This window comes from Pelophylax lessonae (assembly GCF_965119305.1).
Source record: "Pelophylax lessonae genome assembly, chromosome: 12".
NCBI lineage: Eukaryota > Metazoa > Chordata > Amphibia > Anura > Ranidae > Pelophylax > Pelophylax lessonae.
Genome location: NC_138779.1, coordinates 116521380 through 116593468, shown reverse-complemented (window position 1 = coordinate 116593468; position 72089 = coordinate 116521380). Strand labels below are relative to the sequence as shown.

Here is a 72089-nt window from a genome sequence, read left to right as displayed (position 1 = left end):
CGATCAAAGGGTTAACTGTGTGCCTAGCCAGTGTTTATGTGAACTGTGTGAGATGCTTTTATTAGGGCAAGAGATGGAATTTATTTCCTTCCCTCTGTCAGAACGATGATCTGCCTTGTTTGCATAGGCAGATCCCAGTTCTGTGTCTCTGCCTGATGATCAGCGGGTGCCATGGAGTACCCTGCACCCACCGATCAGCTTCCGCTGTGTAATCACATTGAGAGCGAGGCGCTAGCGGCATGTCTGTGTGCCCCCTACCTGGAAGTACGGGGTCACGTAAATATATGTGACCCGGCGCATGGCTGCCACTCTGTAGCAATAAAACTGCTATAGGATGGCAAGCGGCTAAAATAGCACTCCAGCTAAAATATTATGAGGTGTCAAACTACGACCCTCCAGCTGTAGCAGAACTACACATCCCATGAGGCATTGTAAAACTCTGACATTCACAGACTTGACTAGGCATGATGGGAGTTGTAGTTCTTGAACAACTGGAGGGCCATAGTTTGAAGACCCCTGGGCTTGACTGTCTGCTGAGCTTTGATTTTGACCAGCGTTTATTGCTACAAGAAACTGGAAGTGAAGGAAATCTAGTTCACTGTAGTGGATCTAATCCTTTAGTATTCTATTAAAATACAAATGTCTGTATTTTTGTTAAAGGAACCTCCCCAATTACACAGACAGGAGTTCTTACCTGTCTCACTTCCCCATTCAAAACACAACACTTTACTGATTTTTAAAATACAACTCCAGATAAGAACTTTTTAACCTTTCGAGCGCTGGAAGATTTTACCCCCTTCCTGAGCAGACCATTTATTTGCTATTCGGCACTGTGCTACTTTAATGGGTAATTGTGCGATTATGCAAACACTGTACCAAAATTAACTTTAAATAATTTTTCACGCAAATAGAGCTTTCTTTTGGTGGCATTGGTGATCACAACTGTTTTTTTTTTTTGCTGATATAAACGAAAAAAGACTGACAAATTGAAAAAAAAAATCCCAACAGGTGTACATTGATTGGTTTGTGTGAAAGTTATAGCACCTACATACTATGGTATATACATTACAGTATACTGGAATTTTTATTTATTTTTATACTAATAATGGTGGTGATCAGCGACTTTCAATGGGACTGCGATAGTGCAGTGGGCAATCTGATACTGACAGGGGGATGGGGGGACCTGACTAACTGCCACTGACATCACCAGTGACATGAATACAGTGATCAGGGATAATAATATTCACTGTCACTGTACTAATGGCACTGGCTGGGATGGGGTTAACATCTAGGGCGATCAAGGGGTTCAATTTGTGCCTAGCTACTAGATCTCTCAGTTTCTCATCCCTGCTTTTTAGGGATGAGAAACTGACAGATTGCTTCCTCTGTACAGAGCTCTGTGTTGTTTATGAACACAGAGCACTGGGCTGTGATTGTACACAACCAATCAGCAGGTCCCAGTTATGAATCATTGGCAGGGACTTGGTGACAGGCTACCACTGTGCGCAATCACATTGGGTGCCTGGCGGGGGGGGGGGGGGGCGTGCATGCCTGTAAACCAGCGACATTAGGGTACATTGCTTTGTATACACTGGCCGTCCATCAGCAGTACATTGTGGGCAGGAAGTGGTTAATTTCATTTTGAATGTGGTGAGGAAAGGGGCAAATTATCTGTAATCAAGACGCAGATAAAAACATTTGTCTTAGTAAACAAAGCCGCCTGTCACTCTCCCCTGTATAAAAACACAGATCATACGGTCCTGCTATGTAGGACCGTTGATCTCTGCTGTTACACACACAGCCACATCCAATCACAGTTAGAAACACGCCCCTAGGGACGCACTTAACCCCCCTCTCTCCCCAATAAAGTTAACCCCTTCCCTCCCAGTGTCATTTTTACAGTAACAGTGAATATGTATAGCACTGATTACTGTTGTAATGTCACTGGTACCCCCAAAAGTATCAAAAATGTCAGTCAAGGGTCCGATCTGTCCGCCGCAATGTCACAGTCTCGCCAATTAATGTCCAGATCGCCGCCATTACTCGTTAAAAAAAAAAAAAAAACAATAAAAATGACAAAAATCTTTCCCTTAGTGAGTAAACGCAATAACTTTTGCGCAAACCAATCAAAATACGCTTTTTGCAATTTTTTTTACCAAACATATGTAGCAGAAAACAAATTGGCCTAAAATGTTAAAAAATTTTGATTTTTACATTTTTTTTGGGGGGGAATTTCATATAAAAAAATGTGAAAAATATTGTTATTTTTGCAAAATTGTCGCTCTTTTTTTGTTTATAGCGCGTGATCAAAAAATCGCACAGGTGATCAAATACCACGAAAAGAAAGCTCTGTTTGTGGGGAAAAAAGGATGTCAATTTTATTTAGGTACAGCGTCGCATGACCGCGCAATTGTCCGTTAAAGTCACGCAGTGCCGAATCGCAAAATACCCCCTGGTCAGGAAGGGGGTAAAATCTTCCAGGGCTTAAGTGGTTAAACATTCATAACTTGCAACAATATTTATCAAAGTAAGAAGATCTAAAGGAATTAAATGAATGTGTTACAATCCAGAAGGAAAAGTGACATATTTCCTTCCACCTATCACCTTACTAAGCTGTAGGTTTGAGTTCTTGAGAAGGTGTTAAGTGTGAGGTCATTGGGATGTGAGTAACCACAATCACAGATAGAGGAGTGAATAATGTCATTTTGCAATGTTACCCTGGTGGTGAAAATCACTGGAATACCATAGCTAGGAATGTCTAGCATCAAATGATTCAACCATTTATAAATTAGTAGCAATCCTAGTTGTGGCAATTTAGGCATTTTCAGCTATATGAGGATATCATGTATTTAAATGAAGAAATTAGAAATGTGTACATTTGTGAATTTTTCAGAAATCTATTTATTGGGTTACTTAAAAAATAGGATGTTCCTAAAGCCAAAATGTTGTCACAATCGCAATTTAGGGCAGATTTTTATTACTGATTATTGCATTTCCTGTGATAAAATTGGGGTTGTTGGTTGTCATCGTGGCAGGAAAGCACAAACAGCAATAAAATATTATCAGAAAATCGAACTGGAATAAAAATGTATTTTTGTTTTATTGTCTCTGGCACTGTTGAAAAGATTTTCTATCGCTTCCTGCCCTGACTTGAAATTAGGGTACACACACAGGTTTTAAGTGAAAAATTAATTTTGGCCCCTCTTGCTGATGCCCACATCTCAAATACTTACCTTTGTCCTGAAGTCGGGTTCTGAGCAATAGAACCAGCTTCTTCCTCACTGCCATGTCCTTTTTTAGGCTGGCCATACAATATACAATTTTCTTGTCCAAATTTCCTTTAGATTTACCAAAACCATAGAATATGAGGTCAAATCTAAATACTTTCAATTTGTATGCAATCAGCAGGCCCTTGTTGAAGGTAAATCTAAAGGAAATTGAACAAGAAAATTGTATAATGTATGGCCAACCTTAAGCCATAGCAAAGGGCAAGTTTTCAATGAGACAAACTCACTAATCAGCTTTCTTTACCTGAGCTGCCCATTATTGACTCAAACATAACCCCCGGAGTTTGAAGACTTTCAGCCAAGTAGTTGTCTTAACTGGCCCGGAGACCAAGGCTTAGACAAAAACTGTAGGGGAAGATGGACGCTACCTACAAAGTAAAGCCCTAGGGCTCATTTACACTTGCTTTGATTTAAAAACACATTAAAGCGCCTACTGCTTGAACATGCATTTTTTAATGCTTCTGTGATGCTTGGCAAATGCCCTGTGTGTGCTGTTTTTTTTAAATTTGTTTTAAAGAGGCTTAATAAAACCCCTGCTCAATAGTACCCCAGCTCAGTACTGCCCCTGGTCAGCAGATCCCCAGCTCATTAGTACGCTTATCAAATTAGTATATCCCCAGTTCATTTGTACTCCAGTTCAGCAGATCCCCAATTCATTAGTACTCCCGCTCAGCAAATCACCAGCTCCTTAGTACTACTGCTCAGCAGATCCCCAGCTCATTAGTACTCCCGTTTAGCAGATCCCCAGCTCATTAGTACTCCCGCTCAGGAGATCACCAGCTCCTTAGTACTCCTGCTCAGCAGATCCCCAGCTTGTTAGTACTCCCGCTAAGGGGATCACCAGCTCATTGGTACTCCCACTCAGCAGATCCCCAGCTCATTAGTACTCCCGCTCAGCAGATCACTAGCTCATTAGTCCTACCGCTCAGCAGATCCCCAGCTCATTAGTACTCCCGCTCAGGAGATCACCAGCTCCTTAGTAATACCGCTCAGCAGATCCCCAGCTCGTTAGTACTCCCGCTCAGCAGATCACCATCTCATTAGTACTCCCGCTCAGCAGATCCCCAGCTCATTAGTACTCCTGCTCAGCAGATCACCAGCTCATTAGTACTCCCGCTCAGCAGATCACCAGCTCATTAGTACTCCCGCTCAGCAGATCCCCAGCTCATTAGTACTCCCGCTCAGCAGATCACCAGCTCATTAGTACTCTCGCTCAGCAGATCACCAGCTCATTAGTACTCTCGCTCAGCAGATCACCAGCTCATTAGTACTCCCACTCAGCAGATCCCCAGCTCATTAGTACTCCTGCTCAGCAGATCCCCAGCTCATTAAAACCCCCGCTCAGCAGATCTCCTGCTCAGTAGACAGCTCTGATGATGCCCCATTCAGTAGTATCCCCAGCTAAGTAATACCCCTGCTCAGCAGATCCTCAACTCTTTGGTATCCCCCCTCAGCAGATCCCCAGCTCATTAGTACTCCAGCTCAGCAAATCCCAAACTCAAAACCCCCGTTCAGCAGATCCCCTGCTCAGTAGACAGCTCTGCTGATGCATTCAGTAGTACCCCCAGCTCAGTAATACCCTTGCTCAGCAGATCCTCAACTCATTAGTATCCCCACTCAGCAGATCCCTAGCTCATTAGTACTCTTGTTCACCATATCACCTGCTCAGTACTACACCCAGCTCTGATGATTCTCCACTCAGTTGTAACCCCCAGCTCACTCTGCTGACCCCCCCCCCCCACTCAGTAGTAACCCCCAGCTCTGCTGATCTCCCACTCAGTAGTAACTCTAAGCTCTATTGATTCTCTGGTTTGCTGATCCCCTCTGTCTCTCCAGTCCCCACTCATCTTCTGCTATATCCCATGCTGCTCATCACATGTGACATCTGCCAGTTTTTCCCACTCCAGTTCCCCAGCGATGCTGATCCTCTGCCACTTAGTTCTCCCTCTCCGGTCTCCACTCACCTTCCACTACAGTGTTTCCACATTGTGCACCACGTGTGCCATTTGCTAGTTGCTCTGCTCTGGACCCCACTTACCTTCATGCTGCTCCATACTGCACACCAGGTGTGATGTCTGCACCAGACACTCCCAGAATATATACCAAAGAACCAGATGTGACTGCTAATTATGTCTTTCTGGTTTGCTTGTTGGTTTCCCAGTGCATCCTAGGATGCATCTCATATCTCCATAACAAAGAAAGTTAACTCTGCAAAAAAAAAAGCCCCTCAAATGCTGCAGATGCTGCTGTAATAGACTTTTATGGAGGCTTTGGAGATGCTTTGAAGGACCAAGAAAATGACACAGGGCATCATTTTTTAAGCAAACCAAACACAATAAGTTTGCAGAACAGACCTGACCTGCCACAGTATATGTACTGCCGGCGGTCGGCAAGTGGCTAAAGCTGATTTCTGGGCACAAAACTTTAATTTATTATTCTTCATCATTGTTCACAAAGGATACAAATACACTCTCCTACTTCTCTCTCACTTCATTAGCCAAGTCACAGCCATTGAGAAAGTGGGAGCAGGGCTGAGCGGGGCTTGGGAGCCAGCACGCACAAGTGCCCCATAGCAAAGTGCCCCATTGCACAGAGCAGCCCGGATCCTCTTCTTCTCGGGAGGGTCCCTCTTTGCTGCTACTGGCCCCTTCCTTCTGTTGAGTGCCCCCCAGCTAGCAGCTTGCTATGGGGGCATCTGAACTGAGCTGCAGCTCTGTGTATCCATTCAGACATGGAGCTGGCGTTCAGCCCCGCCCTCTCTCTCTCCTAATTGGCTAACTGACTTGACAGCAGCAAGAGCCAATGGCGCCGCCGCTGTATGTCTCAGGGAATCAGGAGGGAGAGGGACTCGTGGACGTCGCTGGATCTAGATGGAGTTTAGCTAAGTATTAGGGGGGCCAAAGTATTAGGGGGGCTGCTGCACATGGATGCTTTTTATCTTAATGCATAGAATGCTTTAAGATTAAAAACCTTTCTGACTTTACAACTACTTTAAGAAAGAAACACAGGCAAACATCCTTTTATAACAGCAGTAAGAAGCTGAGTGTTCATAGGGTTGAAAAAAGGCTGTTAACTTTACAAAGGAATTTTCCCTTAGGTGAATCTCTGCCGACTTCCATCCAGTTATGTGTAAGTAAAAATAAATACTTTTTTTTTTAATTTCCTTGCACGTGATTTGGTATTCCTTACAAAGCTAATGTTTACTACGCTCACTAAGGTAAGTTAAAAATGACCTTGTAAAGGGAACAGCTAATTTGCCTTTAGTAAATCAACCCCAATGACTCAAGATGGGAAGCTTATCTCATGCCACCCCTACAGGGTTTCACCTGAAACAAAATTTTTACTTTCCCTCGTGGCAAAAGTGGTCTTTTTCAAATGTATATACATAGCTCCCAACTGTCCCTGATTTTGTGGGACTGTCCCTGATTTCGTGGGACTGTCCCTGATTTGGGACAAAGTCCCTTTTTCCTCCTCATTTGTCCCTCATTTTGCTCTGATCTTTCGCGGGACTGTCCCTGATTTCGTGGGACTGTCCCTGATCTGGAACAAAGTCCATTTTCTCCTCATTTGTCCCTCATTTTGGTCTGATCTATATATTTGTAAATAAAATGCACTTTTTATCTTTCAAAAATTGTTTCCCAGTGCTGAACCTTTCATCAAATTTCTAAATTGCTGCATTTGTAAATTTCAAAAGCCAATATAAACATATAATAATAGTAAAAAAGGCACTTGTAGATTTCCCAATCCTTTTTTTTTGTATAAGGCTTCATGTACACGGGACGTTTGAAAACCTCTCCTGAATGCTGGAACTTGACAGCTAGCAACCGGAGGTTAAAAAAGTTTTGCAGCGTTTACATGCCGTGTTTAGAATCGTTTTTACATTGTAAAATGGTCAGAAATGTATCCCCATTGAAAACATCTATAAACAAAACGAGTAACCGTGTTCAAACACGTTTGCACGCTGTTACAAGCATTTGGCGTTTCAAATGCCAATAAACTTCTGTCTGAAGGCATTTATTTTTGCTTTAATAAAAATGTCACTAAAAACTCAACTGCCTCTAAGGCTACGTTCACATGTTAGCGTAGCGGATCGCGAGCAGAACACCATGATTCTGCCTGCGATCCGGAAATCATTGCAAATCGTGGGACGACTGTGCGTTGCCGTTGATTTGCAATGGCACCCGAAACAATGTGCGATGTTGCCGCGATTTCCACCTGCCGAATCGCGGTAACATCACGCAAACAAAATCGTGGGTCGCATGACGCCCAAAAAAGGTACAAGAGCACAGGCGTCCCGCGATTTGCAATGATTTCCAGATCGCGGGCAGAATCGCGGTGTTCTGCCCGCAATCCGCTACTCTAACATGTGAATGTAGCCTAAACAACTATAAAAGACTCAGTGTACATGAACAGATAAGATAACATAGAGAAAAGTTGAGAGGCTAAAAAAAAAAAACACCCAACTGCTCCTAAACGTCCGTTTAGCAGCAGCAGTGTACATGAGGCCTAAGGGTCCTTTCACACAGGCTTTCCACCTGGCGGACTCCGTTTTGCTCAGCGGGGGATCGATCCGCCGATCGATTTCGCTGACCAGGCGGATGACAAGTCCGTCTCCGCTCACTGTGCTGAGATGGTCCTGTCAGAGCCCCGCACTCTTCGGATCGGATGATCCTCTGCCTGTCCGTTTTCATCCGATCCGATCCCCCAGACAGAAGGAAAATAGGGTTTCCATCCAACTGGATTTCACAAACAGAATCAGATCAGATATCCGCTGACATCGCTGTTCCATTATCCGCTGACATTGCTGTTCCATTATCCGCTGACATCGCTGTTCCATAGGGGTGCATGGAGCATCCAATCAGGTTCGCCTGAAAAACTGACAGGCGGACCGGATCGGAAAGCCGTGTGAAAGGAGGCGTGGCAGGGGGTGTATCCTATGCCTACATATTTTTACCAATAGGTGTTCTTATCTCAAAAAGTTGAGATGTATACAGTATAAGGATATTAAAAAAAAAAAAAAAAGACAGGGCTTGGTTTGCTGTTTGTTGGGTGCTCAGATGTGGAGATTTGCAGCATATAGACGTTATTCTAAATAATAACTCCATGTACAGTCAAAAAGTCATTGCATGATCACAAAGTAATTATGTAGGTAATAAGTAAAAATGAATTATTGGCTTGCTGAGATCTGCCTCAAATAAGATTCCCAAGCAAACCCAACAACCAGTAATTAGCTGGTATTTCAGTCATGGGTGATCTATGGGAAGATAAAGAAAGTCATTTTCATCTTTTATTCTTTTTTCCCTTAGAAGTGCTGCACTTCATATCCTTTCTATATACACAGCACCATCTAGTGGCACAGGAGTGAAGTGTCATATTTGCAGGAAAGCAAGGGATTCCTCTTTTCATCTATTTTTGTATGACTCAGACCTACATGCTGTGCTTTGCAGAGAAGGAGGAGAGCCACTGAGGAATGCTTCATGTTTAAGCTTTTCTGCATCTCAGGGATGATTATCATCCAAAAAAAATGGGGGCTGTTGTTTTTTTCTAAATCCACGGATGTTCTAGGGGGGGCAGCATACATGTGCTTGCTGCAATTCTTTAACAATTTAAAAGCTAAACAGCTCTGTCATGCCCATAAACCACCAGCTAAACCAACTCAAAGGAGAAGGATACACCTAACAGGCACATCCCCCCCCCACCTTTTTTTTTTTTTACCTTAATTTTTTTTTTTTTTTGCATTGCTGCAATATATTATTGATAAGATCAATCACCTTTTAATAATCCTTTACATCATTTACCTCTAACCTAAAACAGAACCCACACTGCCCTATGACATCCAATACTGCCCTTCATTAGGGAATTACAGCACTGCTTTACATAAACTGTCATTGCTGCGCACATAGCTTTCATTTTAAGGCAATACTAAAAAGGAAACATAAATAATAACAAAAGATAACAAAAAGACAAATAATCTAAAAGTGAAAGCTTTAGCAATTGCATTACAGGAGAAATCTACTATCATATGATTAATTATGAGCAAGAAATCGGTTTCATTTGCAGCCACCCACACGTTCATTTTTTTTACAAGTCTGAAAGACAAAACAAATTGTTTTACGATATCCAGGAGAGGTCTGAGTCAGATTCTACTTTTTAGTCTGTGAAGCTTCTCACAGCCACGGGAAATCAGTGGTAATTAATACCTGTCTTTCTTCTTACAGGCTTATTGCAAGCAATATACTCAAACAATCATTAATAACCAATAAAAGATGTCATCCATCCATGACTAATTCTTACATTGATGACTATCTAAGCATGTCTCTGCTTCTAGATGCTTGCAGTGAAATCCCTTTGATAATTTCAAGAATATACATCAGGCGAATGTAAAAATCTGTTTACCTAAAGAAGGACAAAAGGCAAACTTTTTTTTTTTTGTTCAATTTGGATAGAAAAAGGATGGGTTATAATCCCTGTCATTTTTTATTTTTTTTGCCAATTGTGTCCCATTGGGACATTTCTCTTGATTTCCTGTTCCTTAGACAGAACAGGAAGTGAGAAGTAATCCCTGGTTGTCACCACTGGAAGATTTCCTCTTTGTTCCTGTTCTGGCTACTACTCAGATTTTGGGATATACTTTCACTCGTGCTAATTATTGATAAACAGGAAAGAAAGAAAGGGTGAATTCCTTAATAGGGATGCCATAGGCACAGTGGCGTATGAACAGGGGAGCGGGGGGGGGGGGGTGTCCGCCCCAGGTGCCAAACATTGGGCGGTATCAGGGAGCACCAGGGTGACACCGGCCTGAGGGGCGACACCCAGGGCCAGCCACTGGACTACCTCTGCCGCTCACTAACACAGGAGAGCGGAGCAGGAGGCACTGAAGCAGAAGGGGAGGGAGAGAAACAGCAGTCCTGAATAAACAGCGGGAACTGCCGGAGTTAACTTTCTAAGTTAGCAGCAGGTGGTTGGTTGCTAAGACCCCCTAGCAACCAATCACCTGCTGTTAACTTGCAAAATTAACCCTGGCAGTTCCTGCTATTTATTCAGGGCTGCTGTTTCTCTCCCTCCCCTTCTGCTTCAGTGCCTCCTGCTCTGCTCTCCTGTGTCTCCTGCCCTGCATGCCCTAATAAGGTAGGAAGGGGGATAGCTGTATTGTAAAGGGGTACATGGGGGGCTGTATAATGTAAAGGGGTCCATGGGGGAGATTTATAATGTAAAGGGGCCCATGGGAGGGGCTGTGTAATGTAAAGGGGCCAATGGGGGGCTGTGTAATGTAAAGGGGTCCATGGGGGGCTGTGCAATGTAAAAGTTGTGTAATGTAAAGGGGTCCAGAGGTGTGGGGGGCTGTGTAATGTAAAGGGGTCCAGAGTTGTGGGGGGCTGTGTAATGTAAAGGGGTCCAGAGGCGCTGGGACTGTGTAATGTAAAGGGGTCCAGAAGCGCGGGGGCTGTGTAATGTAAAGGGCTACAGAGGTAGGGAGGCTGTGCAATGTGAAGGGGTCCAGAAGTACGGGGACTGTGTAATGTAAAGGGGTCCAGAGGTATGGGGACTGTGTAAAGTAAAGGGGTCCAGAAATAGGGGGGCTGTGTACTGTAAAGGGGTCCAGAGGTACGGGGGCTATGTAATGTAAAGGGGGTATTCCTACATTTTTCCCACAGTTATAGCTGCAGTCCTATAGGTTTCTATTAGGTTGCGCTTTTTTTCTGCATTTTCTGAAAGCGCTCCAAAAGCCCTGCATGCTGCATCTTTGACGCACTTTCCGAAAACGGGAAAATCCTTTTTTGGAGGGGAGGGACACCATGGTTTGCTGCCCAGGAGACACCAACCCTAGTGACGCCACTGGAAGTAGCACACAGTAAGTGTGCCACTGTCAGTTACATGTATTTCTGTCTGGCGCCTCGGGTCAGTCGGCGCTGTTTTTGCAGAGGAGGAGGAGGAAGGGCCTGACCATCTGGGGGCAGGGCCGTCTTTTCCAATGGGCATGCCCGGCGGCTGCCCGGGGGCCCCACTTGCCAAGGGGCCGGCGGTGGCCATGGCTCGAGTCTGCACTGCATAGACACTGGTTGCTAAGGCCAGCCCAATTGGCATCTAGCAACCAGTGACGTTAGCAGAGCAGACCCATGATGCACAGCGGAGGAGGATCCTCCTCCTCGTCGGCTCGTCCTCCTCTCCTCTCCATCTCCGTGCCTAGAAGACTGGCTCTGCCTCCACCCACCTCCTCCCATGTGCAGCCGTTGTGAAAGGTAAGGCAGCCAGCCCAGCTGCCAGGCTGCTTGATATGATATTCTTTCTTTTTTTAACTCTCTCCAATCTTCATGGCATGATCATCACAAGCGACAACTTCCTGTCCTGGAGGATATACCTTACTATATATTGGTCCCTGTAATATGTATATAGTAAGGTACAGAGGCGTAACTAGAACCTTCAGGGCCCCGGTGCAAGAAACCATGAAGGGCCCCCCCGGACCCCTGGTCGGGGCCCTTCCCTTCAAGCCCCGGGCTCTTCCCACTGATCCTGGGGCCCTTTACTCCGCTTGCGGGGCCCTTTATTGCGGTCCCACAGCGGGTCCCTTTCACAAGTTTTGCAGTGGGCCCCCTTCCTGCCATCTTGGGGCCTCCCCACGGTGGTGGAATGCCAGGGCCCGGTTGCAAGTGTGACCTTTGCGATCCTGAAAGTTCACCCACTGGTGTCAGTAGTTTTTATTTTTTGGTATTTTAATTGTATTATTTTTTATCATTTTATTTTATTTTTTTACAATGTAACTGACTATGACTCTGCCCATTTAGAGAAGCAAGGAGCTGGTAAATTACATATTTACCGACCCCTTCCTGGTTCTCTATTGTTACACATCCCCTGCAGCAGCCGGCAGGAAAGGGGAGGGATCACAGTGGGGGGGGACCAGGGGAGCACACAGGGGCCCAGAGACAGCAGAACACAAGTGAACTGGATAGGAGGAGTGGTGGGGGTAGCATACAGAGGATCCAATCTCCTCCATTTTCTTTCTGCAGCTACAGGAGGAAAAAGGAGGACAGTGATTTCTCTACATGCTGCCCCCGCCTCCCCTCCTATCCAATTCTGGGCCCCCTGGAGCATTGGGCCCGGTTGCAATCGCAACCCCTGCAACCCCTGTAGTTACGCCCCTGGTAAGGTATATATCCTCCAGGTAGTAGTTGTACTCTCTTGTAGTATAGTGTTCCCTGTAATGTGTATATAGTCTATATACATATTACAGGGAACACTATATACTACAAGAGAGTACAACTACTGCCTGGAGTATATACCTTACTATATACATATTACAGGGACCAATATATACTACAAGAGACAACTACCTGGAGGATATACCTTACTATATACATATTACATGGAACACTATATACTACAAGAGACTCTTGTAGTATATAGTGTTCCCTGTAATATGTATATAGTAAGGTATATCCTCCAGGTAGTAGTTGTACTCTCTTGTAGTATATAGTGTTCCCTGTAATATGTATATAGTAAGGTATATACTCCAGGTAGTTGTACTCTTTTGTAGTATATATTGGTCCCTGTAATATGTATATAGTAAGGTATATACTCCAGGTAGTAGTTGTACTCTCTTGTAGTATATAGTGTTCCCTGCAATGTGTATTCTCGTGGGTGATTGTGTAGGCAGGGGGCCCCAGTGCACTGCAAGATGGCACTGTCTGGGGGGGGGGTGCCTGATATAGGATCTGCCCCTCATGCCAAATGCTCTAGGCACACCCCTGCATAGGTGTGCACAGGGGTTGTGCCAGGTGTCCCTGGGCACCCCCTAATCACTATGTGCGGTGTCGATTTCTCTTACTGTAGGGGTTTCCCCATGTGTTGGACCTCGCCCTGCAGTGCTGCTGGCTTCCCTCCTTCCCTCCTCTATTCTCCACCCACTGATGTGGGGGATGTTTCAGGATGGAGAGCAGGGGAAGGGGCTAGTAAATATGTAATTTACCAGCCCCTTCCTTTTCTACATGAACACAGTGAACACACTCGCTCACTGTGTTTACTATGCTTCAGTTAGTGAATGAACAGGAAGCCGCTCAGCACAGAGCACTTCCCATTCATTCACTGTCCAGTGCAGCTCAAGCTGCAGAGAAAAGCATGTGTGTTTGAGCTTTGGGGTGCACTCCCTAATGCAATAGAAAACCATACAGGTGTTCTAATCTCTCTCCACGCTATAACTAAAACTAAAAAAGTGGACATTTACTTTAACCATGCAGGGCAAAGCAAACTTTTTTTTTTTATTCAATTCCAAGCTGGGTGTCTTCAGTCCTTAGCATCACATAATAATGTAGTGCCGTTCTGCAGCATTCTCCTGTAAAGCCAGGGCAGTGGGGTTGAGCCTGGATGCCCTGGGCTCACACAAAGTGGGTTCAATGACTGGAGCTGGAGAGAATTACCTGATACTTTCCACTATAATGGAGCATGTAACTTACTCCACTTCCAACCATTATATGAAGCTGGGAGCATGGCCACAGCCCTGTGTAGGTAGCCGGACACTGAAGTGAAGGCAAATATAAGGTGCTACAGGGGCCACATTAAAACACCCTATTAGTTTGTTCTGCATGGGCAAAGCACAGGTTCACTTTAACGATTGCCAAAAACTGTACTGTTACCCGTAATGCCTAAATTTCCTGCATCATCAGGCGAAGGGGGGTTATAAATGACTTTGTCTTTCCCATTATTTGACAGGCCAATGCAATACTTGATCCAAAACTCAGCTATTTACAAAGGGAGTGACTTTTGGGAAAGTCAAAAGCACTCATTATCACTCTAATTTGCAATAGGGCTGATTCCTCTTACTTCAATTTAAAAAGGTAAGGATGCGGTAGACAGTACATGTGTACATATGCTGCATTTAGTTCTACGACAAGTATATCACAGTACATGTCTCCTCCAAAAAACGAGAACATCTACCACTGGACACAGGCTCCACCTCTGATTGGGCCTAATTAGAGAGGAATCCTCTCTAATTCGTTTTTCATCAGCGGTCATCTATTTTTCATCAATGGTCATCAGCTTTTCGTCAATGGTCATCATTTTTCCATCAGTTTTTCATCAATAGTCATAATTTTTCCATCAGTTTTTTATCAGTTATCATCAGTTAGGCCCCTTTCACACAGGCAGACCGTTCAGATCCACCTGTTAGTTTTTCAGGCGGATCTGAACGGATGCCCCATGCATCTCTATGGGGCATCAGCTGTCAGCAGAGACATGTCCACTGACACCCGCTGCCATCCGATCCGATCCGGTCCGTCAAATCTGGACGGACGGAAACCCTATTTTCCATTCGTCCAGCGGATGGGATCGGATGAGATCGGATGAGAATGGACAGGCGGTCCGTTCTCATCCGATTCCCCTATAGAGAACAGCGGGGACCTGACAGCTCCATCTCTGCACACAGAGCGGATACAGAGCTGCCACCCGCCTGCTCAGCGGGGGATCGGCAGGTCGATCTCCCGCTGAGAAAAACGGAGTCAGCCGACGAACTCCAAGTGTGAAAGGGGCCTTATTCATCGGTGGTCATCAGTTTTTCATCAACGGTCATCAGTTGTTCATCAGTTTTTCATTAGTGGTCATCAGTTTTTTATCAGTTTTTCATCAATGGTCATCGGTTTTTTTTATCAGTTTTTCATCAGTTTATTTTACATTCACTACCAATGCAAAAATGGATGAAAAACTGACCATTTGTCAGTTTACACCTGTTTTTCATCCAATCCGTTTTTTAGCGGAGGAAAATCAGAGCTTAGGGGCTCTTTCACACAGCCCGTCCGACGGCAGCTCTGTCTCCGCGCTGTGTGCAGAGACACAGCTGTCAGTTCCCCATGCATCTCTATGGGGGAAATCGGATGGGAACGGACCGTCAGTCCGTTCTCATCCTATCCTATCCGATCCACTGGACGGATGGAAAATAGGGTTTCCATCTGTCCAGATTTGACGGATCGGATGTCAGCGGACATGTCTCCGCTGACATCCGATGCCCCATAGGGATGCATGAGGGGAGCGTTCACATTCGCAAAAAAAAACGGAAAGGCGGATCTGAACGGTCCGCCTGTGTGAAAGGGGCCTTAATCAGTTTAAAAAACAGATGATAACAGATGAGAATGTAAACTGATGTAAATGAATGATCATCCATTTACATCTGTTTTTCCATAGAGATGCATTGATGTCCGTTTTTTATCTGTCAACGGATGGATGGATGAAAAACAGATAAACGGACACCATGTGTGAAAGCGACCTTACTCTTGGACCAATAATATGGACTGGGATTTGGGAAAAGACAAGTCTGGACTCTGACTTCAACAAGGGAAGCAGGTATTGGCATAACTGATCTTTCTAACTTTCAGGGCTACCGGGGAGCCTTGAAAATAGTTTAAAACACATACAGTTATTGCTGGTGTCATTTTCCGACCATCACTTCTACAGGTACACTTTATTCTCTGTTCCATTGTAAAAGGTTTCCATTTAGACCCAAGTCTCCTCTGCCTTGGCTAACTAGAATTCGCATCTCCACCCAATCTGACAAGTCTTTGGGGAAAGACTGTACATGATGGGAGAACATATAACACAGGTCTTATTGGAGGACAGCAGCTACTATAACCGCTTGAAAATGTTTTCTTTCTTCTAGAGTTTCTCTTTAATGTAATTTTCTTCTTTACTTACACGCAAAATACTTTTTATTATAATTCCTTTTTTTGTCAGGACCGCGCAATTGTCAGTTAAAGTAACGTAGTGCACCATCGCAAAAAATGGCCTGGTCAGAAGTGGTTAAAGTGGTTGTAAACCTCAGACATGAAATATGAACAAAGCGTATCCCTCTATAGTGTGTGTTTGTCTCAATCCAGAGCACTAATTGTTATTTCTGTCTGCTGCTTACTTCCTTTACTATCAGCATGAATCACTTCTGACACGTTTTCCTGACACCAAGAGAAAAATGGTGACAGGGGAGGAAGCTCCAGCTGATTGACAGCCTCAGCTCTGTCCCTGTGTGCTGTGTGGAGGGGGTGTGTCCCTTTCTTCCAATCAGCTCTCATTCCTCACTGATGTAACTTCAGCTCCCACCCTCTGCTTTTCAGAGCTGAAAGAACCTGTGTGAATTCTGCACTTTGAATGGATGTAGAGAAGAAAAGACTGCAGATAAACAGGTATAACTTATGTAGGAGGATTTGGCTCATCTCTGTGTATCACCTGAGGCCACTCACGTCACTGGGTATATGTGAGGGATGAGAAATGCTTTAAGCAGTTTCTTATGAAAGATGTATTGTGATCATAATAAAGACATAAAGGAAAGTATTTTGTAATTATTACAAGCAATGTATGGTGAGGTAGAAGAGGGGCCTACACCAATTTTATATCACTTCAAGCATGAACACCAGACTTCAGGTATGTCATATTCTTCAAGAACACAGCACAGCCAATAGTAGCCTATAACAGAAAAATACATAGAATAAGCATTTTAGATATTTTAGTGCAAACAATATTAAAAATCATCAATTTTTGCATCAAACAAAGGCATAATCTGCAGTTGTATTGCAAAACAAAAAAAAAAAAAAAGACAAAATGTTATATAATTATCAGCAGGGCAGTTCTGTTTAAACTGGAAAACAAACAGATAATAATCATTCTGTGTTAAGGAAATGGCTTTCTGGGAAACCAATTTATAATCCTGAATCTGTGACAATACTGAAAGTATATCTAAACCCCCAAAAAAGAAAATGATAGCATTGCAGCTTACCGGTCCTTAAAGAGGAGTTCCAGCCTGTATAAAAAATAATTAAAAGTCAGCAGCTTCAAATACTATAGCTGCTGCCTTTAATACAAGGACACTTACCTGTCCAGGGAACCCACGATGTCCACACGCAAAGCCGATCCGTCTATTGGGTGCAGGCGCCGGCATCTTTACTAAGGGAAACAGGAAGTGAAGCTTTGCTGCGCTTTCTGAATGGTCCTGCTGTTTTCTAGGACCTGTGTGTGTCTCCCAGAAGGCCGGAGGGGCCACAAATGACATAGGTCGCCATGGTGCCCTTACATGGAAGTGGGAGTGGGTACCTGTTTTTGGCAGGTATCCGCCCCCCCTCGAAAGGTGCCAAATGTGGCACTGGAGGGGGGAGGAAGAAGATAAGCTGAGCTTTCACTTTTGTTTGGAACTCTGCTTTAAGGCTAGGTGCACACTAATGTTACAAACAAATGGCCACTGCCCCCCCTCCCTCCTGTAACTGGCCTTCGCAGCAAGGAGCATATGGAAGGGTGACGCGTGTAAAACACAACCGAAGAAACAGTGTTTGTGTTAAAAACTAACCCCCTGCTTTTACCCTCCCTGGCGGTCTGATTATGTCAGTAATAATAAGTGGTATGTCAAAGCAGTACATTGTTTTGCATGGAAATCTGTTTTATATTAAAGGCCTGTAATTCTTAGGAATAAAACAGTAAAAGTGAATAAAAATTAATAAATGAATTAATAAATGAATTAAATAAATTGATTAATAAATGAATAAATTATAAAAAAAAAAAAGGAATAAAACAGTAAAAGGGCAGGCAGGGCAATGGACAAAACTGAGGTGAAATGGTTACAGTAATGTAATCCCAACAGATTACAATGTATTATGTCATGTTTTATGTACTTTTCTTTTAATTTCCCGCCCAGTTCCGCCCCACTGTGTCATGGCGCTCCCAGGGAAGTGAACCCGGAAGACGGATGTCGGTGTTCTATCAGAATACCGCTAGCTATCAGATTCTGCAACCAGAAGTGATGTTCGAAAAGAAAAACTTACTGCGCATGCGCCATGCGATCCAACATGGCCGCTATGCATTCCAATTTCTTTCCTAATGTGACAGAACATGAAGACATCTTCTTACACCCACTCAAGTCTTGAATTTTACATTTATTTTACCAGTAAACTGACCTCATAGACTTAATAACAGTATTACATTTCTATTATTATTGTAATATAGTAAATATAGTGAGAAACCTGCAGGTAGAAGGTGGCGATGGCCATCTTGTACACCCCGCACTGCTCAGTAACAAACTGATTATATAGGAAAACAGACTATTTCACTCGGTCGCAGTGAAATAGTCTATTTCAGTAAATAAGATGAGTTTACTGCTAAAACTAGTCTGAAATTCAAGAGTTGCTTGGGTGTAAGAAGATGTCTGCTGCTGCCTAATTTCATAAAATATTTGGGACTTTACATGAGAAAAGCAGGTCATGCTATTGGTCTCCATCCCTGTATATGAAAAAACTGGGGTCAAATCAGACTGCATCCACCAAAAAACGCACGAAAATCGCACGGTTGGACTTTAAATGAAGCACCAGCCTGTAGGCAAGGCGCCTCCATCCCTGGTTACATAAACAATGTAGGCTATGTGGGACTTTAGGTGAAACACCAGCAGGTAATGCCCAGCGTCTCCATCCCTGTATCAGAAAAAATGAAGGTTGAAAAGGATTAACAGAGGTGCATGGAAGCCAGCAAGCCCCCAGTCTGATTCCCCCCCCCCCCCCCAGTCCGCCTTCGTTTTTTCTGATACAGGGATGGAGACGCTGGGAATTACCTGCTGGTGTCTCACCTACAGTCCCACATAGCCTACATTGTTTATGTAACCAGGGATGGAGGCGCCTTGCTTACGGGCTGGTGCTTCATTTAAAGTCCCACCGTGCGATTTTCGTGCGTTTTTTGGTGGATGCAGTCTAATTTGACCCCAGTTTTTTCATATACAGGGATGGAGACCAATAGCATGACCTGCTTGTCTCATGTAAAGTCCCAAATATTTTATGAAATTAGGGATGGAGGCACTGTGCTTTACAGGCCAATTGCCTCATATAAAGTTCAATCTGTGTTTTACACTGCATCCGCCAAGGGGTTGGAGGTGTAAGCTTCTCAGCTGGTCGTTTTCAGTTTGTACCATCGCAATAACATCGCTTTTAGAGTTTTGAGATACTAGACCAGTCATGGATGGGGGTGGGTTGGGGGAGGTTTGGGCTGCTCCCTCCCACCTGCCTCCTATCCACCCATTAGCAGCCATGTGTTCCCAGAGTAGAGACACTCAAATTAAAAGTGTTAGAACTGCAGGTAAAACAGGGTGCCGTGTAGTGGCCCTGCAGCTTACACATGTGTTTGAAAATGCGTGTCAACTCAACCCCTGTTCTTTATTTATATCATGAGACAGGTCTACTTGGCTGGTGACGGACTGGGGGGTGAGTACATCAGACTGGGGGCTGGCTGGCTTCCATGCTCCTCTTTTAATCCTTTTCAACCTTCGTTTTTTTCTGATACAGGGATGGAGACGCTGGGCATTACCTGCTGGTGTCTCACCTAAAGTCCCACATTGCCTACATTGTTTAGGAAAGGGAGTATGTTAGGACTACATAACACCTCCCTCTGTTCTCCTGGAGGAGGTTTTTTTTTTTTTATAGTAAAGGGAGATAGCAGAAACAATGCTAACTGACAACAGTCCAAAGGCTGAGTACTGGAAGTTACCAGCTCACAAGATTCCTGTGCGGTTGTAAAGTCTTGTGAAAGAGAAAAAAGTTTTCTCCTGCAAGGCAATAATATAATGTGCTAGTATAAATCATATACTAGCACATTATGAGAAAATCACCTTGAAACAAAGCCCTCCAGCAGGGCACTGTCACCACTGCGGGTGCTTCCATCCTCACCCAGTCTTCCTTCCGGGTTCGGGGATTCCGGCCACCTGACTTGATGAGCCATGATGACGTCACTCCCACGCATGCGTGTGTAAGACTCGGTCACAGCACACAGCTCTGAAGGAATGGCACGGGTATGCTGTTCCTTCAGGGCGCATGTGCTGGTGACGTCTCGCCTGAATATCTTCTAAGCGGTGTAAGTTTAGGAGATATTAATTTTACCTACAGGTATTCTTTATTATAAGCTTACCTGTAGGTAAAAATCACAAATGAGAGTTTGCTACCACTTTAGGGTGTATTAGTCAGGGGTCTCAAACTGGCGGACCTCCAACTGTTGTGGGAACTACAAGTCCCATCATGCCTCTGCCTATGGGAGTCATGCTTGTAACTGTTAGCCTTGCAATACCTCGTGGGAATTGTAGTTCTGCAACAGCTGGAAGGCCACCAGTTTGAGACCCCTGATTCCAAGCTATATTGTCACCTATGATAAAACTGCTTGAAAGGCCACTTCAGCGTGCCTTACATCCCATTGCAGCATGATGAATACTGACCAATATGAACAAGCTTTCACCACAGAAAATCCCATTTATTTGCATTCAAAATGATTGATCATTTGTACCAAATCATATTATTATCTATCTTTGCAATACCAATCTTTTTAATATTGATCATAAAAGATAATTTAGGGTGGCACAGTGGTGTGGTGGTTAGCACATTCACCTAGCAGCAAAAGGGTCGCTGGTTCAATTCCCAACTATGACACTACTTGCCTGGAGTTTGCATGTTCTCCCTGTGCCTGTGTGGGTTTCCTCTGGGTACTCTGGTTTCCTCCCACACTCCAAAGACATGCTGGTAGGTTAATTGGCCCTAGTATGTGTATGTAAGAATGTGATTTAGGGGACCTTAGATTGTAAGCTCCTTGAGGGTATGGACTGATGACAAAGTATATTTAAAGTGCTATATAAATTGCCAGCGCTATATAAGTACCTGAAATAAATAAACAGCAGACGGGCATCCTGGTCACAGATATGCGTGGGTTTCCTCCAGGTACTTGGGTTTCCTCCCACACTCCAAAGACATGCTGGTAGGTTAATTGGCCCTAGTATGTGTATGTAAGAATGTGATTTAGAGGACCTTAGATTGTAAGCTCCTTGAGGATATGGACTGATGACAATGTTTATGTAAAGCGCTGCATAAATTGACAGCGCTATAGAAGTACCTGAAATAAATAAACAGCAGAGGGGCATCCAGGTTGCAGAAATGCGTGGGTTTCCTCCCACACTCCAAAGACATACTGGTAGGTTAATTGGCCCTAGTATGTGTATGTATGAATGTGAGTTAGGGATCTTAGATTGTAAGCTCCTCGAGGGTAGGGACTGATGTGAATGTACAACATATATGTAAAGCGCTGCGAAACTTGATGGCACTTTATAAGTACCTGAAATAAACAAACAGCAGATGGGCACCCAGGTTGGGTTTGTGCCAATCGGCATTTACCAACACAGACAAATAAATTTATAAAAATATATAAACTTTTTACAAAATTATTATTTTTTTTTTTTCAGACTGTTAAAGTTTTAGGAATCATTCTGTGCCAGTCGGCAGTTACCAACACAGACATGTGCCAAAATTAATTAATGAAAATATATAAACTTTGTACAAAATTATCATTTTTTTTTTCAGACTGTTAAAGTTTCAGGAATAATTTTGTGCCAATCTGCAGTTACCAACACAGACATGTGCCAAATTAATTTATGAAAATATATAAAACTTTGTACAAATTATTATTTTTTTTTTCAGATTGTTAAGGTTTCAGGAATCATTCTGTGCCAATCGTTAGTTACCAACACAGACATGTGCCAAATTAATTTATGAAAACATAAAAACTTTGTACAAATTTTTTTTTTTTTTCAGATTGTTGAGGTTTTAGGAATCATTCTGTGCCAATCGGCAGTTACCAACACAGGCATGTGCCAAATTAATTTATGAAAACATATAAACTTTGTACAAAATTATTATTATTTTTTTTCAGAATGTTAAGGTTTCAGGAATCATTCTGTGCCAATCAGCAGTTACCAACACAGACATGTGCCAAATTAATTTATGAAAACATAAAAACTTTATACAAAATTATTTTTTTTTTTTTTGGGTGCAATAAATGAATTGGATTTTGATATCCCTGGGAATAAAGATCCTAACCACTAATCCTGCCTGTAACTTCCTTTAGAAAGTTTAATCTCAACATTAACTTTTTTTTTTTTTTACCATCTTTAGAATGAATATTTTCTAGCATGTCTAAATGATTTGCTGATCTAGCTTGTATGTTATTGTGTACCTAAAACACAATCCCCCTGTATGAAATGCCAGTATTATAGGAGAGAATCATGGCATAGGGATAGGACAGTGTATCTTCAATGACCTTATCAACCTTTCCCCCCCCCCCCCCTTCTCTGCTCCATCCCGAAGCCTCCCTCCTTCTTTTTTTTTTTTCGACGTACGTACATCTTAAAGAGAGCAAGTACATTTTAGGAGAGTGTGTCATAGCTGTTTTAATGCATGCCGCCCATGCAAATTTAACTTTTAGGAAGGAGGGGTCTGGGTAAGGGTATTTTTTTTTCTCAATGGAAAAGATGTGACTCAAGATGTGTCATCTTTTGAAAAAACACACATACAAATAGTGCGACTTGCTTTTCCTTCATCAGTGGTGTATATAAACCCCCAATTTGTAGTGGTGTAAGTTCACAAGCTCACACACACATCCCCACTAAAGTCACTCACACTCACTGTCTCCCTGGATGAGACGTTGTCATTAGTGAACGCAGGAATTCCTATCTGCTTTGGCTGCAACTCCTACCTCAGAGCTGGGCAGCAGGTGAATTAAAGTAGAACACTGACAGACAACGGGAACGCCACTAGCAAGGATAAACGTATTGCCGAAATAGCCAAGAGAAATTAAAAAAAAAAAAATATAACAACATTTTCAAACAATTTCAAACAAGAACATTTGCAGGACAGCATTTACCAAGCAAGACAAAAATATGAGAAGTAAGTGAAATGTTTTTTTTTTTATTTCTACTTTTTTTTATTTCTACTTTTATCCCATGTTTATTTCTCTGTGCATTTTGGCTGTTCTGGCTTTATTATTGTTTGGTCCTAAAATTTGATCTATGCCTAAGGGACAAATAGTTGGAGACGTTATTCAGTTGGGATGTTGAAAGGCATCTGAAATGTTGTGATTTTGGGCCATCATGAGGAGGACTACTGCTACATGGTACCCAGAGAGTCAGAAGTCACCTCTGCAGCAGCCAGCGCTTTCTGAACTCATAGCGCCGCCTGCTGGCCGCACTTTGACATTCCGCCTTCAGCTGCTACTTTCTTTCCAAAAAGGGAGCAAAGCCAAATGAATGCCCCAAGTCATTTTAGGAAATTGTAGATTGTTAGACTTGTTATAAATTACATCTATTACTTACAACGTTATCTAAAGCTGCTGTCAACGGCTGTTGATGTAGATAAACAAATTCAATTTGATTTTTTTTTTTTTTTGTATTTAACGCTGGCTGATCGCAGTGTTTTCTAAAGTTACACTTGTCAAACGACATTGCCAAGTAGGATTCTGCTGAACTCTAAATTCTATAAATGATCTCATTTCGTTGTCTGGTACAAGACTTTTAAACTGCAGTAAGGAGTTACTGGCGTGCATTCCTTAGCCATTATTACTAAACATCTGCAGCAATAACAAACAGTTTGCTGGCTCCCTTATCATGTGGACGCTGAATTCTCACTATTATCCCCCAGTGGGTTTGAAGGATTAGCATAGCATGGGCTTTTTTTTGTCTGGCATGCTGAATGCAGAGAGGAGACATCCTCTGCTCATTCTGAGCTCGCTGGAGCAAGTTAAAGGGACAACAACCAGACTGGTAGGTGCAATCCATTCATTGAGACGGATGCAAATATATACATATCATTAAGTCTAAAGGCTTATGCACAAAAGAGAATTCCTTTCTCTGTTTCTATTTATTGTTGTTTTAATGCATTAACCTACTTGATACTTGCTATATATTGCATTTTCAGCTTTGGGTATTATATATCTTATTATACTTTTTGATGCATTTTAGCTAGTTTACTGTACAGGCTTATTTTACCAAGGGGGGTTGTAACGTTCAAAGTGCATAACCCTTAGCAACCAAGCATCTTTTATTGTTTTTTTTTACATCACTTTAGCTTTCTGCACTGGTTTAATAATTGTGCCTGTATTTGTTAACATGTAAGGCATGCCTTTTGAGGTTATATTAGGTGACTTCTGCTAAGTACAATAGCTCCCGCTATAAATAAAAGAAGATTTTCCACAAAATACATCAAACAAAGACGCGAGGCTCTGAAATCCACCATCTCGCTCCCAGTTTTGGAAGGCGCGGGTACTTAAGCATCTGGAAATGCCATCAAAGAAGTACTGATGGGGATTTCACAGCCAATAAGCTACAGCGGGCAAGGCACTACCTATCAGCAAGCAGATACTGGAATATACAACAAGCAGCGCTTTGCCTGGCTGTCTGGCTCGGGGAAAGCACCATTAACAAATTAACACAGGGCAAACAGCCATTGTAAAGATGAACTTCACAAAATAGCTTTTCTCACTTGACTGACCTCCAGACGTTCATTTCAAAGCAGCACATCTCTTAAAAATACATTTCTTTCTCCTACTTTAAAAAGATAATTGCCAAGAAAAGGCATTCGTGGCCACCCATCTCAGCAAATCAGATTTTAGCTATTTTTAGAAATAATGAAAAACCATTGGCGATAGGTTGCTCTAAGCTAACTGCACTTTGCATATTGTTCCTTGGTAAAAAGAGACTTTGGGGTTGATTCATTTTTTTTGCACAGTCCGGAGAAATTAAACATCAATCATGTTCACTGGAAGTTCTTGTTTTAATTTCCACTGCCCATGACTGGGTGTTTGATGTCAAGCCAAACTCAATGGGGGTAGGTGAAGAAAGCTACTTCTTTTCTAAATCACCCTATTTATCTAGGATAAGCTATTTACAATCATTTAAAAATTAGTCTTAATTAAAACCAACCGAAAACGGAGGTGTATAGCATGATACCCAAACTTTTTTAAACACGTGTGACTCTTGAAGGCAGTAGAAGGGTTAAGTATGAACTTCACAGCATGTCCACTAAGCATGTGAGCGTTTTTTGGAGTATTTAACAAGCACATTAAGTATGTGAAGCAGATAATCATTATTTGGGGATCCTTAGAAGTTGGATGTTTACCCTCCCTAAGGAATTCAAAACGCTGAAACTCTCCTTTTATTGTAGCAGTAAAAAATGTGCAAAGGAAAGTACTTAAAAACTCAAGACATTTGTTTTTTTAAATGGTATTGGGGGGGGGGGGGCATCCACTCCTGTGGCCATTATGAGAAGATTATAGGTGAAAATGCTTATTCCTTCTGTTACTCTGACTCCAAGCTAAAGATCCAATTTTTTTAACTGATGTCAGCAATCAAACCAGGCTATACTTTCCCACTGTAGACCCATTAGACATATTCTGTTTTATAATCAATTTAAAAGTCTTCTGAAGTTTTTTTTAAGAGAATCCTGTGCAATATTTTCTGTTATGTTATATTTTGGCTGGTTTTATAAAACAGTAGAGATTACCTGTATTTTATATCCTGCAGTTGACTTTTTTTTTTTTCTATACAGTTGACATTTAAATAATTTGGCAAGCATTTAGCTCAAGCATGTTCCAAGTATAGATCTATTTAAAGTGAACATGCTATAAAAAGCATGGAGGTTGCAATTGCTGAACTAGCTGAAAATTCTAGTTTCTTTGGCTACTTTGAGCCACTGGTTTAGAAGAAGCAAGGAGAAAAGGAATTCTGACTTTTTCCTGACTTTTCTGATTTGCATATTTGTTGCAGGTCAGTGACTCAAAAACACTGAAGCAAGGGTGTCAGCATAACAGCCAGGCAGCTAGCATGTCTGGCAAGGAAAGGATAGCAATGACAGCTCTGGTATTTCTCATATGACAGGTTTTCTTTAGGCCAGTCATTGGCTGTTCAGAAGAGCATGCTGGTATGAGCAGTGCAGTTGGGGTAACAAATATTTGCATGTGCTACTCTCAGACAGATACTCACAGGTAAATACTATCAGATATACCCATTGCATGTTGGCATGTGCATTGGGCATATTGGACTGAACTGAAGCACATTATATATATATATATATATATATATATATATATATATATATAGTAAAATGATATGCACTTCTGCCCAAAATGCCCAACATACATACAGTATATGCATAGACATGATTTTATTTTTATGAAATTTATAATAATTTATTATATTATTATGGAGTATAAAAATTACTCGTATTACATACAACAGTGAACTCTCATTTAGACTTTATCTCCTATAACACCTGGGACAACAGTGGTTGCTTTGTGAACTTTTGCATAGCGTTATGCTGACGTGATGTGATATTAGTACGCTAGAAAAATTCTGTCAACGGTTTCAGTAGAAGTGACACATGTTCACACGCAGCTTTTGTCTTGTGGTGTATTCTTCTCTTGGCTTTTAAGATTGAAACACTTATTTATTCTCTCTGCCAGAATGATCAGTTGAGCGTAAGATTCTAGATTATAGGGGTATACCACAAAAACATGCATGTTGCGGTTGAAAATGTAGAAAAAAAAAAACCTAGTTAGACTGGGTTCACATATGTGTGAACATGATGCGGATTTCACTGCATCCAATTCGCACAAGGAGAGTGTGACTGGCTCTCAATGAAGCCAATTCACACAGGTCCGGGGCAGCAGCAGAGTGGATTACAAAAGGATCTTTTGTGTTTTTGAGTCTGGTTCAGGTGCTAATTCAGGCAAAAATTTGAACCTGAATCGCACCTGAGCCGGTGAACAGGAATGCACCGGACCCCAGGCATAAAACTGCGGGCGCACTTATGTGAACCATGCATTTTTGTAGCCAGGCCTATTCCTTGCACCACATCTGGCAATGTGTTAAAAACACCCCTCACAAAGAAGGTGAGAGGATCCAGTTAGGGTGGGGTGCCTTGGTGGCTGACACTGGAAGATAATAATGATTGGTTATTGGCTAGCTGGATTGTGGATCTTTAGTTGACCCGGGCCTGTCTCCACATGGACCATACATAAACATGTTAAAAGATTTGTTAATATATTAGAATACCAGTTCCGAAATGTCTTTGTATTTCAATTTTTAATTCTGAAACACTGGATATTTACCATTAATAGTTTCCACCTGGCTTCACACTTGTGAGAGATGTATATTTCACCAGGTGTTCATATAGACAAGTGCTGAGTACCCACTGAGGAGCTTTCACGAGGAAAATTTGGGGCCCATTTACTTCTTTGCAGTGTGCTGAATGGCGTAATAACATTCCTTGCATTAAGGCAGCCCAATAAATTGAATGAGCAGCCAATGCACCCCAACGTAAGGCGGGTACCATGAAGCGCTAGTTTAAAGGGGTGGTAAAGTTTGATGTGTGGTCCTGGAAACAGCTATGAGCAGCTGAAAAAAAAAAAAAATGAAATCTTCCCATTAAGGCCAAGCTTGGCTTCACCCCACCAGCCTTCCAAGTTTGCCTACTGATTTTGTAATGAGCTAGGTGACTCACTAACTAACAGGGAGGTTCAAGAGGCAGAAGAAAGTTGGATTATGTAGAGTATTTCATATACAGTATCTAAATTTGCCTCAATCCATCTATTGTTCTGACGTGTGGCTTCAACTGATGGTAACGTTTGCACAACGCTATGCCTGAATTGCTAAGTTTTGTGACAAGGTAACTTTAACGCAGAACTCCACAGTATAACTGCAGAAAAAGGTCATGCTCAGTTTCAGATTGGCATATGCAACATTTTTATGTTTTTATAACAATGCTAAATCTTTCTGTACAGAGTTCTAATTCTTTCCTTGTGCAGTGAACTTCCAATGTGGCTGATATGTGATGTTAACTTAACCGCCAGAATTCAGGTTCCCAACATTCCTTAGGTTTGATAGACATAGGTAGCGGGTAGATATCGAAATCTATTTAACAGGTAAAGATTTGTAGTGATGGACCAATAGGAATGTATGGGGGGCAGTGCTTACCCGCAATCCCCGACACTAATAGAAAGGGTTGCAGCCTTGCCTGTCAGAACGGCCCAGTATTCAGCCATGGTAGGATGGTTTGGGAGGCTGGTGCAGGGATGTTACCACTAGGTGCCTGCACCAATTTGCCACCCTTTTCTGTCCGATAATCAGATACCTCCCTGAAGTACTCCAATAGAGAAAGAATAGAATTATATAATTAATGGGACCCATCTAGGCTCTAAGCAGGGAATGCCACAATAAATTTAGAAAGGGGGAGCATCAACATTGTCAATATTTATCTGCAGTGTCACCTACTCAGAATATCTAACCAGTTAATTATCTTTGGCCCAGGGACATCCCACTGACCAAACGAGAGTTCTGGAAACGTAACATCAAGCATAGATATCTTCTTTCACCACGTCTGTAAACATTTTATTGCCTGCCTGGAGTTCTGCTATAAAGTATTTAAGTATTTAAAATAACTTTTTTTTGTTCTAATATCACATATAGTGACCCTAATTTGGATGTTGCCACACAGCATACCAATGTTGCTTTTTTATATAAACTGAAACCTCATACAGCATCAAAACCAGAAAGTCCTGTGCCCCTTATTGCATTGCAAACTGTATTTATCTCTTCTTTTGCTTCCTCCTGTATTGTTTATGTGACATCACCAGTCATACAGACCTCCCTGGTCACTTCTCCGCTGACATCCCCCCCAACAGAGTTTACATAATAAACTTCTCTACGTACCTTTTAAGAAGGGGCTTGCACTGAGCTCCTTTCCAGAGGGCCAGGAAGCTGTTGTGTCTGAAAGCAGCAGGAGAGGTGGAGTCCACCCTGCAATCAGCTCTGTCCCAGCTGTTCATTGCTCATAGCCAGCACACTCCCTTCCCTCTAATGTGATCTGTCTGTACACTTTATCCAAATCAACGATCATCCAGGTATTCTACACAACAGGGAAAATGACACAAATGATCAAATGATATTACTGCTGCAATATAACATTTGAGAACAACATATCTGTAGGATACAAAATCAGTTATTTTTCAGTAGTAGTGTGTTAAAGTTCCAGCAGCCTGTTGAAAGTAAATTAAGTATTTAGTTTGAGCAATTTTGCCCATATAAAATGAGTGATATTTGGGTTAAAGAGCGGAGTACATGGACTGCTTCCTCTATAAATTCCCGTACCTCCCCACTTTTTTTGTGATGAAAAAGGTGGACAAGGCACAAAATATTGAGGCAAAGTACACCCCCTTGCCTCACTTCTGAACAAACAGACTTCCAAGAGTTAAACCCAACAGTGCTTATTTTTCACCCTTACCTTTCCTTTATGCTAGCATTTTTAAAATACCCAATGCAATAATTTAGAGTAAAATAATCATTTTAGTATTTGAAAGTTAATTTTTACAGGTCTGTACATGAGACCTAAAGTTGGCAGTTTGAATTCAAAAGAGGAAACTTTGGAGTCCCTCCAAATGAGGGACTATTACAGACATGTTAAACCTCTGGAATAAAGCAGAAGTCACCCATTTTTTAGACCTCTTTTTCTAGTTTCCCCGCAATGTTTGAAAAATTTTCTTCCCGCTGATCCTGGACTTGCCACGTGCAAGTTTTTTTGCAAACACACACCATGCCTGGGGATGGGCAAAACACAGGTTCACTTTAATCTGATCTGTCAGTCTGAAAACCTGAAGTCTCAAAGATACCTCTATTCTTGCTCTTACACAGTTACATTTAAATGATGTTATTTCTCTATAATTTCATAAAAACATAATAACTCTGCTAATATTTTCTATGTCATCAGTTAGTGTAAGCTTACTCTCATTTGAAACCCTGAATAAAAGTTTTGTTAGAAAAGGCAGTATGCTAATACCTATGATGCCCTGACGTTCCTTGTCTCTGGAGTTCTGGAACACTGAGACTTAATGGCAATATATAAAATTGTTTCTCTTTCCACTATGGACAGAGAGCAAGCTGTACTGTGCAACATACGCAAGAAAATACATAGAGGTGTGCCCCTCTGTTATTTGTCCTGATTGGCTAGAAGCCCACTCATGTCTTTCACTGGAGTTTGTGATCCAAGCTTGCTGTCATAAAAACTGCTACTTTGAGTGACTATTTATTTAAAATAAGTTGGGAAAAGGTTTGTAGAGGAATAAAATGGGTATTTTCACAGACCTACATAAAAAAATCCTCTCACCTCTAACACTGAGGCTACTGGGGGGTAGTCTTCCAGCCATTAAAACCTCACTACTGTAGCTGGATTTATTTGTTTGAACAGAACCAAGTCATGATAGAAACACACAACTTATACCTGTACTGCTCAAAATGCTTGATTGTAACCACAGTGGCCTTCAAAGTGCTGCTAGGCTTCATAAAATGGTCTACTTTCTGAAGTTGATATTGGTGTGAGCTTAGGAGTCTCCCCAACTCCACATGACAATTCATAGGCTTAAAAATTGGTGGCTCAGGCACCAACTGCCACTTTTTGAGGTGGGCCAAGCCAACTTCCCCTTACTGCTGAGTCTTTCACTATTTCACTAGTTGATGTTCTGCTGATTTTAGTGGGGCTGATAATAGTAATACACAGCAGTGGTGATGGGGGAAGAATAACACAGCACACTTGGGTTGTAGGTAACAAAACAGTTCATGTTTTCACTTTCAATACATTTTATTCAAATATTTCAGAATATAAGGTATGACATGAAGAAACAGAGAAATATCAACAATACACTATGAATAATTAGGGTTATAGCCCCCAAGAACGTAAGTCTAGTTATAAGCGTAACTAAAAGTGTTAGGAGTAGTGAGCTGGAATCATAAGGGTTGTCCATAGTTGACTGAGATGGTCTTGGCAGATAGAAAAACACTGACCAGGATACGTCACACAATACAAGTAGATAGGAAAGACTATGTCAAGAAGGGATGTGAGAAAAAAAAAAAGGATCTCCACAGCAGGGGAACATAAGGAATCGTGAGAAGAGTGTGGAACTGGAGAGAGATAGAAAAAGGAAAAGAAGAGGGAAGTGGACATTGAGAACACCTAGGCCAGGGACATGGAGCTTGGCATCTACAGAGTGGTGGACATGGAGGGATAGGCATACTTTATCCATGGGGTTCGTACCTTATGACATTTGTTTTGTCTGCCTAAAAGAATACTAGTAAGCTTTTAATTGAATAAAACGACATGAAGTCGTCAGTGAACGTCTGCAAAGTAAACTAACTGTTTCTTCCAAGCTTTTGCTATAGTCTGCTTTGCCGCTAGTAAAATGTAAGTTGCCAATTTAAATTGGGATTTGGTGAGGCCTTGGGGTTTAAGATGTCATATAGCATACCAAGAGTCCCTAGGGAAAAGGGCAGACAAACAGGGATTGCAGGCGCCTAAGAATCTTGGTCCAAAAACATGCAAGCATGGAGCGGGTCCAAACTATATGAAAAATGTCTCCTGGGGATGAACGTCTGTGAAAACGGTGAGACATGTTTATATTAATAGAGCCAGAGGCTATTGTAGACCAAAACTGTAGCCAATCAGCTCTATCTTTAGGGCACAGAAGGTATTTTTTGTGTGATTGTTAGAATTATTAAGTTGTGAGTAAAGAATGGATATTTATTTAGGAAACAGAGGTATATGATAGCAGACGTGTTCAAAAAGTTAGAGCTGGCTTGTGAGATCTATATTAGCAAATATAGTGATGAGCCAATGTATTATTTGTAGAAAGTAATAGTTCAGAAGAAGGAGCATGCTATTTCTCCCTAATTTCCACCCAGGTGTAGGTGGTGTGGCCATTAAAGAAAGAGTAAGAGTAATTAAATATGTGAAGATACCACCAATGGAAAGCACCAAGAGAATCCAGATCCAGGGGGAACAAGGTGTTGTCCAGAAGGTTAGGAGAGGTAAATGTGGGGAGAACAATTTGCTGAAATATTTGGTAGTGTCCCAAATGTTAAGTGTATTTTGCATTAGCAGCATTATGGAAGCTTGCCTGGATCTATTTTGAATCCAAGAAAGTAAGTTGAAAGGAACATGGGAGCAACAAAATGTCTCCAGATCAACCTATAAGGGTGAGGTATACAAAGAAAACAGTGGGGTGGTTTGTGCGGCTGTGAAATATTTAATAACGTTGGGGAGTCTGAGGCTGCCTTGCCTCTTGTGCGTGAACATTTTGCGGTGTAAAATGTGTGTTTTTTTTATTGGACCAAACGAATAGTAGGGCATAGTTTTGAAAGGATTTCAAGGCATATGATTGGATAGGGATAGGGAGGGAGCAAAACAGATAAAGGAGCTTCATTAAAGCTGTCATTTTGATGGCAACAATTTTCCCAATCCATGATAGATGATGATGGGACCAGGAGGAAATCAGAGGTTTCAGGTTTTGAAAAGTTAGAATGTAGTTGGCTGCGTAAAGATAGTTCATGTTTTCTATGCACAGATTTGCCAGTCATGTTCACAAATACCACAACTGTACAAAATTAAACAAGGTGAATATAATAAAAACAGTAATAAATATAATAATAATAATAATAATAATACATTGTTTGCAACCAGTCAGTCTTAGTGTACTTTAAAGTATATATTATATTAAATTTTACCATGGGGGTATATGTTTGTGCTGGAATGGGAGGAAATTTGTTGTGGGGGGAGATGTGCGTAAGTTACTCCTTACCTCTGTACTTTGTGTTACATACTACTAACTGCTGCATTGTGCACTACATATTACTGACCTCTGCACTGTGTGTTACATACTACTGACTTCTGCATTGTATATTACATACTACTGACCTCTGCACTTTGTTACATACTACTGACTTCTGCATGGTACATTACATACTACTGACCTCTGCACTGTGTTACATACTACTGACTTCTGCATGGTACATTACATACTACTGACCTCTGCACTGTGTTACATACTACTGACTTCTGCATTGTATATTACATACTACTGACCTCTGCACTTTGTTACATACTACTGACTTCTGCATGGTACATTACATACTACTGACCTCTGCATTATGCTTTATTTTCTCCTGATCTCTGCACTTTGTGTTACATACTACCGATCCCTAAATTCTGCATGGCATTTTACTGAACTCTGAATTCAGCATTGCTCACTATGAACCCCTAGACTCTCCAAACCTTCCTTACTATTTTAATGGGGTCTTGCTAGGTTACCTCCTTAAAAAAGCACCCTGTACAGTGGTGATCTTTATTTTCTTCCTTGTTGTTCAGGTAGATGCCCACATCTCCAGGGTTAGCTTACCCCAGGTATAAAAAATATGATTCACAAGCACATAATGAATAGCAATACCGATATTATTCCACACTGAAAAATGTCTATTATATACTCATCTAAATTTGCACACTATAATATACTCAGTACAACATAGAAAGCTCTGTAAGAACCTAATTAGCTACTTGTAATAATTAGCAAAGCTGCTACACTTTCTATTAGCAGGACATCTTTTAGGACTTACTGGGTCTTGAAAAGAAAAAAAATTGTGGTACTCTAATAGGAAGCTGCTCTTTAACAATACAAAATGTTTGCATTACACCTACAGTGCAATTACTGACATTCAACAGAAGTACACTTGTCTAAGAACTAGACAGCTGATTCATGACAGCATCCTATGGTATGGGATTACTAATCAATAGGAATTGCATGCTAGATTTGTTCTTCCTTCCATTTCATTGTTTGTTAACCATTTTATAAAATGTTAGGTAATTGAGCAAAGACATTGCATAAGAGGAAGTTGGAGAAGCAGGCTGTTGACAAGAGATATCTAAGCAACTTTGATAACATCTCCTGTGTCCCGAAGTGGATGTATGGAAAAAGTATGTGTTCAGTGTTCAGTGGCAGCCATGCTCCCTTTCATTATATATAGGGGAACAATTTTTCTTGGGTGCATAGACATTTTTCACAACAGGAAACACTGTCCTTAAAGTGTTACTAAACCCAGGACCCTGTATTCACTATATCTGGTCTACCACAGTACACAGATCATGGAAATGCAATTATTTTAGTAAATATAAACTGCTAAATATCTTTTCTCATCAGCAGTATATAGCAGTCAGGTGACTTCTATCATTGTGTAGTTAAAGCTTGTAGGAGGTTGCATGACCTCTGAATTTCTGTCTGGACAGTGCTGACTGGCCCTTTGCCGATCACATGTACCCTTCCCAAAAAAAAAAAAGACCTCTAGTAGGGATCGACCGATTATCGTCAAAACCGATATATCAGGAGCCGATATGCACTTTCCCGATATATCGGAATCGGCCCCTGATGCTACCAATATTGCCAATATTTCGGGAAAGTGCTTGTACCGGAGTGATGCCTGCAGCTAGAGGCATCACCCTGGTACCGGCATCCATAGCTGACGGTCAGCTGTCTTGTAATGACAACCGATGTGGCTGAGAAGCCGCTAGGCTGTCATTACAAGGAGCGGGATGGGACGTCCCCCCTCCTGCCGCCTTCCACAGCTCGCCCGGGTCTCCCGTCCCACCAGTAAACCCAGGCAATCATCCTGCACGGCCGTCGAAGAGAAGACCCGATCAAAGTCGCATTCGGCTTTGATCAGGTCTCTGTGTAAAAACACTCGGCGCCAAATTCAAAAAAATTACAGCAATCAAAACAGCCAAACTTAGCGTTTTGAATGCTTTTTAGTGCAGAGGAGGGGTTTGGGGTCTTTTAGACCCCCAAATCCCTCCACAACAGTACCTGTCAAAAAAAAAACTAAATATCGGTATCGGCAATAAGAAAACGATATCGGTCGATCACTAATCTCTAGCAATACACACCAAACTGAGTATGTGCAGAGTGCCTCCAAAACTCTGTTCCATCAGCAAATGGATTGGGGAAGGTAAAAGAAGGGGAGGATCAGAGAAGACAGGGTCAAACAGTCTTTTTACACAATGTGCAGGATTAACCCCTTAGGTTTCACAGTTAGTATAACAAGCATGTTTTACTGCATGTATAGATTTTAATTATTTGTGGTTAATAACACTTTAAAATGCTTAAAAGTGCATGTTATCAATCTCCCTAATATCTACAAATGCCAATAGTCTTCTACATTTTAAATAGAATTTGTGTTTATTGCATTGGGTTGTGTATACAGACGATCCCCGAGTTACAAACATCCAATATACAAACGACTCCTACTTACAAATGGAAGGAGACAACAGGAAGTGAGGATAAATCCTGCAAAAGTTATTATGGGAAAAAAGGTGTCTCCACTGAGGCCCCGTTCACACTGGGGCAATCCGACTTCCCGGGGCGACCTCACAGGTCGTGGCGCGCTGCTCACACAGCGACCTCGGAGCGGCCGGCACGGACTTCATAACATTGAAGTCAATTCAGGTCGCTCCAGGTCGCCCCAAAGAAGCTCCGGACCCTTTTTCTAAGTCTGAGCGACTTGTGTCGCTCCTATTAGAACGGGTCCGCAGCTTCTCTATGCCAGGTGACCTACGCCGACCTGTCAGGCGACCAGGTCGCCTGACAGGTCGCCCCAGTGTGAACGGGGTCTGAAGCTTTATCACTAATCCTTGTTTCCACAACAACCCAGAAAGTGAGGTTAAATCTTCTGAACAGGGGTACAGACCAGATAGCAAAACAAATGGTCCAGTGGTGTTAACCCTTCCCTATGCTATCCAAAAAACTTAAAAATTATTCTTTTGGCTGGAGCTACACTTAAAAAATGTACCTGTTCTGACTTACAAACAAATTTGGCTAAGGAACAATCCTACAGTCCCTATCTTGGTTGTAACCCAGAGACCACCTGTAGTCAATTACCACCTGTAGTCAATTACCGACAGACTAGATAGAGTAGTAAGTGGATACAAAAGTTATACACCTAAAGTTGTTTCAAATAAAGTAAGAAATAGGAGGACCTGCCAAAAGTACTAGTACTGTATCTGATTGCACATTTATAATTTCTTTGAAAAAGGTATTCATTTTTATTTGTTATCATGGACAATTGATTATTTAGTTATTTGATCCAGCGATTCTGAATACTAAGTTGGGTATCGCACAGTTGTAAAATGTATTGAAAGACGTACTGCTTTTTATTTAAAGCGGAGTTCCGGCCTCAGAAACGTTTATTTCATAAAAATACTGCCCAAATAGTGATCCTTAGCCTTTAATATATCCGCTAATCCCGTAGTTAATAGTTTTATATGTTTTGATTTATCCGAAATTCTTACTTTTAAAATCCTTTGCTGAGCGCGGCCATCTTTGCTGGGGTTATACGAAGCCGCAGTGTATAGATGTCTTCCCTTCTTCCTAGTTTTAGCTCATTGTGTATGCAGAATGCGGCGCGAAAACTCGCGCATGCGCCGTACTATGCGATTGGTTTCCATATCATCGCGTCATTTCCTTTTTGCAAATAATGCGATGAGAGGAGCGGCCGACCGCCTACATCACTGCCCATTGCCTTCTGGGAGTGGTGAGTAAGAGCTCCCAGGACGCATTGCAGGACAGGAAGTGATGGCGTGGGCCGCGGCCGCAGAGGGAGGAAGTGGAAGAAAGGTGAGTATATTTTCTTCTGAATCAAGGTAAGTAAAAAAAAAAAAAATAGTGACTATCCAATGGTTTTTTAGGTTACACTCAGCAAGCGGATGGCACAAAATCGATTGTGTCGATTTTGAGGCCGGAACTCCGCTTTAAGGCCTCAATCGAAGGCTCAGTCTTTGCACACATAAAGGCTATTAGCTCCAAATCATTTCCTCTTCGTAGTTAGAAAGCTACAGGGTAGAACAGTGGACTTAGAGAGAACATCTTTTTCTGTGGAAACTGGATGACATTGGTGCTGGCAAAGCAGGAAAACCAAACCAACAGTGTATGCAGCCAGCAGCAATAGTGCGTGTGTGCATTAACCTCTACTTGGCCCTCCCGTGAAAAACATATCTATGTGTAGGCATTTATTTAAACGCTGCCTTACCCCTTGAAGTTTCATTTTAGTGCTGTAACCTAACATGACAGTAAACAAATTCAAGACTGCAAGCCTGGCCATTTCTGATCCACCCACTCCACCACAGTGATTTCACCTACCCTGTGAACTTCCCTATAAAAGCTTTCATTATACTAACAGATTAACTATCATAGAGCACAGTGTAATAAAGGATTCCCTTAAACAGCAGAGCACTTAGAGTATGGCAGCCTACTTAGCTGCAGACAAGCTGTCTCTACTAGTGGAAGAAAACGAAGTGTTCCAATAAGTTTTTCGGCTTGGTTGGAAAAAGAATGGCCCATTCAATGGCACCTCTCTCTAAATGCCCTTTTCCTTGCTCTTAACAGTCCTCTTTCCATAAAATATTTGACTTCATCCAGCCTCGCCTCCTTGGAAAGCGTGAACATCATCAGTGTTTCCGAATTCCACTTTAGCCTTTCTCTGTCACTCTTTTCTCTCCCTCCTTTACATTGCCTTATTTTATTTTTTTTTTACAGCGTGCAGGAATTGCTATGGAGACCTAAGAGAAGTTGAATGTTCTCACATGGCAAAAATGTTTTTTTTTTTTTTGGACGCCTCTGCTTTGAATGCAAAACCCATTCACAGGTTAACCTCGTCCTGCCTAACGATGTCCTCATGGTTCTGTTCTAATAGGTACATTAAATGACTGCTTAAAAGGCATGTCTCTACCAACTAGGCTAAAAGAGATTTAGCTTTACTTTATTCTTTGTCCACCAGGCAGAAACGCTTTTTTTTTTTTGCTGAGCTAAACTAGGCCATTTAAGGTTTCTAATATTCCCTGTGAATGCAGCATGGATGGTATGACTATTAAATGTGCAGAGCTGGCACACATACAGTACATCACAAAGTTTTCGAATTATTATTGACCCAATTCTTCTATATAGCCCTAAATTCTCTTTGTTTAAACAATTAAATTTCTTGCTCATCATCTTTCTGTATACCATAATCACTTAATTAGACATCTAAACAGGAGTTAACATGAAAACATATCCTCTTCTCCTTCCGCTAGCAGAACTTACAAGTGTTGATGGGTCATTGAGGTGACATTGTAGCATGTACCTTGCAAACCAGTTGACTATGTCCAATAATTACATAATACGTAGGCAGGAATAGTGTTGATCACAGGGAAAAACTGAAAGATTGCTGCCAACACCTGCCATTAGTGCATATCTGTCCACACATACAAAAAATGTGCTCAAGCTGCTCCTCATGTGGAATGTTCTTTTTCTTTAGTTGACTTAACCGAACACTAGGGGTTCAGTGGAAGGATATGTCTGTGCCTGGTCGAAACAAATCTCTAACACCTGATTGGACTTTCCAATAGACATGGAAGACCTGCCAGTAAACAGCATTCAGTGCTTGGAGTTTGCTAAGCTGTTTACAATTGAATGATTAACCATAGCTCCTGAAAGGTACTTAAGCACAGTTCTAGCATACAGAGAAAGCTACACTACATTTATATTCATTACCACACTTTCATAAGGTGTGATAATAAAGTCAATAGAGAAACAGTACAGGGTGAGTAAAGACTGCAGTGATCTAAGCAGTTTTTTTTAAAGGTCTCATTGAGTTTGAGCAGACCACAGGAGATCACAGTGACCAACAGATAATCTAAGCAGACCAGTTTTTTATTTACCAGAACTGTCAATTGTGGCCATATATAACGAGACCCTTATGCCTCGTACACACGCAACGATGATCGTCCAACTTTTGTCCAGAGTGATGTTTTGTTGGTTGGAATGTGCCTAGACTGCACACAAATTTTCTCGGCCAACAAAAATCTACTTCAGAAGTGATGTCATGTGCTGGTTTACTTTCCGTGTGTTTTTTCTTCTGAGCATGCCCAGTCTTGCTCATCAGATTTTTGTCTGCCGAAATCTGTACTGACTGACGGAAAATCGGCCGTTGTGTTGACGGCCAACAAAAATTTTATAGCATGCACACCAGATTTTTTTCAGCCGAAAAGTCGGAGTTGGTTGTCGGAAGCATCATACTAACAAGCCGAAAATCGGCCGATCGGACGTTGGCCGAAAAATTCCCGGCCAATAATCGATGCGTGTGTACGGGGCTTTAGTCTGTGTATATAATATACCTTATAGAAGCTCTGGTACTATAGGGAGCATGGGAAATTAAGCAGGAAGGCAGTGGATGCTGTAGGGTTACCATCTCATCCCTCTAAAACCGAACACATATTAACTACACAGGTTCTGTGGCTGCCTAAGGTGGCAATTAAACTCACTTAGTGCCTAATCTGCAATAATTAGCCACAGAATCAGTGTAATAATATGTGTTTGGTTTTAAAGGGATGAGGTGGCAACCCTATACTGCAGCCCAACTTTGCCAAAACATATCCTATTAGTTCTGAATATACCCTCAATTTTACAATTCACATTTATTAAATCATGTTTTCCTTTTGTTTGGAGTCCTCTTTTAAGTTTGTCTTAAAAATATATACAGTATATATATATATATATATATATATATATATGATAGCCTCACGTAACTGTTAAATTACAGTGTTGTGACCCCACACAGTGATCTGTACTGTAATCCTGACAAGTAGGGCCGCCTAACTGCCTGTCATCCCATTACTGAGACCACACACAGCCTGAATATGCATCTGTATCCCGGCCTTATACACCTCCCTGCCGTGCCAAGACTCAGCCTCTGCTGCTCACAGACAACACACTAGGCCTTTGTTGAGTGGCATAGATTTCAAATTACAGTACATTAAATCTTCTCATGCCAGCCCAAGAAAACAAGTTTTCATGCTTGTGCATTTGTATTAATATTAATGGTGTTAGCCCACTGACAGTAAAAAACCAAGAGCAAAGTAAATACATGCCAGTGATCCTGACTGAGTACTCTTGAGTGAAGTGCAAAGGCATCTATGATAGACAGGTTTAGTAGCACTTAATAGTTACGATGCCCGCCGTCTTTATGAGGCTCCTGGGACAGAGTTAGTGAGTGGCAGGATGTAATGTAGAGGTAACTGCAATTTAATCCTATTAAGTACAGCATGTCAAAATGACAGCGGGCAACCTGAAAAGAATGCATTTTATGCCAGACTTTATCCATTAAGGAGTTTAGTTCTGTCTGTTTTTGAGGCGAAGGTTAGTCCAAAATGAGACTTATAATGCTTTTCAACTGGCAACATTGCCAACATGACATTGCCAGTAGTATACTGTAGTTGAGTTAAAGTGACACAATTAAATTTGCTAGTAAAATAAAATGACACTGAGTAATTTCAGTGGCGGCTGTATTTTTGTTTATTGCATGTAAAACTGCCTAATGACTGTTGGCATAATGAAGACTGCCAATTCTAGGATGTGCAAAAGTAACACATTCTGTCTACTGGTAACGGCACTTTAAAGTGGACCTCCAGTCAGTAAAACATCACCAGTTCATTTCACATTATATATAGTATACTTCCATTAATTTAAAGTGTATATGTGAACAGACTATGGATGCTAAATTATTTGCATATTCTTTATAAGGAGTCAGTAGAAGAGCGTGAAAACAACTTATTCATAAAAGATCTTTAAAACAAGCTATCCCTGATCTCTCTAGCTGATTGTAATGTGAAGTAATTAATTCTCAAAGATCCTTAAGAGCCCATTTACACCAGGTGCACTGCTGTTATCCCACTGCACACCAGCTGATACATTGTAAAGCAGGTGGTGTGAATAGATCCTAAAGATCACAACAAGGACTCTGAATTGAGATTTTAGCTAGTTTCTAAAAGCATAGAAACTCTTGTGTGTGTTTACATTAGATGCGAGATTTGGGTGCAATAGGAAACAAATGAGATTTCTGTGCCTTGGTTGTGGTTAAATAATAATTTCTCCACAATACCTGTAGCTACAGAGGTGAATGAGAGCTTTTTTAAGTGCTTTTACTGTATGTTCAGAACATGGAAATACTTTAGTGTGCATAGTCCGGACACAGGTTTGCTGTAAGCTGTAGAAGTACCAATCATTCTTAGCAGGTTTGTGGAGATTTACACTCACTACATTTCTGACTGGGTTGGGAACCACAGCTGGAACACATTACCTTGCATGGACTGACTACAATGCAGAAGAAGCTTTACATGAAGGCTTCTGTTTCTGCTACAGGCCCAAAACATTTTAAACATTTTAATTTTCATCCGCTATGCATTCAGAAACAAGAAACAGACATGAGTGAACAGCTATAGCATATTTATGGATTATCCTATGAAATTTCTTGTTTTCCTCTTTTACAGCCTAGCTCAGGCAACACTTGAGCCAGAAAGATTATTGACAACAGCTGTAAGTTAAATAATATGTTCAAGCAGGAGTGATTGGAAACAGGTGCACCCTGGAATGATAAAATATGACTGGCTTAAACTACCTGATTGTGCTTTCATTGAGCACCTGCAGATAACAGAGGAACCTGTAGTATGTCTAAGGCCAGTACATACAAAAAATCGGACGACAAATACCGCTTTCGAAGCGATCGTACGACAATCTGAGTGTTAGAACACAGCTTAGAAGATCATGACAGTTCATCCGATATTATCCAAAGGGACAAACATGAAAATATTTCTCGTACGATACCAGATAGTACAACTTTCGTTTAATCAGTACAGTTTTTGTCCGAAAATACAATACAAATACAATACAATACATTACATCACTTCAGATTTTTTTATTCTGTCGTAAGAAAATTTTCGCAAAATTCTGTCGTCCGATTTTCATGTGTTAGGGGCATTAAAGTTACCAAAGTATATGCATGATTAGACAAGTAAGATAAGGAGCAAGAGCATTGGGTTTATAAATACATCTGGATTGGGGTAGCCTTGAGGTGCTGACAGTGTTGTTTGGGTCCAGGGTCACCTGTCTTTAGCCCATTTGCAGTACTGCTGGAACTCATTCCCACACTAGTGCCATTGGATGATCACTTAAAATCCTTCCCTTGTCCTAATAGGAAAACCGTGCTTATCTTTTTATCTAATTTATTATTTATTTATAAAGGATATCCCCATGCAGTAATACTGAGCAGATTCTTGATAATGATCGTTGCCAACTTTATACCTAATAAATGTAAATGACAAATAGTTACTGTGTATGTGGTGTTGTCAGAAATACTAAGGGCAGCATATTGGGAACCACGTGCAAGTGGAAGGAAACTGTATATCTTGCCTGTGTATAATATATGAATAGTTGGCTCTCTTCCAATGTTTAAGTATGATTTAAAAAGCCTAGAGGGGAATCACTGATGTTTATAGGAGGTTCAGATTAGTCTTTGGATTTACTAGGGCAGTTTAGGCAAACATAGCTGATATTAAAAGCTCGACTGACTTTCTAAAAAGAAAACGATGCAAATATTTGGTATGCATAAAATGATGTTGATTAAAAAAGAAGAAGGCATTAAATAACTAGAACAGTGTTGTCATGAAGGGTAACATGGGCTTAGGGCATTCTATGGCAATCTCCCTCACGGGTTGCACAACCAATGTAATGTATATTTCTTTAAAACTTGCAAAACAAAAAAGTTTATGAAATATACTGTGATATAGTTTATTAATTTTCCCCAACTTCCTGATGGAGGATGATTACACAGTCAGGATGATCTTAATATTATAATTTTCAAAAACCATAACCAATTTGGTGATATATCACTCAAAGCACTCACATAAACAGCAACACTCTTATACTACCACTAATGACTATAAAATAAATTACAATAAGTATTACAGAAGCTAAAAGTTATAACAGAAAATATTACAAGTGAAACCAGGTTCCTATACAGAAATAATAATAGATTTGGTATTGTTTTGCTAAATTATATTGTCAGGACTTGGATCACCTGCTGGTGTCTCTCAGTGGCCAGCTGATTCTATTCCAGTATCTGAATCCTGTTCCCTGCTACATCATATCTGCTGCCCTTGTTCCTGACCCAAGTTCTGGCCTCCTTCTTGATCAATCCCCTTGCATCTCCTGGCAATGGATTAGGACATATGAATACTTTAACGCCTGAGAAAAGATATACCCTAACATTCTGATGGCTTTAGCAGGAGCTCAAATGGGTTCATGGTTGAGGTCATTAAGAAAGTATTTGAACATTTTGGACAGCTATGATTAAAGTGAACTTAACCACTTGCTTCCCAATCCTCTTCTGACACTTCTCACATAGATGTAAAAATAATTGCTGTTTGTTTTTTGCTCTAAAATGACTTATAACCCCCAAACAGTATATATTTTTAAGCAGAGGCCCTTTAGAATAAAATGGTGGTTGTTGCAATTTGTTTTCTGGCATTTTTTTTCTTTTTAATAAATATACTTTAATTTTAATGCACAAAACACAATATAATACCCATTTGTTTGAGTATTAAGACCAAGATCAGTTTGATCAAATGCTTTCATGGGCTGTTAAAGCCCAATTTCGGTTTCTTATACCATAGAGATGATCAGGAAAGTTCCAATCCTCTGTCATCTCTATGGTCAGTTGCCTCATTCCTGGGCGCCCCAGTGAGACAGGAGAGCCCGGGAAGTCGCCACATGTAAAAGTGATCCAGCTGCCATTTAGCTGCTCAGATCACTTTTACTTTATTCAGCATTGCCAGCTGAAAATATTGATACTGGGGTCATGACTGCAGCCATAGCTCTGGTATAACCACTAAAAGCCAACGGACATCCGTTGAAAGGAAGTGGTTAAAGTTCACCTCTACCTAGAACTGTTCAGCTTTGGGGTGATTCCGCTGCAGATTTCTTCTTTCTCTCAGAGATTTTAGTGGCAATATTTTCCTGCAGTAGTTTCTGTATCAACAATGTTTTTTTAATTTGCTGCAGTATGGAGGATCTGTTGGGAGTTCTTCAGAGAGGTTCCAATCTTGTAACAAGAGATTGTTTTTTCTAGTACTCTAAACATCAGTTTCACTGTAGGTTCTATTTAACTGTATGGTTACAAATGATATTCATAGTTCTTTTTGTATTCTTATGTATAGATTTAGAATCATAATTCCTCCGTTCTCCCAATTATGCACTTATTTTGACCTCCACTATCTTGTTTTGAATTAGAACCTTTTTGCTGAGGACCAAGAATTCACTCCCGTATAATAGAGGCTTTTCCCAAAAAGGATTTGTTTAAATGTCTGTTTTTTTATTTTTTATTACAAGCATCACTTTCTATTTCACAGCAAACCACCATCAGTTAAGTTGACCGCTGACATTTATACCTTCTAACTGAAGTGTTGTTAGGTAGACATGGGACTCTTAGAAATGGGAATTATGCATTTTTCAGACCTATTCCGAACCAATGATTTTTTAAAGCTAGCAGAAGAAAGACATAAACACAAAGTGGCATCAAACATACATTTTGTGTAAGCTAGGCCTAGCTAAATCTGTGGAAGAACATTTCAGCGATTATTATTTTCTCAGAATCCCTACTGACCAAAGGCGTATTCAGGCTTTGTATGCTATAGTGCAAATACGGGTCAGACTGTAGAATGTACCAGTTATTTTTTGTCCCAAGGTAAATGCTAAATTGTCAGCTGTCTATCCGTGGGAGGAAAGGGTCAGGAAAGAAGCATGGTTGAATAAATACAACAAGAGCAGTGGATGTGATGGCCGGAATAACATCACATGAGCTTAATCATTGTTGCATAACTCATCCCAACTGGACAAGACAGAAATAAATAAATAACTTAATGAAAAAAAAAGACTTTGCATTTGTTTCCTGTTACTGATGTGGCAGCTGAGCTTGAGTACTCCAAAGTTGCCAGGAAAATACGTCATCAAGAGGAGGGGGAGTGGAGAACAAAGCTTTACAAAAGACTGTTCATTCATACATGTCTCTATTATTCCCATAGCTGTGAAAAACTTTTCGGCACAACTTGGCACAGAATCATTTGCTCATTTGGTTTGGAGAACAATTCAGGGTAGAATATGCTATTTTTGTATGATGCAGTGATGAAACACAGGGAGGCTAGACAAAAGTTCCAATGTACAGCATTTTATTCTATTTTATTCTTTGACTTTTATATCTAAAAATATTTTGATTATTTATTCCTTAAATTTAGTAAGAGGCAACAAATTTTCATAATTTTCACATACCATATGTTGTTTCCAACTGAGGCAAAGATCAGAATTAAAAAATTGTAAAAATACCTTTAGAACAGAGTCCTCCATGTGTCATTTGTGCACATAAACTACATTCTAGTGATCAAGTTGATTACTATAGGTGTTACTAGAAATATATCCTGGTGGCTTAGTGGTTAGCACTGTGGTCTCACATTTCTGGGGTCATGGGTTCACCTTTCACTAGAGCTCTGTCTGCATGGAGGTTGTATGCTTCCCTGTGTTTGCATGTGTGGAGCTGTGGTCTCAGTCCAAGAACATACAGGAAGGTTGGCTAACGTTTAGCACAATTCCGTGGAGGCGTCTATATAATTCTAACTCTGTCCATATACCTGATACAGTTATTTTATTGAAAACTGCTCTAGGGTAGCAACAGAATGGTTCTACGAACTCTGTATAGACTTACATAACATTTTGTAGATAATAGAATTGAAAATAATGCCAGTGTTCTATATGTATTGGCAGAGGCATCTGTGTACATGTTACCATTTCAAAACCCACAAGGATATCATAACAAAATACTGGGTTCCACAAACCTGTGGTATTGGGACCTCCAAATATTAATACCTATGAAACTGTTCAGACATGAATTTATACAATTCTATGTCACAATAAACTGTGGACAGAACTGAATGGTGCAGAAAGAATAGAGGGGTACAATCAACAATACGTATATGTTTATATGTCTTTCATGGTAACATTTCTTCAGAATGCCTCATCATGACCAAAGAAAAAAAGAATAAATGGTGGTGTTAGTATTCTGGTTACCCATTTAGTCTTCTCCTACATATGTAGCATTGAAATCCAAAATTCCTCACCTATCATGTACAGCAAACAAACAAGCACCGTCATCAGGACCAGCCTGGAAATATTGGGGTTTATTTAGGCAAATAGGTTGGCTACTATGCAAGAGAAGTTGCACTGTATGAGGGAATTTTCCCTAGAGCTTAGTGAATGAGGTAAAATCGAACTTTGCATAGCAAACCCAATCATGTGCTAGGAAAAAATGCATTAGGCCTGCACAAGATTGGATCATGGAAGTCATCAGGGCTTCACCTCATTCACTAAGCTTTGGGAATAATTCCCTTGGAAATGACATCTTTCTTTTCAAAGTGAACAGTCTTTTTACCTTTAGTAAATCAACCCCATTGTCTACTAAAAATCAATATTTAGTAATGAGCCAGTATCAGTTAGGACACAAGTTGGGATAAACAAGTGTTTATTTAATGCTAGACATTCTTTAATACACCTAATGGCCATGGTGACCTAAAGTACCCCATTTTATCTTCAACACAAGTACATGTGAATATTTTTGCTCTTTTAGAAGAGCTGGCTTAGTTTGGCAGTTTAGAGAAAATGTGCCCTTTCTAGTCTGCAATTATAATTTATCATGTTCCATACTTATAAGATTTTCTACATCCTCGGTGTTCCCCAGAATGTAGAAGGAAAGTTGCAATCTGGGTGGATAACAGCCAACATTCTGTTACCCAGCTGTTCTAGACCACTTAAATAAACAGCATGGCCCACACACCTCCTTCTCTTTTAATTAGGTGGCATGTTTATAACAGTGGTTATGGCACAGGTCCCTTATTAGTTAGACCCGACCAAGTGAGACTTTAAATCTGACATGGTTCTTTTATCATGTTACTTGCCCGCAAAATATCCGGTGGCTTTCCATTGGCTTGTACTAGAATATTTCAAAATTAATTTGCCCTTGCCATTATGAGAAAATATGTAATGAAAATATATTTGGTAATGTTATTTTTTTCTAGTGCAAATCAAGGCATGGCTAGATCTGGGATTCCATGGTTCTAGGCTATTTATACAGCTTTTTCCTGATGATAACTGTATATATTGGACAGCTAGCAATGCATACATGAGAGTTGTTTCAGTGAAGATCCTGGTGGTATACATAAACCTGTGTAATGGGAACTAGTAATTTGACTTTGGAATGAGACCATATAGACATAAAATGTATAGTTAGTCTAATTAAAGGAAACTAAACATGCAGATTTGTCAGAAGGCATGTCAGCATTGTTATGACTCCAAATCCCTTGTCAATGTTTTATTCCTGTACTGCACACAATATTAAAATAAAAACGAGTTAAAAAAAGTAAAATAATAACTATGTGCGTATTTTACTTTTTGCTAAAAATGTATTTTTTTTTGCAGGCTGTTTGTATAAGATAGCTCTAGCTATTATGAGTGTGTGCGAAGGAGTATGGGCACTTCCTCTCCCAAAGCCAAAGCCTACAGATCCCAAATCAGAATTTGACAGCATCCTCCACATGGCCAAACATCTACTAAGTGACACCAAGCATCTCTACACCAACTTTGTAAGTACTTAAGCATAACATAGTTGGGATTTCATTGCAAGAAACTTTCCTTGTCCCCATTAAACCGATAAAGGGGTTGTTTGGACCTCATACTCCTTTTATCAAGGCAATAAAAAGTTAAACATAACTCACTTAACTGTTAAAAATAAATACAATTAAAAGTAAATGTAAGATAAAACTCCCAGTGTATGACTTAGGATTTTTTTCTTTAGCCTTCTTTAGGATTATGATGGAGAGTAAAAGCGTCCATGGCTTTACATTATGGCTTCTACTCACTGTTTCAAATTGAATGAGACAATTGGGAATGACTGCATGGCACCTAACCATTGGGATTTTCCCAGAAGCCCATGGTCCAGTTGGAATTTTGTCATTCTTCAGCTTGAATATCCAAGCTGCAAACATTAAAGATTAATCACTTAGTTGTTTTTACAGTATAGGCAATCCAACATAGCTTTATAGTTAAAGAGAGTTACTGGAGAATTCAATATTGGATACAAAATCACTAGCACACATACATGTCGGATTAAGTCAGTGGTTCTCAACCCTGGTCCTCAGGACCCACTAACAGGCCAGGTTTGCAAGATAACTGAAATATATCACAGGTGATATAATTTGCTGCTCAGTGATTGCAGTATTCTAGTCTGCATCTCCCGAAGGCAATACTTAAAATCTGGCCTGTTAGTGGGTCCAGAGGACAGGACTTGAGAACCACTGGATTAAGTGCTCTTGCCATTTATTGTTTTTGTGATTTAGAAAATCAACTCCCCACAGGTAAAACTCAGGTCATGTTTGATGGGGAATGGTTGACTGCCAGTAATAACGGCATTGTTTGTTAGGACCAGTATGTCATTAGAACCTACTGGATGTTTGTTTGAGAGTGTGCTTTTTTCACCACACCTTCTAGAATATTAATCCCTATTTGCAAATGGTGCATCACAACAAAACACAGATACAGGTAAAGACAGTGACTATACATTGAGGGGCATATTTATAAAGCAAAGATTATCATATTCTCCAAAGATTCACTGCAGGTAATTCTTCCAGGTGCATGTCATTTAAATGACAGTGATTGATTCACCACCAATGAATGTTTGGTTAAAGCCACCTTCACTGCTTTATAAATATACCCCTTAGTTGTGATTTGCCTAAAGTTCTCTTTTTATGGTTCAGTGGGAACTTGGCTAGGGAGACTCTGCAGTGAAAACAACTAAAGCATCCCTTCAGAATTATACATAGATCCTGTGGTGAAAAGAACCTCTATATGGTACTGTTCAAGGCAGAAATCTTAAAAACCGTCTTTCTTTTCAATGCTGAAGGCGGTGAAACAGATAACTATTCCTGGAGAGCCAGATGTGGTTTTTTAGAACATAAGGCATATTTTGTGCTGTGTGCTTACTCTTCGTGCAATAAGAGTTGTAATTCTACTAAAAGCCCCCTTCAGCCCAGACCTTGCTTAAAGGGCAACTAAGCCAGTAAAGTTCTGATGTTAGAATATGAAATATATGTTTAAACAGTTATGAGGACTGCATTTGACATTATAAGTTGTGGTCAAACTTTACCCAGCTCCAGCCAAAACTTTTTTTTAGCTTTGGATAGAGTGGGGAATAGTGACTGTCTCACTTAAAGCCCAACTCCAGGAATAAAAGTTTTCCCATACAGTCGGGCTGCATGGGTCAACTACTGGTTTTGTTTAGTGGTGAAGAGAAAGCTTATACTCACCTGATCCTTTGTTCCACTGGAAAACAGTGTGCCCCCCCCCCCCCCCATGGTCCAGGGTTGGACTGATGACTGATGTTATCAAGCTCAAAGCAGGTTCTATAGTTCTATAGACCAGGGACAGTCCACAATTCAAGTCCACTGAAGCACAGGGGTGCTGGACCGGTAATGTGCTGGGAGGATTAGTTAAGTAGATCTTCCTTATCCATTTCCCCTACACAAAAATAGGCAGTTTACCTGTGCCCAGCAGCACAGCCCCACTGCAGGGGAAAGCTTTTTTGCCCAGAGATGGGCTTTACCTTTATGCTGCCATCTGTGTCCCTTCTGACTTCCAATTTGATGGGGGGGGGGGGGCACAAAGATAAAAAACAATCTTCATACTAGAGCAACTTTTTTTCAACTAGGGTGCCCAGGCACCCTGGGGTGCTTTGAGGTATCTTTAGGGGTGCCTTGGCAAGTTGCCCAAAAATTGTATATAAGCTGGAGTGTGGATGAAGCCTGCCTATTAGTTACACAAAGCCACAGGTTTTCATTGTACACCATCACAACCTTCTAGCTGTTGGCATCTCAACCTCCAATGGCATCATCAGTTGATATGGAGGTTGTCAGCATTGGGGTCACATTAGCTGAATGATGGAGAAAAACTCAGGGAGAAGAGGAACATTGAAATACTAGTCAGTAACAGTTTGCAAAAGTGTATTTCCTTTGGAAAAATAAATCACCTCTAACGTTGGGTGTCCTACTTGTGTGGATGTTACTGCATTATGTAAAACTATTAGAATAGTTTTTACATTTTAGTATGGAGTGGCACGAGACACTCCATAATTTTTAAAGGGTGCCTCAAGATTCTCCATAATTTTTAAAGGGTGCCTTGACTGAAAAATTGTTGAGAAAAACTGTAGTAGAGCGTGGAAAGATCTAACTGCTGTCTGTGTCCCCACTGGGGAGATTTTTTCCCCCATTTTGTCTATGTGCTGAACATCAGACAGACAATGAAGCAAGGGAAAATCTCCTCACTGGGCACAGACAGAACATTTAAAGCCAAATTGAAATCTCATACCTTTTTATCTGTTGGGAATCCGGAGCCCTTGCATGGCATGCTCTGATGCTGATTTCTTGCCAGGAAATGTAATAAAGTCTCTTTTTAAGGCATTATCTGCTGACTTCCCTTGCACTGCAGAGCTCTATGCTGACGGAGCTGAGTAACAGCCACACCACTCAGCACAAACGTCCTCACATAAACTTGTATTGCATAGAAGGGAAGGGGGTGTGCCTGAAAAATCATTACTGAGTGCACTTTGGTGCCTATTTACCTGTCATAGCTCAACAGCTGCTCTAATTGGCAACTGGAGGAAACACTATGAAAATGGAGGTTGTTAGTACAAAGTCAGTCTTAAAGCATATTTATTTCTGTGACTTCATATGGGCTTTAAAACCTGACACTAACCCTAACCCAACAGATTGACATTACCAATATTTTGTATACATTTCAAAATACTGGGTTAATCCCTATTGATAGCATCATGTTAATATAATTATTCTCATTCATTATACACATGTCTAAATTGTATCTTTGTTTTTCAGAAAGCAAAATACCCATATGAAGGGGAGCACAAGCTGGAAAGTTTACCGGTGTTGACCATAAATGCTGTGGAGCTGTCTAGTATTCAGGTAAATAAAAGCATTTAGAACTGAAATTCACATATAATAAAGACTGGGATTTCAGTGATGGAAAAGCTCACTTGCCTTTACAATAACAGTGTGCAGGAATGTACTATTTTCATACAAACGATCAAAGGCTCTCCATCAAAAAATGTTTTATTTTGGGTAGAGTTCACCTTGACAATTCTGATGCGTTAGAGTTTCATTTTGTTTTCTACCTAACAATAGTTTTAAATACTTATACTTAGCAATATTTGTATTATACCATTCATTCAACATATTTTACTACATAAACCAAAGTAAGCTGCCCATAGATGGATTGAAATTCGTACAAATGAGCAGGCATTAGCCCAATTTCAATCCATCCTTGGCCGTTCCCACTTGACAGAAGTTAATCTAAAAATTGACTGCTGGAAAACTTCCTTCGATCGGTGACTTACAGTGAATTGGTTGCAGTCGATGATCATTGTAGGAGTCAGAATGCAATGTCCCAGCAGGAAGAATTCCTCCATCTACCTCTCATGTGTAGATGGGGGAATATATATATTTTTTTATTAGCCCACCCACGGATCAAAAAAAAGATGACCTATCTATAGGTAGCCTTGTTTGTATTTCAAACATTCAGTTGCATAAATGTGAAACTAGGGTGGTTCTGGTCCACTTTATTAAATGTTTAGTTTAATGTGCATAAACTATTTTATATATTTTTAGATACAATCTTTACTTTACAAATCAATATGTAATGCAGAGGACCTGTAATGCTTCAATGTGTGCAATGCATTCTAGGCTGTCTAAAAATAAAGCCTAGCGCTAGCCCTGAACTTGCTGAATGCCTTTGCAGACTAAAGCTGGCCATTCACTGGCCATAGACTGAAATAAAGCTGGCCATACGGTAATGCAATACAGCACCCAATCTCCTGATGGGCCAATTGTTGCATTGTTAGGGCTGACTGTCAAAATGCCAAAATTTGGATAGAGCCGCTGTTAGACCAAACATTTTCTGGCAGGGTCCTTGACAAACGTTAATCAAATGACTGACTTTGTCAAAGGGAGCAGGGCTAGCATGGCTACCCACTGGGAGAATATCAGCTGGTTCCTCAGGAACTGGACAAAATTTGCACACTGTATGGTCAGCCTAAAGATCTAGACTGTGGCCTCTACAAAATAGGAGAAGGAGGAGGATGTGTCCATCCTCTGAGTCATTCAGCTGCGCAGGGGAGGACTGGGGCAGGGGGGCAATTGCCCCTTGGGCCGATCTGATGCCCCGTAAAAAGGCTGCACCACTTCTGCCACAGACATGCCTAAAGGATTCTTGGTGAAGAGTCCCCACTGCTGACTTACTGAGTGCGGGATGAAGGACAGAGAGCAGGCCTCTCCTCAGCATGGATGGTGTAAACTGTGTCTGAGCAGATGCCGGTTCCATGCCCCACTGGAGACTCTTCTTAGCCAGGCAACTCTGACTGAGCTGTCCCAGCTCCCCCCCCAACTGCCCCCTGCTGGCCAGGTCGGGAACCCGGATTCAGCCAGTGAGTAGAGAGTACATGGAGCAGAGCTTCAGCCTGGAATGGGGGTCAGGAGGAGAACAGGAAGAGGGAGAGTGAGAGGGGAGGGACCTCTGGTTTGTGCTTGTCCCTAGGCCCAAATTTGCCAGTCAGCCCCTGCAGCTGCGTATGCATTTTTATGTGTATGTAACCCAAGACCCTGATATTTTGATACTTGTATATCTCAGCATTAAGCCAGCTGACTGCAGAATACCAAACTCATATTCAATATCTATTAAATCGAAGGAATACACAAAGAAATATCAATATGCAGGAGTTACATATTTACCGTACTAAGATAACAAAAAAATGTTGCTTTTATATGAAGGCTAGAAACAACATGAACTTTATAGGCACTCGTAAAATTAATTCATAATTTTATTAATTAGATATAGTATAAATGACAATGTACAGTGTATACAAAATCACATATCATCATATATTAAAATCAAAAACAAGACATTAAAAATACCCTTGAACCAAAGCGCATGTGTCTAATCCTAATGGGGTCTAGATGGAGATACCCCAGAGGTAGACCCTGCGGTTATGGTTTCACAGATGATTTGGAACATGGTCCAAGCTCAACATATTTCGCGACATACACTTCTTCAGGAGCTCTTCAAATCATTCCCCAAAAGGGATCCATATTGGAATGGTTGGGACAGGGAATTGTAAATCCCAAATTGGTTTCTTGAGTGTAAATAAAATTATATTCAGAGTAAATCAACCAATGCGGTTCATAAGGTAAATCTCATGGTTAGACAATGCCTAACAAATTCTATCACCAAAGGATTATATAGGAGGGGAAAAAAATTATATAAATCGCATAGTGGCAATTATGTATTTATTAGCAGATACTGATGTCAATGATGGTAAAAAGATGGCCAACTATATGGGGGACTATAATTTAATGTAGAACAACCATGTGTCCTTCCAAGTGGAGATCTATTCAACTGTCCCTGATCATCATAGCCGATTGTCACACCATGGATCCCCAGTATGTAGTTTGAAAACAAAAAACACAAATAAAAATCTACTGTATGTGATAAAAAACAATTCATTCCCATTTAGGGGTAATATAAAAAAAATCTCCTTAAACCAATTAGATCTTGCAAGCCAGCATAAGTTTGCTAAGCTAGAGTAAAACCAAAATCTTAAATAGTGCACTTAATTGGTGTTAAACATTGCTATATTGTTTTTCCTGCACGGCGCTCATGTCCCAAAACAGATTAAAATGTAATTTCTGGCACACAGACCACAAAGAAGCTCATTCAAGTCCTCTTGAATCACATGTGGCTGCTTTTCAAGTGAAAAGTTTTCAGCATTCACAGTTTGCCAAATCAAGACTACCCAAGTCTCTTTTTCATGTCTTTTTAATGTGAAGCCATAATCACTACCGTTATCTTTAGCAGAGCAGTTCACTTCCTTGGTTTATTCGATTTATGTTTTCTGCGAAGAATTTGGCTCTGCAAAAGTTGAAGTCATAACCCGACTATCTTATAAACAGCACTCGTACATTGGGAAACAGTGATACTTCACGTATGCCTGGCTTCAGAACTGTGTCATTTACGTCAACAATAAGTTGCGGCTAAATGCTTTTCTCGGATGTTATTTTTTTGGAAGTCTTACAAATTATCAGTGATGTGATCCTATTAATTACCAGCAAATCACAATGCTGGGAAAAAGAGCAGTTTGGATGCAGATAGTGTTAAATGAGATAGGAGAAGTTATGCTGCAATTATTCACGGAGTTCTATTTTTTGAAGATATTATGACTGTAAAATGATATCATTCTTGGAAGAAAATGACCCTTCCAGATTAAGCTGTGTCACTGGAGTTTGACAGTAATTTGCCATTGGGGGCAACTTGTTTTGTGTAAGTGGATGATGTCACAGGAGCATGAGATATATATTGCGTGGAATATCATGTTCAAAGCCCTTGATGTCATCGACAGCTGGAACCTTTTGGAAACAACTTGCAAACACGGGCCTTTCTGCGCAAATCCTGACCCCAGGAAATCAATGATTAGCAAACCTCCCACTATTCATAAGCAATGTTCATCCGAGCAAGCAGAGGAGTAGAAATGAATTTCCTGTCTCCGCTTACTGTCATCTCCGGGTGTCTGAGGCAAACATGCATCCAAAATCACACCGGGGAAATAGTCAAAACAATACATCCCCAAATCAAAATAAGAGCAAAATCTCCAGTGATGTGAACTTTGCATGGACACGCACAGCTGAACTTGACAGCGAACGTAGTGCATTAGACTGACACCTTGTGGCCATAGTAGTATTACACTCTAAAAAGTACAACAGACGCCTTCTTAAAACTGAAGGCATTTCACACGTCTCTGATTTATTCCTCACTTTGAGGAGTTGTGGGCACAGTCATGTACAGCAAAATAAATACACCATACATTTGTTTAATAGCGCAGTGCAAAGAAAAGCATTGATCTGTGGTAACTCATGGCAACAGATCACATAAAAGCAGTTATGATCTGTCCAATCGTGTTTATAAAATTGACACCTCAATGACATTCTGAAAATTTCTGGCTATGTTCTGTAGGAAGATGCTATACATTCGATACACAGTACAGATTGTGTCACAAGGACTGTACAGTATCTTTGAAACTGCAGTAATCAATAGTAAACAGTCAAGCTCCTGTATAATAAATTAATATTTTATTTATTGCCATGAGTTAACGCACTTTGAATGTCCTCATTGCTATTTGCGCTGCTTTATTAAATAAGCCTGGATAATTTTCAGACCAATTTTTACTGCAGGATCTGCGGCTGGTTTGTTCTGTGCCATTTTTCCCATATTAGTCCTAACCATGGAGAAATGCGAACCTTTTTTTTTTCTTTTTTCTTTTTTTTTTAAATAGGGCCCTGTGCCTTAAGATTTTCCATGCATTTGAGTCAGTTTCTCCCTGGGCCTCGAAACAAGGTAACCCTTGATCTGCCAGCAGTTTTCTCATTTCCACCAAATGAATGTATCACTGTGTAGACTTCATTTCCATGCGCGCACTGGAAGCATGGGAATAATTCCCAACTTACTTTAGCAATTTCTAATGTAATAAAAGTGTTCCACACTCTGGCATCTTGGGAATTGGCCTCTCATCAAGGAATGTTTCAAAGCTGATATTAACACCGTTTCTGAAGCTTTCTGCCCTAATGCATAAACATGCAATTGCAGAATGATTTTTAACCCCTCCTGGTCAGCTAAATATCTGGAACTCATGCCGCAAGTTTAAGAGGCAGCTAAGCAGCCTAATGCATGGTTAAAACATATACAGGCACTATTTTATTTGCAAAAGATTTGTAGATGGAAAAAAAACGTAGCGCCTATTCATGCTGTACTAAGTATAGTAAGGCTGTACATTGCGTTGCCAACATTTGGAATAAAATTCCAGTGCACCCAAGCAGTGCAGCAGGCATGCAAAGGGCAAAGGCATTGAAAGAAAATGCTGTATGTTTGTTGAAATATGCATTGTAGGGCATTGGAAGCCCATTCAAAATGAATGGTCTACATAAATGCAATGCATCCGAAATCTCGAAAAACAGCATGTAGGAGAAAAGCTATGAAACCGAGAGCAAAGAAAAAACAGAGCAAAAAGGGTAGAAAACTGTGAGGTTACTAATTTCAAATCAGTGGTGGCTGGTACAGCGCCCCCCCTATCCATGCGTCTGGCCCCCTAATCTACATGCATGGGTGCCGGACGTATGGAGTTCAATAGGGCTTTTTTTTCAGCATGTGATTAGAGCCAGAGGCTCTAATGGGCTAAAAAAAAAAAAAAGGGTGGGCTTGGGGCGTAGAGCACTGGGCCCCAAGCCCACCCAGTTGTGTGACAATAGCGAATGAATATTCACTATTGTCACACGGATCCTCCTCCTGGCCAATCAGGAAGCGGGTCCTGAGACCTGTTTCCTGATTGGCTGAAAGGAGAAGCCATGCCATTGGCCATGGAGGAGGAGGGAGAAAAAGCAGAAGACTGAGGGGGAATAAGCTGAAGCAGCCGCCGACCTGCCGCCACCGCTGTTGCTGCTGCTGCCTGCCCTCCCTCCGCATGTCCAGGCAGAGTGAGTGAGCCTGCGATGGGGGGGGGGTTGTATGGTGTGCGGCCTGGTGTGGTCCGGGGGGGTATGGAGTGGTTCGTCTGCCCCCCCCCAGGCCCATGGTGGAGTACCAGCCGCCACTGTTTCAAATGAAGCAAGCATTCTTTTGCTGTGGGTAACAGACAGTGTTACACCAGTTTCTTTTGCTCTAGCATTTAAAGTGTTACTAAACCCACAACGGTATAATCAGCCTGTATGTGTAGTAAAGCATGCTTGTTATACTCACTGTGGAGCCTAAGGGGTTAATCCTGCACACTGTGTAAAAAAAGGCTGTTTGATCCTGCCTTCTCTGATCCTCCAATCCTTTCACAGTCCCCAATCCATCTCCTGATAGAACAGAGCCTTGGGGGCACTCTGCACATGCTCAGTTTGGTTTGTATTGCTAGAGTTTTTTTTTCTTGGGAGGGTGCATGGGCCAATCAGCACTGTCCAGAGGGTCAGGGGTCCTGCAGTCTCATAGTACAGTCAGAGTAGAATGAAAACTCCTCCTACAAGCTTTAACCAGAAATCACAAGACTGCTATATACTGCTGATGAGAAAAGGTAATTAGCAGTTTATATTTACTAAAATATTTGCATTTCCATGTTCTGTGTACTGTGAATACAGGCTCCTGGGTTTAATAACACTTTAATCCCTCTTTGAAGCTGCTACACCTCTAGCCTGCCCTAAGATAATCCCTCAGAGCCCTTCTCTCTGCCATCCATCAGTTGTAACAGCAGCTCCACGCTAGCTTTAAAAATTTGGCTAGCGTTTGTTTGCTATTTTGAAGACAGATTTCAGGTAATTATACCCACATAATCAAAAATATTGTCACAATGTTGAAAAGACAGCATAAAAAAAAAAGGAATCATTTTTTTTACATATCTGCCTGGAGTTTTTCCTTAAGAGAAGTGTTTATGGTAAATCCATGAATGTCGAGGATGCAAAACGTGTTACAATTTTATGGCATTGGCATTCACTGCGAACCATAAATTGAAGGAAAGGATGACATAGAGGAGGCAGCTGACCATGGTAAAAGGAAAAAGAGGATATGATGTGATTTGCAGAGTGGTCTGTAGATGTGATAACAGATCAGCAAACCATTAACACGATCCAGCTGCCAACATCTATCCAGCAGAACCATGACGTAGATGGATTATACCAAGCTGTATTTTATAAACAAAGTTAAGAGGACATATTCATTTGTGGAAGGATTTTCCTGTCCTGTTGGTTTAAAGGTCTAATAGGGTAAAAGAACAAGTAAATACATTTGGCAGAGATGTTTAGGCTTATGAAGTTAGTTTTTCACTCAAAGGAAAATGCTAGGTTAATGTGGCCTTTTCCTGTTCAGTGGTTGGAAGAAAAATATGACGTGACTGTAAAAAGTTCTTATTCCTGATGTGTGTTGTGTTATTCAGATTTTCATTCTTTGTGGCACATATGTAGGCCATTGCATTGGTAGGTTTGTGTATTTTTTTTTTGTAACCAACGTCATTTTTTTTTTTTTTCAGATTCCTGCTGGTCTTACAAAGCTCAGCTCTGAGCTCTTCATATATCAGAAGCATTTCGATTGGCTAAAGAAAGCTGCACATGTTGTTCGCCCCTTGGATCACGAGTTTACCAGCATTCATAATCGCATTGAAAAGCTGGTGAAGAAAATTGATTCTTTGGTATGCAAATGTTTAATGCTGCCTGCTTAAAACATATGGTTAAAATATCCCATACCTTATATTTTCTTATGTCTAGCTAAGCTGACCATTGAAAAAGATGCAAGCCATCTCTTTGAACCAACTTCTGTAGCAAAGTAGATAGATGTCTGTTCGTTGGCTGTTTTTCACTGGTTTTCTCAGCTGCCAAGAATCTAGTATGTAGCACAGTGGGCCCCCAAAATTCACTTTTATTACTGCAAAAAGAAAAAAAGTACAAAAGATTGGTAAAATGAATATCAGTTGTATAATGCAACTCCTACAGATGGTAGGTCTGGTAGGTTGGTTTGCTGGGAAATATGAGGTTAGGAACAGACTCTAAAAATTTATTTTTTACAGGTCACTGCCTTTAGCTAATATTAGCTCATCATAAAGGTCTAAACTGTTAATATGTATTGCTTTTCTGCCTCAATAAACATTTAAACTCAAATCTGTGCACACTGTAATAAATCTCACAGCACAAAGTGAAAAAAAAACACAATTCCCAAAATTGAACGTGTCTCGTCCCAAATAAAGGGCTTTGTCAGGTTTGAAAAAGTGTCACATAATAAGGTGGGTAAATATGCTCAAAAACACAAATGTAATGGAAGCCACTATTTTCTTGCTTAAAAGGCAAGACAAAGGCTGCCGCCACTACAAGGGTGTTTGTTTGAGGGCATTTATTTACTTTATTACGTGACACTTATTCACCCCTAACAAAGCCCTTTATTTGGGTGAGACATGTTGGGTTTTGGGGATTGGAATTGGGTGTTTTTGTTTCACTCTGTGCTTTATTTCACAGCTTGGACCTTTATGATGAGCTCAGATTAGCTAGAGGTGGAAAATGTTTTATCATTTATTCCCAACCTCGTATTTCCTAGAACGCATTTATAGGCATTTCATAATACAACTTTTATTAAATCTTTTGTAAATCATTTCATTTTATTTTTGCAATAATAAAAAGGAAGTTTTAGGGCCTATTATTTTATAATAATTCAAGCACACTGTTAAGAGCCGGTTCACACAACTCCGACTTGGGACACGACTTGTGTGCCCTCAAGTCGACCCAAGTCTCTTGTCATCACAAATTCAATGTAAATGAATGAGAGCCGTCTTAATATGCACTACTGAAGTCGCTCCGACTTTAGAAAAGGTTCCTGTACTACTTCAAGGCGACCTCTATCCGACTTGTGCACATAGACTTCAATGGGAGTTGCCTCTAAGTCGGATCCTTATCTTATTTCAAGCGACTTGTTATCAGACTTTCCAGGAAGAAGAAAAAGATTAGCCAGGCATTCCCCACAGACAAAGTTGCCTATCATTTAAGTCTCTTCAAAGTAGTGCACACGTCTCTTACAAGTCACTTACAAGTCTCTAAACAAGTCTTCAAAGTCACGCTAAAAAGTTGCTCCTTCATGGGGCGACTTTCTGGTCGCGGTAGTGTGAACCGGCTCTAAGAGTTTTCATCAAGAATTTGCTATAGCTGACAGACACCTAAGGCTGGTAGTTGATACAAAAGTTGGAATATCAATTCCACCAAAGCAATGGTTATCAAAGAACAACCTGTTTCTTCACCAGTTTTGGCCAAAAAGAAAAAGGAATCTGCATCTCATTCCCTTATGCATCTACAGACTCTTTACTTTTTAACTGAAGCCATAGGTATATAACCTATTATATAGTGAATGAAAACTATCATGATCTTGAGGCTGTATTCAAGTCATAGGTCCCCACTTCATACCTTAATGTAAGGTTGTAACAAACACAAGCGACGCAATCTGGCCTTTTTATCGCCAGAACAGGTGTTCTCAATGGAATATTTCCTTTTGGATTTTCTATTAATTTTTTTGTTCCAGTGACAGTAGTCACCAGAAGAAGAGAGGGTGAATCACCCCAGTGGTAGCACAGACAGCAATAAAAATGTAATTTTTGCTATTATAATCCAACACTGGAACTAATTGCTATTATTATTTCTTGCAGATGACAAGACTTAACATTGCCCGTGCTAGTGACTCACCTCTGCCACAGCTTCCTAACACAACAACCCAGTGGGGAGTTGTGCAGACCGGCCATGCTGTTTTCCACCATTTCCACCTCTTCCTGGACTATGCAACTCGTGCCCTTGTACTTATGAAAAATAAGTTGTGAAAAGAACTTTACGGTTCATGAACTTCTGCCTCAGGACAGGCCAATGTGCTGCAATAATAACAGGCTGCCTGAAGTAGAGGGAAACTCTGCTTGATTGTTCATGATCTATGGATCTTACGAAAACACAATTGCCTAATTTCTACTGCACCTGATTTACAGGAATGTGCACGGTGACACTATAAACTTTTTTTTTTTTTTTTTTTTATTTACATGTAATATGTTGATCTATAATTCCTATTTATACTGCCAACTATTTATTTATTTATTTATTTCCCAGGTTAATATTTAAATATTTTTTTTAAATTTGGATTGGATGTCTGACCTCAATCTAAAGAATCTTGGCTGGTTTCTTAACAAAATGTTATTGTAATTATTATATATTTAAGTAGCGGTGTTATATATTTAAAAAAAGGTATTGGTGTTATGGATACTTTTACCTTTAAGTCTTTAAGCATGTTGGCTGGCTCCGTTTTTGTGTCCATTGTTGGTCATGTTTTTTTTTTTTTTCATTTTTTTAGGGGGGTTTTTTAGCAAAGATTACTAAAACACTAGAAAAATAGAGGAGAGCATTTCCATTTTTATACGTCTTCTTCCTTCATGAACATTCCAGATCAACACTGTAATAAAATGCTCACTGCTAATTGGATAAATGACTTTTATGATCAGTCAAAAATCCTGAAATCTTTATTTGATTGCTTGCATTGACTTCTGTTAGACAGAACTTGTGTTATTCACTATGGCACCGGGACCAAGTAAATTAAACTGTGGAACTGAATTATATTCAGTTGCACCTGCCCGTAGACATAGGATGGCCATGACTGTTGTTGCCATTTTTTGGCTTGCAAGTCTTCTTTCTATGGGTAAAAACAGAAACAGTCAACTTTTCTCAGGGGAACAAATGATTGTACAGTTAAAAACATTGTATTTTCCCTGCGATAAGTCAGCTGCAGTGCCTAAGAGCAAACCGATTGTGGCTGCACATCTAAGGTCTTTGGGCACATTCCATTTTTGGATGAGCCGATTTTGTCTCCAGGATGTATATGACACAGATAGCATTTATTGCACAGCTTGTTGGGGGGGGGGGGGTAGTCTAATCTATAATTTTTTTATTGTCCTATCACAAATGTGTCTAAACAGACATGTTGAGAATAGGTTCATCTGAATGTATAATACTGAATGTGGGGGATCAATGATATTGCGGTTACCTTCAGCTTTACTCTGTTGGTCCTTTAATTTTTTTTTTTAACAAAGTGCCTCTCAGGTTATCTAAAAAAAAAAAAAAACCCTTGGCACGACTGCAAGGCAGTACTGTACAACATTTCAGACATCATTACATAAATGATTTTCATATACTTTATGCTTGGTTAATGTGCCTGACGTTTGGTTCACAGTCTTTCTATGTTTTTCCTCTTATTTTCTTTCTCCCTCTCACTTGTGGACTGTTCTATAAGGGTGTGACACACCAAGCAGCCCAGCACTCAATCCTTCCACTTAGAGATGTGCAGAAATATTATGCCTTGTTATAACAAGCTGGCTTTTCTCAGCCAAGCTGTGTGACAGATCCACAATGCCAGCACAACTTTATGAAGTGCTAGGGACACCTTGTGGCTGCATGTGTCATTTCACATCTATTCCAAGTGCCTGGAAATGGACAGACATACTGTACCTTTTATTTAAGGATTGTCTTACTACTTCATTTTAAATTGATTGAGCAGACAGCTTTGCAACCTAAGTATTTCAAATTCTTTGTTAAATTATTTTGGCCCTTTATGTTATATTTACAATATTGCATTGGAGGGACCAAAAAAGTTGCATTTTTACATATGCAGAGGTGATCCATGATGCTGGAAAATATTGTTGAGCGCCTATCATCCTCTGCCTAGTGTAGATAGGATTTGCATTACCATTACTGCACGTATTTCTGGCTGCAAGAACTTAGCACCGGGGACAGGGCTCATTCACTTAGCAAAGGGATGCTGTGCCTAGTTTATCCAATCATGTGCAGGACAAACTCCTATTCTTAAAAAAGAAACTTCTCCCAAGAAAAACATAGATTGCATCATTCTATGTCATGCTAGTTTGCCTGTCTTCACTATCTTGAGTCACTAACCCAGTACAAGAATGCAGATAAGGGGTTCTGACTTATCCTGAAAAATGTATTGAGGAAGGTCAACATAATAACCAGGCAACCAGCATTTTCAGAAGAAGATCTGCAGTCTGTTTCTCTCTGTAGTTCTACTACACATATCTGTTTTTTTAAAGGAAAACCCAATTTAATTTTACTAACTGAACACACTTTACTCCTTTATGTAACCCCATAAAGTCTACCGGCAACAGATCTGTCATCTTAAAATACTATGCCACCTCTATCGACCACTGCAGGCTTTTGTTAATACAACTAACAATGTCTGCTACTCATGATATATATATATATATATATATATATATATATATTATATATATTTTTTTCTTTATATATATATATATATATATATATATATATACATATGCATATATATATTTTTTATTTATATACAAAAAAATAAAGAAAAAAAAAATATATATATATATGTATATATATATATATATGTGTATTTATTTTATATATTTTATATAAATACCAAGTTATTTGGCAAGTGCATCAACAAAAAAAAAACAAAAAAAAAAAAACAAAAAAAAAACATATATATATATATATATATATATATGTTTTTTTTTTGTTTTTTTTTTTGTTGATGCACTTGCCAAATAACTTGGTGTCTCTAACGTTCCATCCATGTCTCATGCTGGAGACTCTTTGATGTCACATAGTTAAGATGACTTACATTATGTTAATTCATCTGCATGTTTGAACAGTAACAAGCATGTTTTCTTTTCAATTTTAATGTTAGGTTTTTTATGTGTATATATATAATACTTAAAAAATCAATGCAAATATGGTACATGTCTTTAAGTCATTATAGTGTTTGAATGCAGAATACTGGTATACTGTTCAAGAAGCCTTTGCACACATTTTCTAGTGCCATTTAAATTGTTACTTTTCTGTTATGTTATTTATAGTGGTAGTTATCTGTTAACTAATTGGAGTTTTGGAACAAACACCTGTTCTTGGTTTTAATAAGCCTTACTGTAGTAATTTTAATTACATTCCTATGTATAAAAGCCATAGACATATTCAGATGTACAAATGTACATTGCGTTTCAAATGTCGGGTCTTTCATTTGCTAAAAGTACTAATTTATTTAATGCAAAAAAGTATTTCTGTGCAGTAATTTTATGACAGCCAATGTAATGTGGTTTTTAACTAGTTTAGTGCAACCCACAAAATATGGTTTTTAATTGGCTGCTGTGGATTTGTGCACACTGTAACATTAAATAAAGACATCTTCATCATATGATACAGTATTATACTGTATCTAGTTTAGATGATGATGATTTGAAAATGGGTACTATTTTATGTCTTTTTTTTTTTTTTAACACAATAATTAATATTTATTTTTATATTCTACTGGCTCAGTTGGTACATAGTTTTTTGGATTTGCATTTGCCTTTTTTAATTAATGATATTTCCTATAGATAAAGTACGGTAAATGATAAAATCAGAGCAGTTTTCAGACCCACAGCTGATTTTGTGCCTAGTAAACCTGCAGACCAAGCCTCCTGTAGCTCCATACAGTTGCACAGTGCACAATGTGGATTATCTAATTTTCTGGGAATGTTTGATTAATTTACATTTTTGACTATTAGGAGAGCTCTTTTATGGAAATTCGTTTTTTTTTTTTTTTTTTTTTTTTAACGTTTACAGGTCCTTTGGTGTTGCTGTTTAAATAAATTGTGATTGTTGGCAAAAGGTAAAAAAGAGACTCTAAGCCACACTACTCAACCATAATAGACTTGCTTATTCTTTTATTAGCACATGTCACAGACCTTGGACGATTCAGGCTAAGCATGTGATGGGAAATTGTATAAAAAGATGTTACCTTTATTAAAAAAAACTACATGCCAAAATCATCACTAGATCACAAACATAGGCAGCTGACATTATACGCAAATTTTCTATTAAAAATTGGAGATTTGCTCCACCAATATGTAGGCCCTCGCGGTGGGCCACAGGGCCAAACTTAACCTGAAAAATCCAGTTTTACGACAGTTTTATAGCACTATTCAAGTTCACAGCATTATCATGTGAAGCTGCTACTATCTACAGGCTGATAGGTGACATATCAGCATATCTGGTGGTAGTAAAGAACTTGAGACTGGTTGTTTGATAGTCAATGTCTATCTTTTATATGACACAATGAGTGTTGATGTGTAAGAAGCGTTCTACATAGGCATCACAGAATGTCTCGCTTGTACCAATAATAGAAGCTCTGTGTAAGAATCATGCGGGGCTGCTTTAATTTGATCACTTTGGACTCTTTTGTAAATTATTTAATTTATTACATTTTGTAATACAGTTATTTATTATTTGTAAAAAAAAAAAAAAACAACACTTTTTTATATTGGATTATTGGATTGAATAAAATAATTATTGAAATATTTGCCTTGGTTTATTCAATGTTTCCATCTTTTTCATAAATCCTAAAACTGCAAATACAAACTCCATTTTGCTTTTGATCTTAACATCTTTCAACCGGCATCTGATCTCAGACAAGATCGAATGAATAAGCATAACCTACCTGCAACAGTTTACACATTTATTTTTTCATGGAAGGGATTTTGTTGTGTAAAAATAATTATTTTTTACTTAAAAAAATATTTATTTTAAATAATACTGTATGTGACAAATAAGTTCCATATATAGAAACAGACTGGCAATACTATAATGCAATATCACCTGTATTGTGTGGCATTATGGGCAACCAAGATTAAAAAGCCACTTCAGTTACATCAATGTACAGATGAGACACTGGGGGTTATTTACTAAAACTAGAGAGTACAAAATCTGGTGAAGCTCTGTATAGAAACCAATTAGCTTCTAGGTTTTATTACCAAAGCTTAAGACCGCATTCACACTGAAGCGGCACGACTTCGGGGGCGACCTGTGAAGTCGCGTGCACCGCGACTTCGCTGCGGCTTCGCCACGACTTGCACGGACTTCACATAATGGAAGTCAATGCAAGTCGCCTCCAGGTCGCCCCTGAAGTAGTACAGGACTTTTTTTCTAAGTCGGAGCGATTTGTGTCGCTCCTATTAGAATGGGTCCTGTAGCACTGCATGGACCGTGATGGACCGCTACTTGTCAGGCTGACAAGTTGCCTGACAAGTCGCGGTAGTGTGAATGGAGACTAATTGAACAAACTGAAGTAAAAACATGATTGGCTACCATGCACAGCTGCACTAGATTCTGGGTGCACCAGCTTTATTAATTCTTCCCCAGCCAAGCCGCCTGGAGGGGCAGGTCTCCAAGATCGACTACAAGTACCAGAATGAAGGATCCATTGAGCCCATACCTTCTCAAATTTAGCAGGGCTAAATATTGTCATATATAAATTTATTGTATGGAAGAACAGCTTTGACATGAAACAAGCAATGATTTTTCTGGGTCACAGGAGTAGCTTAGATCCAAGTATGTGCAATCTGCTTGTAAGCAATAGATAAAGTTCCATGTAGATTAACAATAGTGAACTTATCTAGTTTTAAATCAAACAACAGACCCAAGAGACAGTATTTCGGGATTCAGGGAAATCGGGGAGCCCATTATACCATTAAGAAAATTGATCACCTGTTTTCATTATCCTTGGATCAATAAGCATGACCAAAGCATGAATACATGGGGCATAAAGAAAAATAGTTGGGTCTAAACCTTGAATGATGGGCAAGTGTCAGGCAGGACCTAAGCGAAGTGTATAATTTTGTAAGTCTATAAGACAATTGAGGGGCAACTAGTTTACACCCTAATCCCACTCCTCCTTCAAAACCCTTATATCTATTTTCCATTTACATATAGGTTGATAAGCCAACAATGCAGCTTGAGGGATAAAGAGCATCCAGCTAGGATCACCGCAAGTAATCGCTGGTTGTGTGAACAGTCATGCATAGCTGCGGCTGTCACTACACTGTAAGGGCTTGGCAACGGCAGCTATATGCACACAGCTGTCAATCCCAGCCACAGGAATCAGTAGATTATTGCCGCCGGGATGTGCCCATGAGAATGCAGCCTAAAACATCTGCTGGTTTTTTTCTGCTAACCCAGGCCCTGTTGAACACATTTCTCCTCACTTATTGTATTGTTGACAAATGTTTCAATAGACTGGAAGTGAGGAAAATTTTGCAACAGTCACAGACAGCCTTTCCCAAATCTACAGAAAAAATATTTTAATTTCTGTATAGGATGCTGGTAGATATGCGCTGTCACTTCATATCTGGTAAAACCATTGTCACCAGATAAGTAAGTGAGAGGAAATCTCTATAATGGAGCACCAGACTGCAGTAAAACCTGACAGGAGTTTTAATCTTTCTCCACTCTATCCAAGAGAATTAAGAAAATTTTACTTATAAATCCTCATAGAGAACATTTTGAAAGTCCCACAAATTAATATAGCGAGTAGTCAGGGCTGCTGTTAGAAACCGGCCTCCCTGATAGGCCTACCCCCAAGAAAAAAAATTAAAATTATATTTTTGCTAAAAATACACTAAAATTATTATTAGTGGATACAAACATTAAATAATTTAAGCAACGACTGCTAAATGAAAAGGGTAAAATTATATTGTTTTAATAAATAAAGCTCTGTGTGTGAAAGAGGTCCTCTTATTCCTTCACATGGGTACTGTGGCCTGTACAGTGTGAATCCATGTTTGTTTTATTATGTGACTGGAGCTGTGTGCAGGCAGCCTATGTTGCAATATGTGGATGTAGCATATGTACGAACGCAGGTGCAGGTCCTAAGTTGACATATGTGTGGATGCAGGTGTATGGCCCAAAACACAGACAGTGTGAAATCAGGGCCACTCACCCACACCCACTCACCTGTCAAATTAGGACCTATGGCTGTGTTCGTACAGCTGCTGCGTCCCCATACAGTAATAGGCAGCTCCAGTTGCACAAACTGCTCATTCACACTGTATAGGCCAAAGAACCCATGTGAATGAGCCCTTCATTTTTAGATTATTTTTTACATTTTTAATTATGCCTTACAATTTTGTAATATTGTTTTACAATTTTGAATTTTTTTATTAAATTTTTTTCACAGCACTGTTGGATGGACTTTGATGAAATATCAGAGGTCTAAACAGACCCCTGATGTCTCACGTTTGAGACAGAGAAAGTCCTTTTTCTGCAGCCTCAGCTGCACTGGATAGTGAATGAACAGGAAATGCTCTGTACAGAGGCTCCTATTTATTCACAAACTGAAGCATAGTAAACACAATATACACAGTTACTGGTTCTCTTGTGGTAAGAGGCGCCAAGTCTTTCAGGCATACCACTATGCAACTGGCGTTTTCCCGGTCTGTTCCTGCTACACCAATACAAGTTGGTACATGTGCAGTTAATTTTAGCCCGCCATATATGTTAATGTACTTGACAGTATAACATTCTGAGTGTCCCAGGCTCTATAGCGTGGAAGCTACAATATACGTGTTTTGCCCACTTCCTGTAACCGAAAGCTTCCCTAGGACCAAAGGGGGTGCTCATATCACCCCAGTTTATAGGCTATAGAATACTGTAATTCCGCCCACAAACTGTAGGGGGTGCCATAAAAGCTAAAACCACTATAAAACAGCCACAGTAGGTTAGTATTCATTTTTACCTAATGCAAAGTAAAGCTCTAGTGGAGACAAGACAAATTACATGGAAACCAGTCAGCATTGAAGAGATATGGAGTATCTCATAAAAAGGAGGGGAACAAAGGTACCCGTTTATGAACAATTTAGAGTTTAACACAGACAAAAAAATACAGTACATATAACATTCTAAGTTTTCATGAAGGGAAGGATGAAGGGTAAGATGTAAATAACACCACATAACATCCTTGAAGGGATCATATGCAGTGTTAGCAAACACTGAGGGATTATTCATTTATCTAGGAAAAGTTCCAAAATTGAGCTCCGTACAGTATTTAGGCCCCCCGGTAATTTTGTACCAAGATCAAAGATCCACTTCTTCTCAGCTTGTTGAAGGACCCTTTCAAAGTCTGCTCTCCTCTGTGACAAATTTAGGGCAAAGCTACTTTACGATAAGCACAAAAGCCTTTACAGTACACTGTCCCATGTACCTCTACAAAGTAGTGCACCATAGTATTGAACTTTTTCTCCGGCTTCTCCTGAGCTTTTTTTCTTCTTGTTAATTGATCAAAGGTGTTCTCCAGTATGGACCCTAAGGGCTCTCTTCATCTTGCCTTCATAGCATTTTTGACAAGGGCATTCAATCATATAAAGCACCTTGCTTGTAGAGAAATTAATAAAATGTTTAATGCTTTATGCCATGGACCTGTCTGCATTCTAGAGCACCTTTGATTTTTCAAAAAATAGACACACTGAACAGTGCCCATAGGGGACATACCTAGAGTTCTAGGCAACCAATTTCTGGGGGGAACTCCTAGTAAACTCAGAGTGAACCAAGATATCTCTAAGGTTATCAGATCCTTGTTCCACCATGAGGGGATTGGGGCCCACTATTTGTGCTAACTGGGGATTCGATGTCAATACATGCCAATGTGTCTTCAAAATGGTTCTGACTTCCTCCCACTGGCGACTATATTTTCTGATGAACCTAATTGGGGACAGCAACCCGCAAAACACATTTATTTTGGAACAGACTTTTATCATTTTTTAAAGCGCTAAGCAAACTGATGGTGCTATATAAATCCTGTATTATAATAATAATGATAATAATCAGGTTTTTGTTGCTATCACTGGGGAGATTTGCCCTCTATCTTTGTTATGTGATCATTCACCCTGGTATGGAAAGGGATTGAAATCCAAATTATATGGAAGTCATTAAATCATGGATTTTTCTATTTATGCAATTTTCTAGGAATTTCCCTTGGTTTGGAAAGATTTCTTCTTAATTTTAGTTTTGTCTTGAGAATAGGAAGTGAAGGGAAATCTCCCAAATGGGGCTGTAGGCAGCATCAAGGATAACTTACACAAGCCCTGAAATCACTGACCAATGACTTCTAATTTAACTTGACCAACTGCTGATGTAACCAAAGTTTATTTTTTATTTTTTTAATCTCATAATATACATGTGAAGTTTTAAATCTAGCATGGACTAAAACTAAAACTATAAGAAAAAAATAAAACCATCTACATTCCTAATATAATCCTGCTGCATTTCAATAAGTAAATGGTTACAGCTTGGAAAAAGGCACCTTCCATGACAAAACATATACAGTAAAAGCTTAGATTGAGAGAAACGTGGTTCGAAAGCGTTTTTCAAGACAAGCAACATTTTTTATAAATTTTGACTTGATAAACAAGCGTTGTCTTGATATACAATTAGTGTCACGTCACAACTGAGGATAAAAGAAAAGAGAGGTGCCTCTAAGTGTAGCAATATAATTACATTTAAAGAAGGTACAACATTTAGCAACTCACATGGTTGATAAGTAAAAAAGGCACATCTAAGTATGCAGGCATCATGGGTAAAGCTTTTCACATAGACCATCCTTCACACCGCCATCTACCTCATCCCTTCCACACTGCGCTCCACGAGTGCTTTAAGCCTCTCTTTCAGAACACTCTACTGCAGGGTAGTCTTCCCGGTTATGATTGCAGACTGACAGCGGTGAGAGCCGGCGGTGCGGAGGATGGTCTGTGTGGACAGCTTTACACCGAATGCCTGCATACTTAGATAGTTGTTAAATGTTGTACTTTCATTAAATGTAACCATATTGCTACACTTAGAGGCACCTCTCTTCTCTTTTATACTCTGTAACTCCTCCTGGATTTAGCTTCGAATCCTCTTGTGGAGGCTGCCATTTGTGGATAGACATTTTATTGTTACACAAATTATCACATTGCTATAATCTTTTTATATGGATTATAAACTGAAGGATTTATGAATAAATGGTTGCGGAATAAATCATCTGAGTTTCCATTATTTCTTATGGGGAGATTCGCTTTGATATACGAGTGCTTTGGATTACAAGCATGTTTCCGGAACAAATTATGCTCACAATCCAAAGTTTTACTGTACAGTATTTGGGTCTCCTTCTGGTGGCAGCAGTTTTCACATCTTTTATCCTGAATTAAACATAAAAACAAAAAGAGTGACTAAACTTTCTGAGAAGCATACATTTAGCAGAATGCCCATTTACTTACCATGCTCAGATGCAGGCACAGCCTCTTTAACTTCTTGCCCCTTGACTCCTAAAATACCCTAGCCTCCTGGGCTGAGTCTGGAAATACTCAGAAAGCAGTCCCATAGACAGCTAGAGGAGATGCTAGTGTTTAAACTCTTTTTATACATTCAGTTGAAAAATGACCGCAACAATAGAACAGCCGAAAACCCAAACAGCATTCGTAAAAATAGGATAAACAATAGAAAAACATTTGAATTTTGTAGACACCACAATAAATATATAGTTACAAACATATAATAAAAGGAGTACCGGCTGTGACCTCTCTGCAGCTGGGCCACAAGTGCAGCAGGCCGGCGGCTGGAGGAGCGAGCAGAGAGATGATAAAATCTCTCCCCGCCCGCCCTGCATCATCACAGTTCTGTCCTTACTGTGTAGCCGCAGGCAGCAGAGAGATTACATCATCTCTCACTGCCCGCCCTCACTCTGGGACCCAGCAAATGTGCATGTGCTAAAAAGCTGGGGAGAACTTGGAGATAATATATAAGAAAATAATAAGAAAAGAGCTTTTAAAAATATGAAAATGAAGGAACACTATCATTGTTTAACCACTTTACAACCGGAGGATTTTGCTGTCTTCCGTCCAGGCCACTTTTTGCGATTCGGCGCTGTGCGAATTCAACTGACAATTGCGCGGTCGTGCGACGCCGTACCCAAACGAAATTTACGTCCTTTTTTTCCCACAAACAGAGCTTTCTTTTGGTGGTATTTGATCACCTGTGCGATTTTTACTTTTTGCGCTATAAACAAAAAAAGAGCGTTTATTTTGAAAAAATAACAATATTTTTCACATTTTTTTATATGAAATTCCCCCCAAAAAAGATGTAAAAACCAATTTTTTTAAAAGTTTTTGGCCAATTTGTTTTATGCTACATATGTTTGGTAAAAAAAATCGCAATAAGCGTATTTTGATTGGTTTGCGCAAAAGTTATTGCGTTTACTAACAAAGGGAAAGATTTCTGTCATTTTTGGTGTTTTTTTTTTAACGCGTAATGGCGGCGATCTGCGATTTTTTTTGCGGGACTGCGACATTGCGGCGGACAGACCGGACCCCTGACTGACATTTTTGACACTTTTGGGGGTACCAGTGACATTACTGCAGTAATCAGTGCTATATATATGCACTGTTACTGTAAAAATGACACTGGCAGGGAAGGGGTTAATTTTATTGGAGAGGGAGGGGTTAATGTATGCCTGGTGCTTACTGACGTGTAGGGGGGGAGGTGACTGAGTGATTCATGGACAGATCGGATGTCCAGCTATGCTGAACAGTCCGATCTGTCACTCCCTGTCACTATGGAGATCCGCCCGCTGTGTTTACACACAGCGGGCGGATCTCCAGACTCGATCCCCGACGATCGGGTAAGAGCAGCGGCGATCGCCGCTGCTCCTCCCCTGGCCCGACTCCCGCTGTGAATGAAAACAGCGGGAGCGAGCCTCCGGCGGCGCGCAAGCGCCGCCCAGAAGGGGAGGAGTCCAGTCACGTTAATA

General features: G+C 40.3%; 1 protein-coding gene and 1 long non-coding RNA gene across 3 annotated transcripts; one reads left to right on the top strand and one right to left on the bottom strand.

Moving 5' to 3' along the window:
- Positions 1-16496: 16496 nt before the first annotated feature.
- Positions 16497-28904, bottom strand: LOC309567752. The gene is made up of 2 exons (XR_014225960.1): positions 28804-28904; positions 16497-16724 (listed from the first exon to the last, which is right to left on the bottom strand). It is a non-coding gene; the product is annotated as an uncharacterized lncRNA (long non-coding RNA).
- IL11 (interleukin 11) lies at positions 22872-60560 on the top strand. 2 transcript variants are annotated; one of them, XM_082273197.1, is made up of 5 exons: positions 22872-22987; positions 47289-47452; positions 50753-50839; positions 57976-58134; positions 60127-60560. In XM_082273197.1, the coding sequence occupies exons 1-5, from the start codon at positions 22981-22983 to the stop codon at positions 60292-60294; spliced, it is 585 nt and encodes a 194-aa protein (XP_082129323.1). In that variant the 5' UTR covers positions 22872-22980; the 3' UTR covers positions 60295-60560. The 2 variants fall into 2 exon arrangements, with proteins under 2 accessions (XP_082129323.1, XP_082129324.1); XM_082273198.1 differs by lacking the exon at positions 22872-22987 and adding an exon at positions 23694-23859.
- Positions 60561-72089: the final 11529 nt, after the last annotated feature.

Coding starts and splice junctions, on each gene's coding strand:
- IL11 (XM_082273197.1), top strand. Junction 47,453..50,752: donor AGCATCTCTACACCAACTTT/GTAAGTACTTAA, acceptor TTTGTTTTTCAG/AAAGCAAAATACCCATATGA. Junction 58,135..60,126: donor TGAAGAAAATTGATTCTTTG/GTATGCAAATGT, acceptor TATTTCTTGCAG/ATGACAAGACTTAACATTGC.